This window comes from Glycine soja, chromosome 12 (genome assembly GCF_004193775.1).
Source record: "Glycine soja cultivar W05 chromosome 12, ASM419377v2, whole genome shotgun sequence".
NCBI lineage: Eukaryota > Viridiplantae > Streptophyta > Magnoliopsida > Fabales > Fabaceae > Glycine > Glycine soja.
In genome coordinates, this window is record NC_041013.1 from 8,999,672 (window position 1) to 9,071,760 (window position 72,089).

The following is a 72,089-nucleotide window of genomic DNA, read 5'->3' on the forward strand; positions in this document are numbered from 1 at the left end:
TTTGTCAACATAGAAAGATATTTAAGTCTATTTTTGAAATTAGGCTCACACATCACCAGATGATAACCACACAAAGAGAACTAACCATTTTACCTAAGCATGTTTCACTAGAAATATAGCAGAGTCCTCTGCACATGCTTCTTTCTACTTAAATTAGTTTCCTGACTTACTCATTGAATTAAAATATGAGCGATCCCAAATTTTAAATATTATCACATCTATTTTTTATTTTTTTTTATAGTTTTTCACCATATCTACATATTATTTCCATTCTACAATGAAGCCTCTAAAGCAAGAGAGAAGTTGAACTCTCCTCTTGCCTTTTTTGATAAAAAACGGAGCATCACCCTAGGTCATGCTAGGGTTGGTGTTGCTTCTTATAATGGGTCTTAATCCTATTTAGATTAAGGCCCAATTAGGTTAGGTGTCATAATTGAATCCTTAATCTCCTAATTAAGCTTCATAATACGTAATCCTAGTCTTAACTCACTTTTAACTATTAATTCTAACTCTAACTAAGTCTTTTTATTTAATAAATTCTCTTTTAAATGAGTTTTGGTCATATTTACCAATGTCATTAATGAGTCGACCAAAGTCAATCCCTTTCCATTGACTCTATTGGTCTATAGTTGTCTAGTTGACTTTTTACAATTTTCACTAAAAATGATTTTTTTTCCTTATTTTTCCTCTAATCCTAATCTATTCTATCTGTAATAGTTTAATTACTTGCTTATTAATCTATCACTATTATTATTTCTAAATTCCTATAATTGAATTTTTGAGATGTTGCACATAGTGAAGAATAATGGGTTGTTGGAGGTATAAAATAACTTGCTTGGATATGAACCTAGCGTCCACAACATTCTTTGATCTCACAGGTAAAAGCACACAGAAACCTTGGAAGTATATCACAATCAGGAAGATCAAAACAGTACCAAGTAGGCATGACAATTTTCCCCGCAACTCGGGGATCCCCGTGGGGACTGCCCCATTCGGGGCCTGCGATCGAGGAAAAATTCCCCGTAGGGACGGGGATGGGGATGAAAAACCCCCCACAGCTAATTTGGGGACGGGGACAAGGACGAGGACTATGCTCCCCGCCCCGCAGGGTCCCCGTATCTCCGTGTATATAGAATTTTACTTATATACCCTCATAACTTATAATATGTATAACATAAATATAAAGGTTAATATAATATTTTACTAGTAAAAAAATACAAAATAAAATTATCATATATATAAGTAATATCTCACAAGTCACAAAGACACAAACATTACCCAAACCCTAAAATACCGCATCAAACATTCAGACTTCGTTCTTTGACTTCCTTCTTCACCTTTGTTCCTTCTTCATTGCTTCACCTTTATTCCTTCTTCATTGCTTCACCTTCGTTCCTTCTTCACTTCTTCATCGTTCATTTTACCATTTCACACTGTCTTCACCCTCTTCACTTCTTCACCATTCCTTCTTCATTGTTCGTTTCAGCTGTGAACTCGTGAAAGCCTTCGTTGCACCTTTTTCTTCTTCGAGTCGCACCGTGCATTTTTGGGTTTCGCAACTTCGAATTGTTCTTCCTCTGTTTTATTTATTTATTTATTTCTGTTGTATTTTCAATTCTTTGTTCTGCTGCTAGCTTATTGTGATGTTTTGATTTGGTTGATTCATTGAGTTTAAAATTTGTAATCTAGGAATAAGAGTCAGATTTATGCATTTACAATTTTACATGACTCATATTTGTAAATTTTGGTACTTGTTTGTTGTACAAAAAAGGGTACGTCTATTGATCCATCCATTAATAGTATTGCTCCATTAGAAACACAACAAGTTGCTAATGACGCACAAAGCAATCTGGTGGAAGAAGCAAAAAATTCTCCAAATATAGAAGAAGTTGAAGATGTTGAAAGAAGTCCAAATAAAAGAGGATTAACTTCCGCTGCTTGGACCCACTTCAAAAGAAAGAAAATAAAGGAAAAATGGAAAGCTATATGTAAATATTGTGAAAAGAAACTTGGTGGTGATACAAGATCAGGTACGAAGCATTTGCACGGCCACATTAGAACCTGTAAGCTTCGAACAATGAGGGGTCCAAAGCAATCAATACTTAAAACTCTTCAACAATCATTATCTTCAGAAGGAGATAGAGGCGAATCTATTTTAGTTGGAAACTATACCTTTAATCAAGATGCTGCTAGGATGGAATTGAAAAAGATGATTGCATTGCATGAATACCCTCTTGCTATGGCTGATCACATTGGGTTTCGAAGGTTTTGTAATGTTGTCCAACCTTTGTTCAAAGTAATATCTTGTAATACATTGAAGCTGGATATACTAAAGTTCTATGAGAGTGAAAGGGCCAAAACTATGAGGTTAATTCAAAAAAATTCAAGTCGCATAGCTATAACAACAGACATGTGGACTACATCAAATCAAAACAAAGGCTATATGACTATTACAACCTATTTCATTGATAACAATTAGAATTTGCAAAGTCGGCATATGAGGTAAATAATCATTCACTTGAAAGTTTTATGATTTTAATTTTATATACTTGGTAATATCTGTAGCTATAGTAACATGTATTCATAGAACTTGGTTTTAAGATGAATAATTATTTTATTTTAGGTTTACTGCTGAAGTTCTTGTAGAGATTATAATTGAACATTTTTTTGAATGGAATCTAGATAGAAAGGTATCTATAATAACTGTTGATAATTGTAGTACTAATGATGCAATGATTCCTAAAATTTTTAGCAAGTTTGGACGTAGTTTATTTATTTTGGGAGGGACTTACTTCCATATGCGGTGTTGTGCCCATATTTTAAACTTTATTGTGAAGGATGGAATGTCAATTATCCATGATTCCTTTGAGAAGATTAAGGATAATGTTTCCTTTTGGGTTGGAACACCTAAGAGGGAAGAAGAATTTATTGAGACTTGTGAACAGTTGGAAATTCCTTATTCAAAGAAACTTATGATGGATTGTAGAATTAGAAGGAATTCAACTTATTTAATGCTTGTTTCTGCATTGCCATATCTTGAAGTTTTCAAGCGTTTGACTCAACGAGAGCATGAATATAAGTCATTGCCAAGTGATGATGATTGGAAAATGACAACTGAAATTTATGAGAAGTTGGAAATCTTTTATAAAGTTACTGAGTTATTTTCGAATACACAATATCCAACTTCAAATGTTTATTTTCCAAAAGTGTGTGAAATTTGATTGGCTTTGAATGAATGGATTTTTTCTTCTAATAACACCATTCAAGGTATGACTGACAGTATGATTCCCAAGTTTGAGAAGTATTGGGGCATGATCAATAGGGTGATGGCAATTGGGGTTATTTTGGACCCTAGGTTGAAAATGAAGTTGCTAAAGTACTTTTTCCCTCTCATGTATGGAAGTGAAAGCACAAATCAATTGAATAAGGTGACAAAATTATTAGAAGATTTGGTTTCTGAATATCAATCTAGGAAAAAGATGACTACTTCTATTTCCACTTCATCTTCAATAGTGCCGGGTTTGGATAATAATGGTGGAAAAGTTGAATGGAGTTCTGATTTTTTAAAATATGTTCAAGAAACTTCTTCTGGTGATTGTGTTAAATCTGAATTAGATTTATACTTGGAGGAGCCTGTATTGTTTAATCAATCAAATATTAGTAACTTTGACATTTTGGGATATTGGAAAAACATTGGAGTCAAGTATCCTACTTTGCAAAGGATTGCTAAAGATTTTCTAGTTATTCCTATCTCAACTATTGCTAAAGACTTTCTAGCTATTCCTATCTCAACGGTTGCTTCAGAGTCTGTGCATTTAGCATTGGTGGACAGTTTCTCACTCCATATCGTAGCAAATTAAATGAAGACATTGTTGATGCATTGATGTGCTCTCAAGATTGGTTGCGTAATGAGATTGAAGATAATAAATTTAATTTTATTTGTAAATTTTTCTTCTAAGCAATTAATTTATTTTAATGATTGTATAATTGTGTCATTAGGTTCCTTAAAATCAAAGATAAAATTTTGCTCAATAGTTGATGACGCAGACACAACAGCGCCAATGGTATGAAAATTTTATTATATTAATTCATGACTTTTTTATATTTTATAAACACATATTTACATGTTTCATTGTGTAGGTTTGATGTTGAAGATGTTTCATTGTACTTGGATGGAAGTATGAAGACTTGATTCACTATGATGATGTTAATTTATTGTATGAAGACTTGTAATGTTATGCTAGCTTTATTATTTTTTATTGTGTAATACTGTAACATTAATGTGTACTTAGATATTTCTTGGATGCTTTTATGCTAGTGTGATTTTATTTTTATTTATTTATTTTTGTATTTTTAGTCATGTTTTAAACTTAGAATTAAACCTTAAATTTATTATTGTTGAAAAATTGAGATAAAACAAAAAAAAATATTTTCTTTTATAATTTTTGACATTTTTTAATGTAAAATGGTGTTCCTGTGGGTCCTCGCGGGGAGCCGAGAAACGGAAACAGGACAAAAAATACCCCCACCACGTGAAGCGAGGACGAAACAGGATAAGGTTCAAGGACGGGGAGCGGAGGAGTACTCCCCACCCCCGCTCCGCGCGGATGTCATGCCTAGTACCAAACCAAACATATTTGCCACATTGGGAGGGTTTTGGCGGTAACATACTTCTCCAAGGGCCTGAACCTTGTCAGTTCTTTAGCAACAAATGGAATATAGCAACAATGACAACACCCTCAAAATCAGCTCCCCGTCCTCTATTAATGGTGGTGGAACTAAATGCTTTCCATATGATGTTTTCACCACAACATAATTAATGTGACAATTCATTCAAACAAGTTACACTTTGTTTAATAGTTGCTATTGCTATGAGACACAAAACTCAGTGCTGGAAATAAATAAATTAAGGGTAAAGTATACTTCGGTCCTTCTAAAATATATGAAATTTGGAATAAGTCTCATAAAATTCTTAGTCTCATTTCAATTCCTCTAAATTTTAACATGTCTTCATCCATTATGTTAACTCTATTAGTGAATTATTTAAGTGGCAGACTCTCTTAGACATTTGTACAACAATTTTTTAAAAAAAAATTGGTGGTAATACATGTTAAATTACTGAATGAACATACTGAATTTATTAACAAAAATAATATAAAAAATGAATAATATATTATAATTTTAGAAGGAATGAAATGGGATAAATTTTTTTAGAGGAACCAATTCTAGATTTCACATAGAGAAAAAAAAAATACTTTACTCATTAAATAATAGTAAAAGAAGACTTCCCATATATTAGTGACAATGAATAGAGAAATTCCACATACCAAACCATAAAGAACATACCCAACTGCCTGACCAAAGGCTATCGAGATGCCAAGTAGCTTCTGTGCACCATTTTTGGGAGAGTAAAAGAAATTATATATGTCATTAGGCAACATATATGACAACACAAAACCTCCTTAAAACACGAGAAGAATTTATAGGCATAAGTCATAACCCACGTGTGACAAATTGACAACCACAAAAGCAAGCAGCTAAAATCACATCACATGTATGTATTGTTCAAAGGCAAAATGTAAAAACATGCATGCAAGTCAAGAAAGATATATACTTACAAGAGAGCACGATCCTCCCTAACATTGTTGTTGTCCACTTGAGTTACAAAGAATTTGCATTAGCATCCTAGAAGTGAGACTGGGGGTGATTCCCAGCTCCATGACAGTTCCACAACTAGAAGCACCTGTTGTCGGTTGAGTGTGAGAGTTGACTGCCAACAATTAATAAACAAAATAATCTTATTTTCTAAAAATAAATAATTTTAAATACATTTTTTAATTATTAAAAATGGCATATTGTAGTACTCTAATCATGTTTACAACATACCATAAAAGGGCAATGATGCTTTTACTTCCTGCACCCCCTTTTTGCTTCCTTCACCCCCAAAGGACCTGAACGAACACAAATATCCCTGTCTTACCAAGCAAGATCTGCCTCCACCCAACATCACCGTCGACCCAAACACCACTTCCACAACCACCTTACACCACCGCCGAGCGCCGCAAATGGAGTCGGGAATCAAAGAATTGAGCTATACTGGAAAAGACCTTATTAAGAAAGGACAATTTTGTCAGCATGTCTGAGCAAAGTATGGGCTAAGCCCAACAGGGCCCAATAAAAAGAGAAAGAAAGAGTCCAGGTTGAAACCGCAACTCAATCTCCATTCTCCAACTCCAAGCACCGTGGAGCTCCATTTTTTCTTTCCTGTACAAACAAGAACAAGCACCTGTTGCTTCCGTCACCGGTTTTAAAAGCTAACCTTAACTTGGAGGTTGATTTTGTCCCCTCCGTGAGCCTTTTCTTCTTCTTCCCCACCTTTTTAATTAATAATAATTAAAATAAAAACAAAAAAAGCAAGCAAGGAACAAAGACAACAACAATTATGTTCCAGCGAAGAAAAAAGGAACACGGTCATAGTACCTTGCCACTTTCCACCACCTCAGACTTAGACAACACAGCAACAGCAATGCCTCCTCTTCCCACCATCAGAACCAAAACACCTTCCTTCAAATCCTTCCTCTTAACCCTATCTATCCTCCTCAACCTCTTCCTCCTGTGGGCCCCACCCAACTCCTCATCACCATCACTGCCCTCATCCACGTCCGCCCTCATCTCCCGCCTCTCCCCCACCACGCGCCGCCACCTCCTCTTCTCCGTCGCCTCCTCCTCCACCTCCTGGCCCCGCCGCCTCCCCTACATCAACCTCTGGTACTCCCCCGCCACCACCCGCGCCCTCGCATTCCTCGACAAAACACCACCCAACGCCACCTCAGCCGACGATTCCTCGCCGCCGTTGGTGATCTCCGGCGACACCTCCTCTTTCCCCTACACGTTCCGCGGCGGGCTGCGGTCCGCCATCCGCGTGGCGCGTGCCGTGAAGGAGGCCGTGGATCGCAACGAGACGGACGTGCGGTGGTTCGTGTTCGGCGACGACGACACTGTGTTCTTCGTCGACAACGTGGTGAGGGCGCTCGCGAGGTACGATCATAGCAAGTGGTTCTACGTCGGGAGCAACTCCGAGAGCTACGAGCAGAACGTGAAGTACTCGTTCGAGATGGCGTTTGGAGGTGGTGGCTTCGCGATCAGCTACTCGCTTGCTAGGGTTTTGGCGAGGGTTTTGGACTCGTGTTTGAGGAGGTATGGCCATTTGTATGGAAGCGATTCGAGGATTTATTCTTGCATTGCTGAGCTTGGTGTTGCGTTAACTCACGAACCTGGATTTCATCAGGTACTTTGTGATTATTATTATTATTATTCAAATCTGGTTATTGTTTTTCTGTTACGTTTTTTTTTTTTTTTATGATTTTGATCTAAGTGCATGTGTTAGATTCATTGACTATGCTGTTTTCTCTTTTGTTGGTTGTTTGCATGTTTGTAATGAGGAACAATGAACTCAATGTCTGTGTGGTTTATCTTATAGATTGATCTGATATTGGACTAATTGATAGAATTTAGTTGATATGGCTTGTGTTCCTCTCTGATTGAGTTTGTGGAATAGGGTATTAGGAAATTAGAGTGGGTTGGTTTCCACATGTAGTTCTTCATAATGCACTGAACCAAGGTTCAAATCCTAATTGATAGAGGTCCTCACGTTAGGGCATGTTTGGATTAAAGTTGAGACTTGAGAGAGTTCAAAAGTACTTTTACTCTAGAAGCAACAAAATTTTCCTTTTCCGTTCATGCATTGAAACATGCAATTTTAAATTAAAATTTGCCAAAGTACTTCTATAACTTTAAATCAAACATGCACTTAGTGCTTTGAATAGAATTACTTTCAAAAGTGGATTCGCGTGGGAAGCCAAAAATGGAAAATGGAAAATGGCATAAAATGCAGTTGATGTGGCCACAATTACAATTGCTGTTGTGGTCGTGGACACTTAAAAAACCTTGACATTTTGGCCAAAAGCATGGTTGTGTATTGTTTTTTAAAACCTTGGTTGGATGTTCTATTTTAGGAAATGGGGAGTGAGAACCAACTGGGTTTATTCCCACATTTAGTCCCCCACAACATGCCAAATCAAGGTTTGAATCTCGGATAGGAGACGTATTCACATTTGGTGTCCAACAATGTCTTAAATAAGGTAAGATTACCCCTGAAAGAGGATACTTGTGTAACCAAAAAAAGGAAAATGTTGGAAACATGAATTGTTCCCACTCCCCACATTTAGTCTTCATAATGTATCGAACCAAAGTTCTAATCTTGTCTGGGAGAGTATCCATGTTTAGTGTTCGCCAGTGCTTTTGAAGGAAGATACCTTAGTGGTAAACCAAAAAAAGGGAAATGGCGAGTGGGATGAGTAGTCTTGATCTGTTCTTTAATTATCCATGAGATGTGATTTTTGTTTCTGGTATAGTGTTAAAATGTGCTGAAGAGTTCATAGATGTCCCATTGACTATTTTATTCCTTACTTCTTTTGTGGATATTTGAGACTTGTTTAGAAGGACAAAACTTAGATGTGTAAGCTATAGGTATTGCTTTTGGTGCTGTTTTTTTTTTAAAATTAAAATAGCTTTTTGAACTCGGTGACTAAAATTAGCAATAATTGTTGAGATGAAAAGTTAATGTTGATTGGAGAACATTATCAATGGTATTGTATATAAGTTTTGTCCATAGATAAAAGCAATTATGAAACACGAAAATGTGCATTGTGTTCTATTTTACTGGTTGCATTCAATGTTTGTATGCACAATGTGTAGTTACTTAAATTTTAAAGTGTATTTTGGTCTCATGCACACTTGGGGTATGCATGGAATGATAAATCTAAAAATTTGTTTATATTGTTAAACACTTTAGCATTTCAAAATAAATATCTATCATAGGTGTCAGGTGCTTGAGTGTGTTGTCTTGGTCTTGAGTTTGATACTTTTGCTGGATCTCGTCAAGGCTGCTTGACTTCTATAGTTCAGGGGCACTCTTTTATCTTTATAGTTCAGGTCTAAAACTTGTGCAAGTAAAATGATAGTCTCTATGGAAATAATAATTTGGTCATTTATTTTTCACACCAGTTAGATATGCGGGGGAACTTGTTCGGGATGCTGGCTGCTCATCCATTATCTCCGTTATTGTCACTTCATCACTTGGAATCAGTGGAGCCCCTTTTCCCGGACATGAACAGAGTACAAGCTTTGGAACATCTTATTGCAGCTGCAAATGTAGATCCTGCCAGGATCCTGCAGCAAACTGTCTGCTATGATCGATCAAATTCTTTGACCTTCTCGGTTTCTTGGGGTTTTGCTATCCAGGTTTATCAAGGAAATGAACTTCTACCTGACCTCCTTTCACTGCAGAGAACTTTTGTGCCATGGAAGAGGGGTAGTAAAGTTAATGCCAATTTTATGTTTAACACCAGAGACTATCCTAGAGATCCTTGTAAAAGGCCTTCTATATTTTTCTTTAAAAGTGTTGCATCTGATAAAAGGGGCATTTGGAGCAATTACAGTGGACATGTTGTTGGGAACTGCTTTGAATCTACACTGCTCAAGCAGATCATAGTTTTTTCAAAGAAGCTGGAGCTTAATAATGAACAGGTTTTGTTAAAGCAATCCTAGAAATGGATGATTTGAATTTTTTGATTATTTTTTGTTTGTTTGGTCTTGTCTGCATTCTTATTCTAGTTATTTAACTTTATGTTGCCTTATTGGGTCCTTATGACAGATGATTGCTCCCCGCCGTCAGTGCTGCAATGTATTGCTGACCTCTAATGATACAGTCAGTCTTCATATTAGACAGTGTGAACTTGATGAACTGATCTCCATGCAACCCTAGCATTCATTTAGGGAGTGGCCTCCTTTAAAAGCTTCTTCGAAATTTTCAAGAGCATGAATGTCCGTGTGGTAGCTGATGTGAGGTGGATGCTTCTTCTTTAAGGTTGATCTTATACCTTGTTTTGATAGGAAAATCATGTGAATCTTTAATTATTTTCTTTGTTTGAAAATTGAATAGAAGGTAAATAGTTTTTTTTCCCCAACATTCTTCAGTTCTTAATTAGTTTTACTATATCATTGAACAAGAAATACCCCAACAGGACACAGCAAGCAGTATGTCTCTAAGTTTACATTTGTTGTTGTGTGATCTATGTAGTTGACCTCACTCAGTGGGATAAGCCTTTGTTGTTGTTGTTGTTGTTGTATTTAGGCCCTGCCTTTCCTAATTTCTATTTCCTCATCTTTGCAGTAGAGAAAGATCCTTGTCCTTTTTGTTGAAGAAAAATAATCAGAAGATAACTCTTAAGATCTTGCTGGTAATCAAACCCCTCTCAGGTAGGTTTTTCGTTTGCTGGAAAAGTGCTCCACCCCTCACAATCTGCCCCAGTTGCCTGGCTTGTTTTATTTGCTGCGTAGCTGATTTTTTCAAATGGTTTATTTCCCAGCAGTTGCACCTAACAACATTACATGTTATCCACTTCTGATGCTCAAAATTTCAGGCAATCTCTCGTGGTATTTGGAGTGAGGTAACCTCAGTCAAGGTTTCCAATTATAAATTTGAAATGTGATCCCAACGAGATCATGTCTCAATTCATGTCATTTGCCAACTAGTTCTTTTGTTTGAAAATTCTGTAAATTCTACATAATTGTTTGCTGGCTGCATGTTGGTAATATACTTATAAACATTAAACAGTCCGTTGGAAATATTTTTAGAAATATTTTAACTCGAATGATTAATATTTTTTTATGCATATAAGAGATGAATTTCATTTACATTTGTGCGTGAAGCTGAACATCTCAATCATTAAGTTATATTTTATTTCCGAGTTATGTGGGCTTCCAAAATTCCATGCCGTCCCATACGCGGCTTCTCGCAACAACGTTACGACTCAGCTTCTTTCTGTTTTATATAAGTAGAGATCCTTGATACATGGCGTACTTTTTTCTGTTTTTTTTGTTCATTCCAGGAGACAGTAAACAGAATATAATCAAGCATATAATCTAATATTAATGCTATTTTATGCATTACCTTACTTTAATACTCCAAAACGAAAATAAATGCTTAGTCCACGAGTTAAGCATAATTTGAACCAGTCAATTATCTTGGTAGTAGAGTTAGGGAGATACAGATATAACTTACAAGAGATTTCGTGAGTGATAATATAATATAATAATAACCGAAGGAGCAAAACGGAAAAGTAAAACTGAAAAACGCACAACTCGGTAGAAAGACAATAAATACGCGATAAATCTCAAAACAATGCCGGAATAATCGTGCTTTCAGGCCTAAATTGTAAAACTAGCGTGAACAATATTGTGTTGTTCCACACCAACCTTATTCATTTTTCATGTGATGTGACAGTGTTAAAAGCGTTGGCCATGTAAAAAAAATCTTGACGTGGAAGACTAGAACCTTTTACACGTACGATAGGTGGCCTAATCCGCCACCACTTTTTTTCTTTTTTTCCATTCTCTTCTGTATCATAGTCAATGCATATAAATTCAACCACTCGAATCCATTAACCATCAACACCAGCCAACCGTGCGAATCTAATTGGCAGGGACACTTTGAGTTTTCCTCTAACACACCTACCATAGTTTTTTTTTTTTTTTTTCTGATTCAAAAATCATGGATATTTTTTAACCACTGTATCAGAGATTAATTTGTTCGAAGTATCACTGACCTAAATTTTTTTTATACGTAATAAAAATCGAACAAAATTCTTCCACTACATTAGACCAGTGCATCAATCTTGGGTTTACACACCTACGATAGTTACACATGGAACATTAACTGATCTAAAAAAAAAGCTAAAATAATCAGCTTTCTTACGCCGAGGATTACGGCAGAACTTTGCTGAGTTATACTTATATACATCAAAACACGTCTTAAACCGATCTCACTTCTCACACATAGCACATGAAGTACCATGTTCATGTATTAACCTATTAAACCAAACCAATAGTAATCCTCTCCATCAGTGCAGAAGAGAATACTAGATCCAATTCTTGTTAAAAAATGCAGCTTTTTCACAAACCCACCAAGGGCCAGTCTCTGGTTAATTTGATCTTGGTTTCTTCATCGTTCTGTGCCCTCTACCTCATTGTATCAGTGCTGCTTTTGGGGCCTTCAAAGCTAGTTCATGTGAATAGGTCATCACAAGATGTGTCCACACCAACCACCATTGATCACCTTGTGTTTGGAATTGCTTCAAGCACGAGTTCGTGGGGCAAGAGGAAGGAGTACGTGAAGCTGTGGTGGAACAACACCAATACCAAGAAAGCAATGAAGGGGTGTGTGTTTTTGGATAGTCTCTCGGACGAAGACAATGCTAGGAATGCGAATGATACTTCTCTTCCTCCTCTCTGTGTCTCTCAGGACACTTCACGGTTTCGTTTCACTCACAAGGGTGGTCTGCGCTCAGCAATACGCGTGGCGCGTGTTGTTGCGGAGACCGTGGCGCTGTACAATGATTCGGACGTGAGGTGGTATGTGTTTGGAGACGATGACACGGTTTTCTTCCCGGAGAATGTGCAGAAGACGCTTTCCAAGTATGATCATGAGCTTTGGTACTATATTGGTGCACACTCTGAGGTTTATGAGCAGAACCGGGTGTTTGGTTTTGGAATGGCTTTTGGGGGTGCAGGTTTTGCTATCAGCTCCTCTCTGGCTAAGGTCTTGGCCAAGGTTTTTGATTCGTGTATTGAAAGGTACCCTCATCTCTATGGAAGTGATGGCAGGGTGTACTCTTGCTTGGCAGAACTTGGGGTAGGATTAACACATGAACCCGGTTTTCACCAGGTAAAAAATAGTTTGAACTTTTGAAATGATGAATATTTTGGGAGATTTGATGATTGTCTTCCTTTTGATCTGTCTTATTGGTGCATGTCTGGTAATAATATAAAGTTTTTTTTTACACTACTATCTGATCATGAATTTTTTATCATGAATTTTTTATATATGATAAGTTTATTAATTTTTATAATATTTATTTTTAAAGTCATATCAAAGATGATTTCTGATTAGTTGACATATAAGAATTTTTATAATGACACTGAATCAAAATTGAACTCTTGTTTTTTTTGGGGAAAGAATATTTTACATAAAAAGTTCTTTTATGAATTTAACAAAAAGATTATTTGGTCATGATAAGCTGAATTAATCTTTTACCCTTGTGATTATGAAATTGGATCAGGTAGATTTAAAGGGAAATACCTTTGGCCTATTGGCGTCGCATCCTTTAACTCCTCTGTTGTCGCTGCATCATCCTGATTACACTGATCCAATCTTTCCAAACATGACAACTAAACAAGCTCTGAACCATTTATTAGAAGCTGTAAATGTGGATTCCCAGAGGATGCTGCAACAAGCAATATGCTATGACAAATGGTTTTCATGGACAGTTTCAGTGTCATGGGGATACGCTGTTCAGGTTTTCCCAAACCATATGCTTTTGCCAGATGTTCTGAAGGTGCAAGAGACATTCAAGCAGTGGAGGAAGGGAAACATGCTGGCAAAATCATATACTTTCAACACAAGAGAACTTCACCCTGACCCTTGTAAAAGATCCACTGTTTTCTTTCTAGACAATGTGTCTTCTGGCAAGGATGGCATCATTAGCAGTTACAAGAAATCTTTTCAGAATTGCTCAATCGATGACGTATCACCAAAGAAACTGGAAGTGATCAAAGTGGTCACAAATAGGCTAGACCTTGACATCAAACAGGTAACTATGCCAGATATTAGTATTAGTATTCCTTCAGGGCTATTAGGATAATGACTTGACATTGGTAATGGTAGTACTTATAAACTTTTCTTTTGTATTCAGTTGCATGCTCCAAGAAGGCATTGTTGTGATGTTTTGCACTCTACTGCCCGGGACAAAATGGAAATTGCAATAAGGGAATGCGAAGATGAAGAATTGGTTTACATGCACTGACAGAAGAGCTGCCTGTGACCAAATGTTGGTTCTTTTATTCTTAATATAATGTACCAATGATCATGTAATTGATGCTTGGTGAGAATGCAGATAGGTGAGATTACAAGAGTAGATTAATTAGTAGCTTTTACCCCCGACTTATTGTATCTATTGAGTGTAAAAAGTGCGAAAGTAAATCAATGTAGTTTATGATTAAGTATTTTTCTACATTGTCAGCTAAGTATTTTATTCAACTCAAAACTATGTGCCTCATTAAAACTTAGGAAAATTAAGAAGTTACAACTAACATAGTTAAATAAAGTTCATGCTACAGGATTGATCGGTTGAATTCAATATTATATGTCATAATACCAGGAAGAAGAAGAGAAACTGCTCAAGAAATACGATTGTGTGACCTGAAATGTGCCTCTTATGCCTAAAATTATCCAGCTCACTGTGGCAACAATATATTAGCACCACTTTCTGCAACAGTTACAACTAGCAACCTTCGATTAAAAACCATAAACAGACCGATGGAATTCTTCTTTTCACTCCTTTTTTTAACCTTCAGAGTCTTTCACAAGGCTGTTTTATGACAGAAGCTCATGCATGTTTGTTCAGTCTCTGTAAATTATTCCTGTAGGGCTGCAATGACCCTTATGGAACCATCCTAAGTGATCTTCTGACTTATCTCAAGAATGTAGCTCCATCTGATCGTCTGTGACACTGCTGTGGTGTAACTTAATTATTGAATTATTTAACTATTGAAAGTAGCTTTTCTTTTCACCTTCAAAAATAAAATTTTCAAAATAAAATAGTAAAACAATAGAGATAAAAGTAGTGCATCATAGTGTATAAACATTATCACAATTCCTCGTATTCTTTTATCTAGTCTCTTCAGGGTCAACTACAAACTCAGGTTTTGGAAGAACTCTTGTCGGTGTATGTGCAGATACAATCAATGAGATAGTATTCGCACTAAGAGTATTTACAAAGGTATCAAGGAATGTTTCACAATTATTGAGAATAAATGAACTCAATGAATTCCAAATTGGACATTCTTTGTAACTTGATGAACTCTTAAGAGTTTCCTCAATGGATAAACTCTGATTTTCTCACCTTTTAACACTCAGTGAATGGATATACAATAAAATACAAAGACTGGAACACTTTATAAGATATTATAGAAACTAAGAACAAAGAAAAAAGTGTTTGACTAAGAAAGGTATTTCTCTTCAGAAGCTATGATTTTTCTCTCAAGAAGCATAAGTTCTTCATATTTTGACCATATTAGACATGTTTTGATTTCCGAGGTACTGCTAGGGAGTTAACATGGTACTGTTTGAAAGCACTGACTCTGCACGTTGATGGAATTGCCTCTATACTAGGCAATGATTATTTAAAATATATATGGCAATGGGAAACCAGAAAAGTGTGTCTGAAAGTATGAAATGCCAAAATAACTAACCTTGAATAGAACCTCATTTGGATCTTAAAAAATATGAGAAATAAATCCGTAATTTGACATACTGAACAAAAGGTAAAACAATATGTAAAATTATAATTATAAATATATAAATTTATGATCAAATATATATATATATATATATATATATATATATATAAAAGACAAATATCCCTATTGCCCATTGCTATATTTTAATAGCTTTACATAATAAATTTATAGTTATAAATATATAAAGTTATGATAAAAGCATATTATAATTCTGAAAATATAAATTTCTGATTTTTTTTGTTTTTCAGAATACAATCCCATTAATTTGCAGAATTGAAAATCAATATTTATAGATTTACATAATAGCTTTCATATGGTGTGCCCAAATATATTAGAATATTCTTTAAATTATTTAGTATATTATAATTTTACTCACTTATATAAATTATTGAAGATTGAAGATTTTATTTTACTCACTTAGTCAATTTAAATGTTCATTTTTACATTGATATCTAAATGTAAACATAATAATATAGAAATAGAAATTATAAACAAATTATGCGCATTTTTATTTCTGAAATCAAATAGGAAATTTTATATTTAACTACCAGAAATGAATAATTTACCTAAAATTACATTAGCATCTAAAATATTAGAGTAAATTATATTATATATTTAAGAACAATTTCATATTAATTAATCAATTAATCAATTAATTTAACATTAATATGTGTATCATACGGGTCATCCAACTAGTTTAAATAAATATAATATATGAGTCCAAGCAGTTGGAAGATATTTGAGATTATTGGATTATGATTTTAAAAGATTATTTTAATATAAAAAAATCCCATAAATTTTAAAAGATTTTATAGGAATGTAATGATTTTTAATATTTTGTAAAAGACTTTTATGATTAAAATTTTGTATTTTGAATTTTAGTGGATTTATAACATATAGATTTATAAGATTTGAAAATTTTATAGATTTGTAGGACATAAATTTTTAGAAAATCATTCAAAATTACAAAGAGTCAATGAAAAAGATAAAGAAAAGTAAAATTAATATAAAAATTAATTTTTTAATAGCTAAGTATAACTTCATGTCTTCTTATATATAACGTTTTCTTTATAAGCAACATATTTCATTGATGCAAAAACTCAAACACAAGGAGTGTAAGTGTTGGATTTACAAATTTTATCCAAAAGGCTACTAAAAAGTAACGGAGAAACTCGTTTCAAGCAAGGTAAGTGTCTATCTTATTCAATATTCTTATTAAATTCAGAAAGAAGACTTGCAAACTCAAAATCACTTTCAGCAACTATGTCCCTGATTGATCTCAGTGATGCACATGCATGTGATTCAACTTTTATTACTTACAGTTCAAAAAGTTCTCAAGACTGTTTAGGGATTTGGATTCTTCATGTTAACGCTAATTGATCTCTCTTTTATTATGGTCAAACAATATGAAATTTTCAAAGTTCAATAAGTAGTCAGTTAAAGTGACGAGATAAAGGAAAACTTAGGCAATCGGGGAAAAGAAAGAAAGAATTTGGGTGAGATTGTTTGATAATATGATATTTATATTTTCTATTAAAAAGTTTCATAAAATTTATTGAAATTTATACTTAAAAATAATTTATTAAAATTTGTATATTTTTAAATTCCTTATTTAAGTTCTAAAAAATCTTAATTAGATTATTGAACGCCTTAAAAAAAATTAATTACTTTGATTAAATATCATAAGACTTATTTTATTATTTAAAAATCTTAATTAAATACTACAAAACTTTTTTTATTAAAATAAATCTTTTAAAATCTTAAGTGAATACGCTCCCTAAACTAATAAAATGATATGCATGATAGGAAGAGACATGCACATATTTTTGGGAGCGTTTGTGGTTTGCGGGACAGTTCATGTTGATTTTGACTAAATTTAAGGCTCAATTCAATCAAATTTGATCGGTTTGGTTCAGTTCAATTTTCACAATTTTTTTTTAAACTCAATTCAACTCAACTCATTCATGAACGATTTGGTTTAGTTCGAGTCAACGGGTTATCATTTAAATTTGATTTTCTTTTCTTAGAACTACTATTTTATGTTATGATTCATCTAAATATCTAATACAATTAGTACAATATTATCAAATATCTGAAAGTAGTAAAATTGATTAATTTAATACCACCAACATAATATTCTAAAATAAACTAATACAATTTAAAATAAAATATTCTTCAACGAGATTTATTATAATAGTTTGAATCATAATTATTTCTTACAAATTAATTTCTTGCAACAAGCTTTACTGCCATCAAATTCACTACAACCTGATTTATTGTAACTAGGTTTCCTGAAACACATGAACAAAACATGATTAATTAATATTATAAATATGGTGAAAAAAATAAATATGAAAAAAGGTGAAATAAATACTTGAAAGTAATACCTTAAAAGGTTCCAACACTAGTTCTAACACTTACAGTTTAGTTGGAGTCCCAATATTAATAATGTTTAAAATCAAATCAAGCAACTTTAAAATTTTTGATCGGTTAGATTTTGATTGGATCTATAAATCTAAACTCATGACTCAATTTATATATGAATGATTTTGATCAGTTCAATTCAATTTTAATTCAAATACATAAATAACGTAATTCAAATTGTTCGAATCAATTTACATCAATTCCGGTTTCCAAAAAGACCCATATATGTGAACACCTCTATACATTTCTAAGCATCACATATGACATATATAGTGTAGTTTGAAGAGTACACCATGGCTAGTGATCTATATTGAGCGTTCCTACCACACAAGTCATTTGTGACGCTAGCAAGCACGATACCCAACTTACACAAATTGAAAGACGTCCAGCGAATTACCAGATCAATCATTGGACTCATGAATTTGTCCCTGGGAAATAACCTTGCGGTAACTTTCTATTTAACCTCAATTTTCTTTCTCCCCACCCCTCTTATCTTTTGTTTTCCTTCAATTTCTTTGGTGTGGAATTTATATGCAAGGCCACCTACGCTGGTATATGGCGTGAAGAATAGTGTGATAGAATTAGTTAATTGTTTTCGTTAGGACTGAAAATGAGTCATTTGAACTCAAGTACTCAACTTGACTTAACTGAAGTTAAATATAAGATTTAATTCAATTTTTTACCTCTAACTTTTCAGTTTTTTTATTGAATTTTACTCCAAAAATTAATTTTGCCGTATTTTATCTTTACTTTTTTAAAAATTTGTAAATTTTATCCTTCATCTATTTGTTCCGAACATAATTTTACTTTTTACCCTAATTTTTTTTTATTTTTTTGGCAAAATTTGCACCAAATTATTTTATTTTTTTATTGAATTTTATTCCTAATTTTTTATTTTTTTGATAAATTTTATTCCCAACTTTTATACTTAATTAATGAACAGATGACAGAGGAAAAAATTAATAAATTTCTTAAAAATTAAAGGCAAAATGCATCAAATTAATTTGTTGGGAATAAAATTTGCCAAAACATAAAAAATTGAAGATAAAAAATACAATTAAGACTTAATATAAGCCTTTTTTTCCTACTCGAACTTGACTTGATTCAAATTGCAAATGATTTGGTTTAACTCATTAGCTCCATTTGATTTAAAATTATAATTATTTTACATGTTTTTATTTATTTATTTCACACAACAAAATAAAAATAATATAGATTAATAAAAAAAGTCAAGTATAAATATAGGTTAAAATATGTTTATTTTCTTTATAAAATTGAAAAAGTTTGATTTTGATCTCAATTTTTTTATTCGTTTTTCATCATCCTAAAATTAAAATATAGTACTATTCGATCTAGAGTTGTTCGAATGATTCTCATACTTATATGTCACTGTCCTTTCTTATGTATCATTCCCCATTGGCTACTCCCTTTGCTACATCTTCTTGCCCACACGAAGAAGCCGCAATGTTCCTTTGACCACGCCCTCTTCTTCCTCATTGGGTTCTTTGCAACACCCATGTTCCCTACCCAGAACCCATTCACCGAATTTCAATTGCGATAGAAGGTAAGGAGTAGGTCTCGATCGATATGTACCCATCATGAGGGAATAGACGAGGAGGTATTTGTTCTTGAAGGAGTGGTTGTCGATTGCGGCGGATCTACATGGGTTTAGGTGGGTGGCAACTCTGCATGCGAATAGGGGTGGTGGATGGTTGGTGCGCTAATGCGTTTTAGTGAGGGCATGGTTGGTGTTAGTGATGATGGCAAGTTAAGTTATTCCAAGAGTTATTCTTCATTCACACTATTAGGATCTGTTCATTTAAAATGATGTGAGATTCACATTTTTATAATGTAATTGAAAACTTTCATTTTAATTCACTTTCATTTTAATTTTTTTAAAATCCAATGATTCTAATGATAAATTAATCTTAACCATTGAGTTCATCTTGTTTATTTAACTATTTGAGTTTTTAACTCAACATTAGATTTAACTTATTTGGTTCATAAATTATATTCAAGGAATTAATTATTGAATCAAGTTTTAAAGTATGTTTAGTTTATTGTAAGACCTAGTTTTCACAATGAATATATTAATTAATGTGATTCTAATGATGTGTCATGCACGCTCACTAAGCGCAGGTTGAAAGACTAGAAAAAACAGCAGCAAAGCTAGAAGAGAATGTACGACTAATGATTAATGGAATGAACATGGAGACACTAAGCTTACTTGAATTGATTGATGACAAAAACAAAATTGTTTGGGGGCTTATCTACATGGGTTTGGGGCTGTCCTACAGGTTCGAAGAGGACATAAACAAAGCCCTTGACAAAATTGTTTCAATTGAAATCATCAAAGACCAAAACAAAAAAAGTATGTATCAAACCGCTCTGCTCTTCGGAATTCTCGGACAACATGGTTTTGACGTCTCCCAAGTTATAATTTCAACCTGTAATTGATGAATATGAATCCTTTTCACGTCTACTACACATAAAATTAGCAATTCGTACGTGTATATGATAAAATATAAGCTAGTTGAAACCGATGAATTAGCTTATTGAATAATTTGATCAAATTAACTTATAAATTACTCAAATGAGTTTATAAACTCCTTGAATGTCATACCAAACATGTATTAAATATATATTTTTAAGGTTGGAAAATTTTTTTCTCGATGGTTTTGAAAATGTGATGTCCCATCCAAGGTATTGACTTTTTCTTGGAGGCTGATCCGGTACAGGCTGCCTAATCGTGTGGCTCTAGTGAGGAGAGGAATATGGTGAAGGATGATGTGTGAGTTTTTTGCGGGACTAACAGGTAGGATTTGCGGTACCTATTCTTGGGGTGTAACTAGTTTTGAATTTGGTGTGATGTCTAACATTGGTGTGGGGTATTTCTTTAATGCAACATTATCTTTCCGAGGGGTAACAGGATACTAAGAGTTCGTTATCTCATCAGATATGCGATTTGCTGAAATCTTTGATTTCATATGAATCATATTATTTTTCATGGAGAGGTGACAGATACACAGGTGGTTATGTGATAGATTGAGATCTTATTTTGATCGTGACTTTTATAAATAGGTTATGGGACGTTAGTTTCTTCCTTTGTCAAATGATGTTTGCAATCATTTATTGGTTTAGACTAATTGTGTTTATGCTTTTCTTTTCCGTCTGATTTTTATGTTTTTATATTGATATATTCCTTTTTAGGGTCACACTACTTGACACCTTTTATTTATATACCAATCTCATTTTGTCTTTCAAATATATATATATATATAAAGTTTTAAATTATTTTAAAAATAAGAAAATGTTAACAATAGTTATTAAAATTGATTTTAAGCAATTAAGTGATAATATTTTCTTGAAGAAGTACGTAAAATACTTTCTATTATTGAAAATCATACTATTTTTGAATGATTAGAATAAAATATAATTAAGAATAAACTGTCCACAGAATCAAGAAAAATAAACATCGAGGAATTTTCATATTATAAATATTTTTAAAGTAATTTATTTTTCCTTCTTATTATGTATTGAAGTTCCCATAGTAGGAAATCTCTTTTATTATTACTCATTTTATGAATTTTCATTTACGTTAAGATGATTGTGTGAGGTGGAGACGTTTTTAAGAGTTTCAAAAAAATTCAAGGCTGAAATTAACAAATATCTACAAGGAATGTTGAGCCTCTACGAAGCATCATACTTGAACTTTGAAGGAGAAAGTCTTTGGGAGGCAAATGCATTTTCAAGAACACATCTCATGAATTCATTAATGAAAGAAGGAGTAGATGCGAAAATGGCAGAACAAGTTAGGCATGTGTTGGAGGGGCTTCCATATCATCAAAGCTTTCACATATTAGAGGCACGATGGTACATTAACACATATGATAAAATAGAACCGCATAATCTCTTACGCAAAGCTGGATTTCAACGTGGTTCAGTAAACACGTCAAAAAGAACTAAAAGAAGTATCAAGGTGAGAGGAAATAGACAAGGGAAATAAAAGAATAATTATACATTATTGTTACAAGAAATTATGTGTACAAAATCACCACCTAAAAAAGGTTATTTTTAAAGTCATTCCTTAAGGTCTCCTTCAGGGTGATTTTGAGTTTTTATTTTTTTGGTTTCAAATGTAATTTTTAAAATAAAATGTATTCGACAAAAATGAAGTTAAATTGATTTTAACTCAATTTTAAAACACTTTTACATTCATTATTAAAATCAAGAAAAAAGTTTTATGAATTTGTTTTTTTGGTTTAAAAAAACGCACTTTCACCACCATCATCATACCACCATTGTCGCCGCCACCACTACAATGCCATTGTCACCACCGTCATCATCGCCATTGTTACCACCATTGTCATCACTATCACAATTTTTTGTTGTCCGTCTTCACCACCACCATTCTACCACCGTCACCACTATTATCACTGTTACTATCACCATTTTGTTGCTTCCATTGTTATATTTACCATTGTTACCACTATTTCACCCCACCACCGTTCTATCACTATTATTGTCATCATTGTCGTCGATACCATTCTGTTATCTTTATTGTCGTTGTTGTCGTTGTCACTATTCTATCCTACCACCGTCATTGCCGCTACCACCATCATTTCATTGCTACTATCGTCATCATCTTCATTCCATCATCACTATAATCATTATTGTTGTTATTCCACTCACACCATCATCGTCATTGCCACCACCACCAATCCACCAACACAAATACTATTGTCACTATTGTTTCATAATAAAGCCAGATATGATAAAACAGCCTACTCATTCAATTTGTAACATCTTTTAAAAAATAAAAATAAAAAATAGACCAAAACTAGTTTTGATTTTTAAAACTTTCAAAACTACAAATAAGAAATCACCTCGAGGCCTAAGTTAACATTAATGTAATGCTCTTAAAAAAATTAAAATAATCTTTTTAATAAGTGAAGCAGAGTTTTTATATATAACAAAATGTAGTTCTTTAGGTATTTTTAATATTATTCTTCAATTAGTATTAAACTTTAATGTAACCTTTTATTACGTAGATTACTGAAGTAAAATTTTAATTCTTATTAAAGAATAACATCAAAAGACATAAAAATTGCATCTAAGTTAATCCTTTTATTTACCAATTAAAGCTAAATACTAAAAGAGATTTTATTTTAGAAAAAAAAACTAAAAATTACCATATATTTGAGGAGGAATTCAAAAAATGATGGCAGGTAGAGTGTGCATTATTTTTCTATGAATCGTCTTACATTGTATTAATTAATTTAAGAGTTTAATGTTTATTTGCTAAAAGTGTAAAATAGTTTTATATTATCATTCAATCATAAATTATCATTTAAATTATTTTAAGATATTTTAAAAATCAATAAACTTATCTTATATAAAATGTTTGTTATTAAATGACTGTACATAATCATTTTTCTCTTAATTTAATGTGTTGTTATTTAGGTGGTGGAGGGACATTGGCCTCGCAAGCAAACTGAGTTTTGCTCGAGACAGATTAGTGGAAGCCTTCTGTTGGTCGCTAGCAATGTTCCCTCAACCTCAATTCAATAACTGCCACAATCAAATCACCAAAGTGGGGATACTACTCGTAATCCTAGATGATGTATATGACATCTATGGTACTTTGGATGAATTGGAGCTCTTCAAAAATGCTGTTGAAAGGTTTGTTCAACTAATATGAACAGAGGAAAGTTCATTTTAGTTAACTTTTTCTTTAAATTTTTAATGTGTCTATTTTCTTAGTCTGAGTTAATATAAACACTCTTCCAGACCGCTTGGTATTGTGCTTAATGGCCGTCTATAACACTGTTAATGTCATGGTTTATGAAATTTTAAGTGCGTTTGGATAGAGAATTTTAACTCAGGAAAGTAATTTATTAGAGAATTTGAATCTCTGTAATTTAGAATTCATTGTTTGGATGTTTTTTATGAAGAATTTAAAATTTTGAAATTTTAAAACAGAATTTTAAACAACTAAAAATCTGGAATTTCAATTTCCTTCTAAAAGGTGAGAAATTGAAATTCTTTTCTTACCGTCTTTTCCGAGCTTCTAAAATATCGAGTGTGAGCATAGAGAAACACGTATAACTAGCACATCAACCATATTTTTTTTTTATTCATTTTTTTCATTCTCATAATTTTAATATTTTTATCCAAACACAAAATTTTGAAAATAAAAAAATTTCAATTAAAGTATTTGAAATTCTTAGAATTTAAAATTTAACAGAATTTTAAATTTCTCCATCCAAACACATTCTAAAGGACGGGACATAAAAATCCTTCCTTACCTCACAAAAGTTGTATATAATGCAACACAATAGATTATGAGTTTTATTAATGATCATGTGCTAACAATATAAAATAATCCTTTAATCATAAATCTATGTTGGTATGAATTTTAATGTAATCAATATACATAACCTATTTTCTCATTAACTATTTTAGCACTACTAAAACTAAAATGTTTACTTGATTACTTTACAGTGGTCAAATGTGTGCAAGGCATTCCTCCAAGAAGCAAAATGGTTTTACAACAAAGTCATTCCACCATTCAACGAGTTCTTAGAAAATGCAAGGATCTCCAGCACAGCTGGGGTTATTCTTACTCCTTCCTACTTCCTCGTCTGCCAAGACCAAGACATCACCGAGCAAGCACTTCATTCTTTAATAAATTACCATGACCGTTCTCTTCACTCACCCTTTTAAGGCTCAACGATGATTTGGGGGACAGTCCAAAAAAATATTGAGTCCTGCTAAAATGTGCCTTGAAGATCTCTTCACTCACTTCATTCTTTAATAACATACTGAAATGTGCCTCTTGTGGACCTCACTATTAAATATTTTATTTATTTATTAAATTAAATATAATTAAGTAATGAGGATGACAATTGGATGTACAGCTTGAACCAATTTATATTGTACAAATTTTTTTCGACTATTATTGTTCATTTTTTTTTTACCGTTCGTGCTTTTGTCATCTAATTTTTGGATTGTGTTACTAGTGCTTCCTTTGAGGATGTCTTTCTCCCTCACCCACCTTTTCCTTCCTTCTTTTTCTTTTTCTTCTCCTCCCTTTCTTCTTCCTTCTTCTTTTTTTCTATTTCTTCTCTGTCACTCCCCCTCCCCTCCACCTTCTTCTTCCTTCTCGATCCTCCCTCCCCCTCCCCTCTGTGTGGTGACGGCCTCCCTCTCCCCCTTCCTTCTCCCCGAGGCGCCGCGGTCACCTCTAAATAAGTTCATTTTTTGTTCTTTCTCCTCTCTTGTTTTTTCTTCAACGACCTTCTTTTCTTTCCGTTAATTTCTGGTTTTTTTTTATTTTTAATATTTTTTTGGTTTTTTTTTCATGTATATTAAAGATCTTCAAGGTTCTGGTAAAAGAATTCATTCTTCATCCCGGAGATCTCTAGACTTCCTTTATTGGAAGATCTACACAAAATTAGATCTCGAGCTTAAGATCTTTACTCAAAGACATTAAAATTGCTCTTAAGACCCTTTATGTGTATATATAAAAAAAGAAAAAATTAAATTAAAAATATTAATGAAAAAATATAAGAAACACATATTTTAAAGTTAATATCAACTAGTAATAGATTATATCGATCTTTAATTTTATCTATAAAATTAATAATAAATCTTTTTTAAAATTAATTATTTATTAAATAGTTATTTATTAGAACTTATATATTAAATAATTATGTAACAAAAAAATCCGACCCCTCCTTTGATACATTCCTGAATCCATATCAAACTTCACGGCTAACATTGTGCTGGTTGTTCTCTACAGGAAAAGATAGAGAGGGGTGAAACCTCAAATTCCATTGTAAGCTACATATATGCACGAAACCGGTCTTTCGGAAGAAAATGACCGTCAGTACTACAAAAAACTTTGATTGACAAAGAATGGCAATACTTGAATAAATACCTGTTTGTGGACTCTATATATTCCCCAAATCTTTCATACAAGTTGCCTTTAACCTTGCCCGGATCGCTCAGTACACATACAATACGGAGATGGATTTGGACGACAAGACAATTTATCAAAGAGCAGAATTGAGTCATTGCTATTTGCTAGTATACCCGTTCCAATTGATATGGCATGACGATTATGTTAAGAAAGTGGAGTTCTGAGTTTGAGTTGATTTATTTACTCTTATATTTAAGTCTATTTGTTTCGAGCTATTATTTGCATTTCTAAGGTTATCTCCATGCATGTCATTATTAGCAAGGATTGGTAAAATGTCGGTTGCACTTAATCAAACTACTCATAGAATTTAATATTAGATTTAGAAATTAAGCTTCTCAAACATCATAGGATTTGTTAGGATTTAATTAGGCATTAAACAAATAAATATCATATTTGTTAACTCTATTTATTTGGGTCATCATGTAATTTTCTGAAATATTTATTAATTTTATCGGTAACTAAACTTTTTTGAAAATACAATAAATTATTTTTAATGAGATTTCTCTGTAGATCAACTATATTTTTTTATGTCCGAGACTTAAATATGTTATTTTGCTTAAGTAGTTTGAGCCTAATTCTACAGTGAGGCCCACAACATGTTAATTTATCAACTCAGTCTTTTACATTAGGCATAGAATAATATAAAAAAATAGATCCAAGAATTAAATATATTTTTCAATTATATTGCTAGTGGATCCAATTATATTTTTTAATAAGTTTCAAACTTAAAATTAATTTTTCAAATCAATTCCACTTCAATTTTTATGATGAAAAAATTAAGCGTACATAGCTTACTCTAAATCATTGGTTAAAAAAAAAAAAAAAAACTTACCTCTAATCAAATAAAATCATTTCCAATTATGTTTTGTATTTATGGTTGAAAATCATTTATAATTTTCAGTGATTATATTAAAATCACAGCTAAATGAAATACAAATATATAGGAAACTTAATAACTACAACTCGTTCAAGACAATAATGTGCAAGGGCAATGGATGTCAAATACAAATATGATTTCTGATATATATCAGCAAGGTCTAACATAGATTGTAAATGATTGGATTACTTAAATATACTAATAGGAGTTTAATTCCTTGGTTGTATAAAACCACCTTATTAAGAGAAGTAAAATTTACTTTAGTAATTTCTAGTTCGCTGAGGTTGCTTCTTGAGTTTGATTTTTCTTTTTTTTTTTTCTTCTCGAAAATTCAACTTGCATATTCCAACTTAGGTCGTGATTTTAACTGCACAAATGATACCCCTTATTATGTTAGTAATTCTTACGTTAAAATAACTAGTGAAAAAATGTTTAAAAATTTAAAACCGTTAGATGCAGAACTGCACCTCATATGCATTTCAGGGGCTAATCTTCATCAACTTATTACCCTATGTAAACACCAAAACCCATAATAATTATAAGATAATTAATTAATTAAATACATTTTTAAGTAATTAAAAATGGTTTCCTATCAAAGGAGGTTAGATATAAGGGACGTTTGTTTCATGGAATCTTGATAGATTTTTAAAAATATATATTTTTATGTTTGTTATAAGTTTTTTAAAAAAATTCTTAGGTATTATTGATCCTTGCATGTTATAATATTTTTTATCATGTTTTATTGCATCTATATTTTCATGAAGAGGGAGTGGAAAAGTACTATTTTTTATCATGTTTTATTGCACCTAAAGGGTTTCTTTTCCGGATAGATATATTTATAATGTTATTCTTTACAATGTTTTATATTATTGATATGCTACAAACCTATAATTTGTAATATATTAAGAAATAATTTTTTTATCAACTATAATTTATTATAAACAATACATTATAAATAGTGTTTTTAAGATATTATGTGTACCTTTATTTTTATCAAAATTAATCAAATTAATTATTAATTTCATGAGGTTATGATTAAAAAAATAATATATGAAATATTATAATTCATTGAAGTAATATATCATATATTTCCAAATAGACTATATAAGTCATATTTATTCATATTTAAGAAAGGGAAAATAAAAACTTTGGCCTAATTCTATAATCATTGAGGATGTGAGTCTTGTTTTATAGAATTTAATTATGATAATGTTGTGAATGATTTCAAATTATTAATATGAAGTGAAAAAATAGAAGATCCGACTTTCAGTCATTTATTTTTCATTTTTTGTCCATCAGTGTTTTAATATAAAAATAGTAAATTAAAATATATATTCAATAAATGAATACTAATTTATCTTTTATAATTAAAAATATTGGTCTAGTGTAAAATTGAAGTTATGCAACTTTGACTATATATAATTTTTTATAAAATTAAAAAGAAATGGTATTTATTAAGATATAATTTTGTATAATTACAATAATAATGATAACATTTTAAAATCTCTAAAATCTAGATTCATAATTTAGTTAAAATTATCATTTATTAGTGATTTTTTATCCCCACAATTTAAAATGTTGCTTCAAATATTTGATAACCAGTGAACACCAAAAACTGATCTTAATTTTCCAAGCAAAGTATTCAAAGACAAGATATCTCCAAGCAAAATAAAAATTGGATATGATATTTTGATAAAGTAATCAATTTTACTTATAACTATTTTTTATTTTTTTTGCTAAAAGGTCCTACTAATTCCAACTGCGTTTTTTAAATCCAAGCCTAGTTCTAGTTAGACCAATGACATATTGATAAAAATATGTTTATCTTTAATTTAATTGATTTTAAGTTAATAATAAATACATTCTTATATTTTTTTTAACCTTACACTTATCAAACCCAACTTTACCTTAGCCATTTTATCGTTACGTCAAATTTAAACATCACTTTAAGTGCTAACACTCAATACACTAAAAGATGATGTAATTTAGTTTCATCATTTATGATTTTTTTTATAAAAAAAATAGATGAGTTAGATCTGGATAATTCACGAGGATTAGACCAAATTTCAAGACTCAAAGAGCGTTTATAAAAATATTTATAGATTATCTATTAATAAAATTCTCACATTCATAATAGAATCAGATTCATGTCCTTATTCTTGTGAGATATAAATCTATTCTTTGTCAATTAAATTAACCTTTATTGGTTTGATGTTTTATTGTTCATGATACGCATTTGCTCTCCTAAACAGAATCTAACGAGAGGATTGGTACACTTAGGCCACACTAAAAAAAAGTGTATTATCAACATATAACTAATTATTAATTACATAGTTAAAAGTTAACCCCCAATAAAACTTGTTGGTGATGGCCTCATCCGAAATTAATTATTGATTGTGTTGGGGTCCAACGTCCATTTCAATTGATGGCTCTCTCCATTGGCCCTCTTCACACCATCCTTTGAAATTGATACTCTTGTTTTTTATTTTAACCCCAACAAACATTAAGCCAACCTTATCCATGCCAATGGTCATTTCGGACATCGATGCATGCTTCAATTGCTTTTGGACTTAATTTCCCAAAGTCGAGACATCGAATATGTCGGTTGTCGGCGTGTATCACGAGGTCTCCAAATCAAATTCACGATTTGTTTCCTCTTCAGTTTTCTCACATTTTGTTCTCTCTCAAATCTATGGTCCGTGGCTTCGGAAAAGAGCCTTTTTTCCTAGGCAAGACAGATAAGTTGATAAGGGCATGAGGGACATTACTGGCAACACACGACAAGTTATGGATGGAATCGCGAACACCAACGGAATAAAAGGGATGTTGTTTCATTTACCAGGGATATTACTGCTCGTGAATCATCTCATAGGTGCAAATACTAACATTTCCGAAGTCATGTGAGTAGGGTTCATTCTTGGAAAGAGGGAGGGTTCTCTTCGTGCCAAAATCCATTGCAACTCCACTGTGCTAAGGATTCCCACGCCAACATATCTTTGTGTTACTTTTCTAAAAGCAATTTTCTATTTTTATAAGGAAAAACATTGGTGGATACTAATCTCTTAGTGGTATCTAGAGAGGAAAAGAAAAAAAAATGGATGTTAAAATTAATATAATATGATAAGAAAAAAAAACAATAGAAATTGATAAAGCATGTGATATATAAAAATATCAATAAATTATCGCTTTTTTTTAATAAATTATGATCAACTTTATACAAATCTAGGTCAACTCAAAGTGATAGATATAATATATATTTGATCTGACAAAAGAAACTGATAAGAAAATATAAAATGTGATAATAAGATGTTTAAAATATTGAAATGTTCAAATATCACTATTTTATTGATAATTTAAAAAACAACTAAATGGTGCATATAATATATATATATATATATATATATATATATATATATATTAATAATAATAATATATATTACATTAATTTCAATGTACATGAATGAGTTATCTCAAATAATTTTGAGTTAATATATAAATAAAACGTGTTTTGTATAAAAGGAACTTTTTAATCCAACATAAATTTATATCTCTTTTTGAATTCTCTTTTGTCTCGCTTTCTCTATATATAACTCTTTCTTAAATCTCCACTTGAGTGACATCCTAATCATATGTTTTAATAACCCATTAGTCTGCAAATGAAAATTAAGTAATTTTTTTATTATCATAATAATATTAGTGTAGAGTATTTATAGACTTTGATATTGATTAATTTCTATCAAGTAACCTAAGTAACCCTCACACAAACTAGTCTCCCGTTGCAGTGAAATACATGCACTTCTATAGTTTTACTCTGTCTTGTTGAATTCCTTCTGTCTTGAATTACCAATTTTCCACATTTATAACAAACATAATTTAACAATAAACAATATTAATATTGTTGTAAAAAAACAATATTATCTTTTACCAGTTATACGTAAAAAACAATAGTTATACGTAAATAACTTTATTCTTATAATGAGGGTTAGTTAAATTTGAACCAACTAGCTACTGTCAAAGCTTCTGACGACTGATCCTTTACCAGTTAATTAAATCAAATTACATATCTTGCATTTTCATTATTCCCTATATACAACACCTCATACTGGGCTACATTTACTTTATTATTTGGTCTCCTTCAACTTAAGTTTGTCTCAATAAATTCAGTTTGGTAATATATTTGATTTCTTTTATAGTATGTTAATTTTCACAACTATACTTAGAACGAAGTTTCAACTCAAAGCAATATTGAGATTGTTTTTAAAAAATCAGTTCTCAGTTGGAGAATTTAATGGAGAATATTAAATGCCAACAATCACGTGTGCCCGATTCTACCCACTTTACTACGTTATAAACTTTATATTTCATAGTAATTACATATTTAAAAATACTTTTGATTAATATTATTATTCTTAAAAAAAATGAAAAAAATAACTATCTAAACATCAATCACTACAATAAACTTATATTTTGTTAAACTTAAGTTTATAACATAGGTTGATTGATTCAATCTTATTTTTCAAACTTTAATCCACTAAAACTACCCTTTCCTATTCCTAAAAAATTCAACTGTAACATGTGCCAAACTAATAAATTGTTACTTTGCCATGCTGAAGTTCATTTCATTTAAAATAAAAATGGCCCAATTTATAATGTTTTCGCCGTGCGGTTAAATATAATGTATCAACCTATATTCTTCAGCTGTAATAATACAATTGCAGCGGTGAGTAAAAATAGTAAGTAGTCTGTATATTGATACAATTGAATATGCTCTTTGAATACTCTTTCATCATAACTAGAAATTACTTTTTTTCAGGTGTTCATTGTGCAAAACCAATGAGTGCCAATGAAAAACAGCCTCGAATTTTTACCCCAAAACTTGTCATATTATTTAACTAAATAGGATCCTCAATTAAATAATTTGAGTTGAAAAAAATGACCCGTTAACTTTTCTGTCATACTTCATTGAAGATGGCCCATAAGTATCCCTTTCAAACGGAGGAACCCATCATCACCTTTGGAGCCTCTATCCTCTTAAAGACAAACTTTAATTGTCCACGCAAGCCAAGGACCCAACCTTATTAACAAGGCGTTAATCGAATTAATTGTTATAATTGTTGGGTCAACCACCCTAATTACAACATAGGTTTCACATGTTTGTTGTCAAGTTTCCCTACGCTATATAGGTCATTTTGAAGGCACCTACCAACTAAAGACTCATATTTGTCTTTATTTCTATCAATGAAAAGAAAGGGTTGATCATTACAATTATAATATTGCGTTTAGTAAAAAATATAATAAATCATGACCTTTTGTGCCAAATTTATAAAGTTCAACAACAGAAATTGCCATGCACATAATTATTGTGTCTTTTTTTTTTCTCCAAAACCAATGCAATCAATCATACCATATCAGTATCATAACATATTCCTCAAAAAAGATGGTGTTAAAAATGATTGCCATATTTGCAAATCCCTTTTCTAAATTGCACTGTTTAAATATTCCAATCCGCTTGCTTTTCAATTTGTTTATACATCTAATCTTTCCACTCTTTGGTTGATCATTGAATCTGATTCTTTCAAGCATTGTCTATCCATAGAAACGATTAAGCAACCAATTTAGGAATTACTCCTTGCTTTGGAGTCATATATAAACACACACATGACACACTCGTTTCTTTGTACCTCATCTCTTATTTATGAAAAATGGTGGCACAAAATTGAGAACTTTCTCAAAGAGAAACGGTTGCAAAATACGGGCATTACCCCACAAAGAAAAGTCCTCAAACCTTAAATTTTTTTGGCCCACAATGTATCAAATTATTTGTTTGCCTCTATGTCTCCATTCCCTACTTCCCCATTATCAAACGCTATTTTTTCCCCTCTTGGTCCCCCCTAACCCTAAGGCAATCAACCCGTGAAGCTTGTGGTCCCATTGCCAAGTCGATGCCAATGTGGATTCATTGAAGTAAGCAAGCCACTCCAACCATCAATAAATCTAATGTAGTAGGAATTGCAGAAAATACATGCAATCAATATTCCCTGTCTCACCGCACAAGTAAAATTAAATTTAAATTCACATCACATATTCTAGGGACTACCCTGGAGATTAAATTTATACATATTAGACTTGTCCCCCACTCTTATTATTCTACTCCATCAAGGAATTCTCTTGACAGAACTTATATAAATTAAGATAAATTAAAAACTATTAATTCACGTTATGCTTTGCCAATATATTTCAGGGACTATCTAAAGATTTATCCATTAGACTTGTAACCCCACTTAATATTCAATTGTGTCCAGGATTTCATCCGTCATTACTTACGATAAATTATCCAGTACGCTGTGGCAATATATTTTAGGTACCTATCTAAAGATTTATCCATTAGACTTGTCACCCTACTACATATTCTATTCCATCTGAGAATTCATAACTTAAAATAAGATAATTCGAATGTACAAGAAGAAAAACCAACAATTCACATTAATGTTGTGGCAATATATATTACAATCAGAAACATGAAGGACATGTTCCACAACTTTGTTCACCACCCACCATTTTTTTCTTATGCCCCAATCCTATTTTCATAACTTCCCATAAGTTATAACAAAATAAAGTTTAGACTAATCACTAAGTCTGCTCAGGTGTGACGGTGATGGACACACTCAGCAGGCGTGACTGGGAACCTAGCAGTGTCAGTGCAATAGTCATAGAAAATGTGCCTTGCCCTAACCCACATAAGCTGGTGGCTCTGGTGCAAGTTGAGTTCAGCCAAATTAGGCTCATCCCACCAATACTTATTCCCCTCACTGCTGGTGCACTTCTTAGCATTATCCATTGCAGCCACTGACACGGGACACTCACACGCATTTATCTCGAAGTTCTTGTATGTGGCAATGAAGGGTGCGTGGCTCCAATCTGTTTTCACACGACCACCCTGCGTGGCCCAATCATCAGCATTCCATAATGAACTGTACACACCCATGGGTTGGTCCTTAGGAAATGGAATTCCCTTGTGCTCCATGTTCGTGTGCACCCTTATTGGCGTTTCATCCACCAAAAATCTGATCACATAAAAAAAAACATATACAACATTATAATCAAATCAATTGTGTTGAATTTGATTTAAATAAGGTTTTAAAAAAACAGTTTGCATCTTAACGTGGACCGTGACATCAAGGTTTTCTAACGCAAATTGGGACAGTGTTTGCCACGGCAGTCCAATATTTAAAACCTTGGATTCAAGTTTTATTTTATAGTACAATTAAAAAGTCTTGCAACTTGTGATGTGTACTGCATGCAAAATTTAAATGATCGGCATGGTAACACAAACAAATGTACCTACATATTATGCTGAAGACCCATGAATTGTCCAAGATTCCATTTCCTTTTCCATGGGTTTTGATTTTGTGAAACCCAAGTCTATGATAGCTCAACCACCATAGGGAAAAAAGCAGGCAATTTTACAGCTTTATTCAGACCCATTGTGCAGCACTATTCCCTCTCTAGTCAATTTATTGTAATTGAACTTCATCGCTTTTTAATTTTAAAATAACACTATAAAAGTTACATAATTACATTAAATACTTTAACTTTAATGCATCAATTAAGAAGGGGAATGGGTGCTTACACAACTTGACGTTGATTCCAGAAGATAGAGTATGAGTGAAAATCCTTGGTGGGGTCGAACCAAAGGTTGAGCCTTTGCTCCCTGTTGCCCACTCCGTTTACATACACATTGGTTTGGACAGAGTATGGTTCCCCCGTGGTGTTGCCTAGAAACTCAAAATCAAACTCGTTGTGGTTTGGACCGTCCGATGACATCTACGTCACATCAATTAATCACCGTGTCAAACTCATTTAGATTCCGCAATAATTGAATCACAAAAAACAAAAAAAAATTCAATTCAACCACAGAATAACAGGATGATCATGGTGAAAATAAATTTCCAACAACGGAATTTAACCAGGCATTGGTTCGTAGATTGGAAAGTTGGGGACAAAAATTAATAAATGCGAATATTAGTTGGATCTAAAGTAAATCACGAGGGTAATAGCTGTGTTAATAATCTTCACATGGATTCCAAAACATAAAAGAGGAAAAAACGTTTTGCACTTAGGGAAATGTAGTTATACATCGATTTAAATTGTATGCATTCAATGGGGTCCCAAAGGTAGAGCATCTCCATAGATGAGTAATGAATGAACGGTTAACGCCACATACACATGCCAAAGTTAGTATCTATATTTAATTGATTATTGTTATAATGACAAGCATTTAATTAAAGATTAAGAGAATGAATAAACTAAAAAATTGAATTAAGAATGAAATTTGTTGACTTACATAGAAAGCAGTGACTGTTCCAGCAGAGTCACCTTCCACAAGCTTAAGCTGGATGGTGACTTTCCCAAACATATACTTGCTCTTGGAAGTAAAACCAGCGCCTGAAAATGTCCAAGTTAATATTAATATCGGTTACCAACACAAAATAAGCAATATCACAATAAGAGAAAACATCATAATGTCATTAATAGATTTCTCATTGGAGGGGGTCAAAGATCATGACTAAAAAAGTCTGGTGATAAGATTTGAGGGTGGAAAAAAGACAACAAAAAATGGTGGTTTACCGGAAAAATTGTCTAGTTTGAGTTTGAGGAGATCCCCTTCATGAATGAAGTGGTCAAAAGCCCAGCTTGGTTGGAAGAGTTGATCAAATTTGTTGGAAGTGTTGGCCACAGCATTAGCCACCCCGACCAACAACAACAACGTAAGACCCCCAAAGAAGAATCCCAAGGACCCAGACATGATTTTTGTAGCAGAAGAAAGAAAGGAAAGAGAGGAATAAGGGTGAGAGCAGAGTGAAGGTTCTACTCTGAAAACGCCGAGTAGTGGAGAAGAGAGTGGTGTCCTAAGGAGCTTTTATAGCGAAAAATGTGTTTGAAAGTGGCTTGTGATATTCCCATCCATCACAAGGTACACATCAGCTGCCAGGAAGGATTTCAAATACCAAAAAAAAGGACATTGAAAGATGATGTGGTGCTTGACAAATGGTGCCGTTACTGTGCCCAGTAACAGCTGGCCAAAGCTGTTCACTCGAGAGCTCCACTGGGCACCCACTATAGTGTCAGAACAACTCTACGATTAGGAGAAGGGACCGCTATGTCAGATATTTTCTTAATCAAATTCAAAACTTTGTTTATTCTTACTACTTTTTAACATATTTTACTTAATAATTTACCTAAACATTACACATATTTTAACAACTAATCAATTTGAATTTAATTATTAGTCTCCAATTCCTTTTTTTATTATTTTGAGAACATCTGTATCTTTGGTTGGTCGGAGACAATTATACTTGGGTTTATAAGATGCTATCTTGATCACCATGAAAAAGTTTTCATTTCAAGCATTATAGTCTATAAAGTTTTTTTTATGTATTTAATACAATTCACCTAAGATTTAAATTTAAAATCCTGTTGAAATAACTCATGAGCTTATTTAAAAATCAAATAAAAAAATAACTTTTTGAGACAAAAGTATTTTTACTTTTATAAAAGAATCAAAATTTTATTTTTGTTTTTATTTTTTTCATCGGTTAAATCTACATTAAAATATGCGTCAAAGTAATTTTAACTACAAATCAAACACGTCTTGTATAAGTTGATTTATGAGTTTAATAATATTAATATGGAATTTAAGTTTTAGGTGAAATAGTCAATTTTACTAGAATCAAATAAAATTATCTTTCATAAAAAGAAATACTAACTTATATAGTCTATAACAAAAACATTACTTTAATTAACACAAATTTTTAGGATGGTATTATTGCTAACAAATGAGACTAATGTGAAAGTTTTTAATTAACAGAAGGACAGGAGAAGTGAAGATCTGAAATGGAAATGGAAATGTATTTAATTATCATAAATGTGCTAGAGAGTAGAGGCAATCGTACACAATGTATGGTTATGGCAAACATGGTGCAATAAAAATGATGTGGTGCTGGTGTTGGATGGATAAAGAAGGTGAGCGTGGCAATCCAGCTGTCATTGCTAGTACAAGTTTGAAAAGCTCTGCCATGCATCGCAAGCTTCTCCTTCAATTCTAACTATTCATGCCATCGTCGCATGCATAGGTAGTAGACAACACTCGCCTCCAAAAATAAAGCAATTAGATAACTCACGTTTTGGATCTATTAAAAAATAATTAATTACTATTTGTAAGATAAAAAAAGACTTAATATGTTAAAAAATAATCACACATTAATAAAAAAAAACTTAGCATGTTTAAAGTAAAAAAAAAAATAATAATTAAAATTTACATCAGAACTCACTTATGGTCAACGGCGGTTTTAAGGCCCGGCTACCCTGGGCAATTGCCCAGGCTCCGGGGCCACCGAGCCATATCCTCGTTAGATATTTTTTAAGCGAATTGGGCAAAAAGGAAATGATTTTGAAAACAAGATATCAACTTTTGAAACTTCATCCTTTGGAGTTGACAAGCCCGTACCTTCCCTGGTTATTTTGTAATATGATGCTTGTTCTAGATTCCTTGCACTTTGCCACATCCAGTTCCTTTTTCATTCTTGTATTTTTTGTGGTTTTTTCTTTTCTTTTTGGAAATCAGTGGTGTTTGTTTTCAGATTCCGCGCGTGCCTCCATTGTTGATCAACTATAAACATATAAGAGACATGATATGTTTGGCAATTAATAAATTTGAGTAATTAATTATTTTCCCTAAACTTTCTTAAAATTGATAACAAATTGATTATTTTTGTAAAACATATTAAAGCGAACATACAAAATTTAGTCATTTTAGGGCTAATTTAATTATTTAAAATGATATTCCCTAATTTAATCACGTGTTTCAAAATAGATAAAGTAAATGATATTATCTCGAGAAATACCAGTTTGGGGTCGTTCAAGAGCAGAAGGGAGGACTATCACTAATCTTCATCATTACCGTGCAGAGATTTTTTATGTTGCTATTGATAAAATATGTGTGGAGATGGATCACCGCTTTAGTGAAGGAAGTAACATTATACTTGATTGCTTCTCATGTCTTGACCCCAAGAACTCTTTCTCCAAGTTTGATGTTGATAAGCTTGCTCGTCTTGCTGATATTTATCATGCAGACTTTTCTGATGATGACCGAGGAACAATTAGGGATCAACTTGAAACTTATGTGCTTCAAGTGAGAAGAAATGCTTCTTTTTCCACTTGTGAAGATGTTCAAAGTTTGGCTATGAAGATGGTTCAAACTGAGAAACATTTGGTATTTCCATTGGTTTATAAACTTATTGAGCTAGCTTTGATATTCCCGGTGTCGACAGCATCCGTTGAAAGAGCTTTTTCAGCAATGAAGATTATCAAGTCTAAATTGCGCAATAAGATCAACGATGTGTGGTTCAATGACTTGATGGTATGTTACACCGAGCGGGAGATATTCAAGTCACTTGATGATATTGATATTATTCGAACATTACCGCAAAGAAGTCTCGGAAAGGACACTTGCCTCGTAATTTTATTTAACCCGCTATTGTAAAATTATGTTTATCTCTTTTATTTTAAACTATATTTTTGTTGACAAAATGACGAGTTTCTTTTATTTTGATTGATTACTATTTACATATTATATACAATGTGAATTTGCTATCTTTAAATTTTTGCCCAGGCTTTATAATTTTTCTGGCTCCGCCACTGCTTATGGTTGGATCCTTCCTGCCTAGTTAGAAGCACATATGCGTGCGTGTCTTACAATCTTGGGGCATATTCCTTGTTCCAGCTAGTATAACTTTTTTAAGATATAAAAATGTTGATAATTGTCATGTACGGTATTGGAATGCATTTCTACAGATGTAAATTGTATAAATGCTTTCTACTGGACTCTATCTTTATTGGCATAAATTAGGTATCATCACTTATGACTCACGTTAATGATCTGTGTCATATGAGGAACGAAATAAAAAGGGAAAATATGAATAAATAATTTAGAAAAATAAAATAATGAAAAAATATGAAAAAAGTGAAGAAAAAGAAAACAAATTTCTTTTTATACCTAATTGCATACTTATTAAAAATAATAGAATAAGAAGTGATACTTCCTCACATATTTCTCTCATATTAAATAAAGAAACATTTTCACTTTACTAATTTCTCTTCCTCTTATTTCGTTTATTCTTTGAACATTTACTAGACAAATTATAAAATTAGTTTATTCAGAAAATATAATTTGTAATAGAGTTTTATTGTATATTTTATCATATTATATAACTTTATTTACAAGTTAAACAAGAATTTTTTTGCGAAGATTTTAATAAATTAATTAATTAGAATAATTGGTTATATAAATTTTAAATAATCATCATAAAAATTAATAAAATTATTGTAATTGAATAATATAAAGAAAATAATAATAGAGTAGTAGTACTAGTATAAAATACTATGAACAACGTAGTGGTTAAAAAGCACTAGTAGTAGCATATCAGTATATGGCTAGCGGTTCTGCTCACTATCAGCTTTTGTTTGTGTCTCGATCTTGCTATTGCGGACGGCGTTTCCAGCTGGAGTGTCCGAACGCACTTACTCAACGGATCCCTTATTTTAAATATATACGTTGTAGTTAAATTAGTTTTTGGTTATTAATTTATTTTCATCTTCTAAATTTTTAAATTGATTTAATTCGATTCTTTTTTGTTTTCAAATTGGATTTAACTATGTCAAAAAATAACCTTTTGTGATTATTTATATTTAATGATTTTAAATTGTTATAAGATGAATATTATCTAACCTCATCAATTTAATTTAGACAATAAAATTAAATTGAATTATTTTTAAAATTTAAATCATCAAATTAAATTCAAAAATAAAAATTAAAAAAAAAACTATTTTAACCTTAAAATATTCATCCTATATGATATGATGATAATGTCATAAACTCGTATAACGATAATAATATTCGTACATCAATTCTCTCCCAATTGCACGTGCAAGAGGATTACCTATGCACTTCAAAAGTACTGTAGTAAATAAATTATTCGTGCGCATTAGATTCAGATTATTTTTTAAAAAGTAATTAATTATTAAATATTCACTTAATCATTTTTCTTTATTTACGCTTTTTTTCTTTTATAAAAACAAGTCTTGATATTGTCTAGGATGAGTTGCAATTCACTCATTCTCTCTCATTTACCACATTTTTAAATTTTGCATTGAGATATGTGTCCCCTAAGCACGTGACAAGAGTGAGACGAAACAGATAGAGGTTTTAAAATGGTTAAAAAGGAAAAATAAATAAATAAAATTAAAAATAATTTTTAAAATTTAAGACTTTAGTATATTTATTTTTTTATTCTTTTTACTTTTTATGTTGTTTCTCTTTATATATATTTTAAATCATATAAATAACAAGAAAACAGATAACTGCAAATTAATTATAATCTGTTTAGAAAAACAATCAATATAAAATAACGTGTATAAATTTTTATAAATACATATTATCATTAAAATTTGTGTTAAAAAATTAAAGTCAATAAATACTTCCAATATTGACAAATTAATTGCTGTGTTTGATTAAATAATCATTTTATTTTATCAATAATTTCTCTCATTATACTTTAAAAACATTTACAAAAGTATAAATTTAAAAAAAATAATAATTAAAATTTTAATTTAATTAAGATAATAAGTATAAATTAATTAAAAATAATTAGAAGTTCAAAATGTAACAGAAAAAATACAGAAGTATAGATGAATAAGAATCTTTAAAAAAGGTGACCTATCGGGGATGGGTAAGTGCGATTGGCAGACTGAAGATTTCAGAAAAACCATATTTTGCCTCAATTTTTTAATCCAAAAATACTGTCCCCCCTGTTTTTTTTTATTATTATTTAATTTAATACTGTCCCCCAAACTCCAACCCATCTTCATTATTCAACAGTTCCTCCCCTTTACCAATATAAAAATGCAACTTCACATTTTTTGTTTTGTTAATTCTGATTTTATTTTTTTGTTCCACTATGGTATTGGCAGATATGGTTCCACGCGAATTCTATATTCAAATTGAACCAAATTCTTTTTTTAAAAAAGAAAACATATTACATAAGATCATGTTTGAGAAAGTTATTTTTAAAAAAAAAAATTGTTAAAAAATACCTAAGTCTCACATTAGTTGTCTCATTTCTTGGAGTACAACTCATACGTGTTAGACAACTTCACTTAATGTTAATTAGTCTTAAGATTAAGATGAAGATTAAAATGAATTCTAAGATGATATGAGAGCTGGTTCTAATCTTGGGATCACGCTTTCACTAATCCTTTCTTGTTTTGTGGTAATAAACATCTACCATTTGTTGTTCACATTACGAGACCACGATTTCTTTATTTTTAAAATGTTTTTAAACAATATACTATTGGACCAACTAGGTATTGATATTTTTGATAGATTAGAAACAAACATTGTTTTATTTGGAGAAATTAAAAATATGTTTAATTCTAAAAATATGTTATAAAAAGCATTTATAAGATATTACTATATTACTATACACCACATTAGATACGTAAGTGAGCATGTGCTTCTGCTATGGCCGTATTGTACCATAATTGTACGGAGCGTAGTTGAGGCCATTTTCATGATGAGACAGAGAAAGCCGGGAGTTGCGCAAATCCAGAAAGTATAACGTTCACTTTATTAATGTAAAAAACTTGCAAGAGTTTCAGTCCAGCTGTAAAACTCTGCAAACTGCTCCAAGCTTGATATTTATGCATTCAGCGTTCCGCAATTCCGTTTCCAGTGCAAATTACTTCCATCTCCGTTAGTTTTTTTTTTTTTTATTTGATTTTTGGAGAATTTTTATTTTTATTTATTTATTATTTGAAAAAAATTCAAAATCACATTTATTACTCTTTCATCAATTACTACTGTACTTTTATTTGTTTCCCTATCTTAATAATTTACCTTGTATTTATTGTGAAGTTAAACAAATTATTTTTATCAGAATAAAAAAAATTATTTTTTTTAATTTCTATAAAATAAACTTAACCAACAGATAAAAAGAAATAAACATAACACTTTTTACCTGATTTCAAGTGGCTCTGTCAAAATTCATAAGGATTCATTGTCTTGAAAACAATGCAAATGCAAATTATCTATCTTCTCATACAACGCAATTAGTGCCAAATAATGACAGATATTTACAGATTACAAATGAATAAACAATCGTTTTAATCCATAAACGTGAAAGATGCAGTAAACATTAGTTATTGAAGTGAAGTTAAAAGAAAAAATAAAATTCTTGAATGAGTTAATCAACAATCACATTAATTTAAAATTAAAAAAAAGCATAAATGATAATATTAAGGTATATTTAGAAACTAAAATGATAGCAATAAGTAATATTTTTTAATTTTAACTAATAATGTAATGACACCTTCTAATTTCAATTTCCGAGAGAGAAAAACTGTGTACTTAATATCTTTTTTATTTGCAGTTGAAATTTGAAATTATTGAAACACATATTTTAAAACAGATAAAAATAAAACTAAAACAAGAGTCTTAATGTTTTGTAAAAGTAATTTTTTATCTAATTTTCAAATATGCACTCATTTACAAAAATTTTAGCTCAGTTTTTTATTTAAAGAGGAAAAGAAAAGAAAGAATTGAGAATAGTGATTAGTCAAGTACCAGGTGATTTCACCATCAATCCAATCTGGCATTGATGATTTTTCTTGTAGCATATGAGTGTTAGCTAGTTTGTGAAAGTGTGGGGAGGTGAGAACTGAGAAGAACAGGGGTGAAATTATTACTGTGATGTAATGATACGAAACAAGTACGCAATGAATCCCACATTTTTTGCAATCTTACGTGACATGAGCGTGAGAGACTCAGTTTTTTACTTGTGGGAATAGGCTACCCTTTTTTCAGCATTCACTGCTGTATTGTGTACGGCCTTATCTCTCTCAACCACGCCAGCTTTGCATAATTTCATTTGGTTTCTTCTGCAGAAGATTATCAGGCCTTGAAGTGAATGCCATCACTTTTGTATTTTTAGCCTTATTCCTATGGACGTGTAAAATATGTATAAATTTAGTTCTTTTATTTTTCTTAATTTCAAATTTGATTTTCTTATAATTTAATTTACCATTTAAGTTTTTTATTTTATTGTAATCCTGTAGTTTTAATCTCTAAGTTTGAAATTGAACATTAACGATTACTTATAAATGTTAATCGTGATTTAAGTAGACGATATTTTAGTACATACTTTTAATCATTTGTATGGTAATTTTTATTTTACATGAATCCCAAAACCTTCTTCCGGGTAAAACATTCTCACAAAATCCCTAATCCTTTTGGTAAAAGTATAGAGAATTCCCTGGCCTTCACACGGCAACAACCCCTGCCCTTGCACAACCCTTTTTTTTTTCCAACGCTCAACCTTCACAACCTCCAAATATCGGATTTATTACCTTTACATAAAATATAACTTAATATTAGTAAAAAAAATAATTTAATATTTGGTTTCAAATTTTAGTTTTTAAAATTTAAGTATTTAAAATAAAACAAATATTCAAAAAAATATATATTACATGCCATTAAGTTACTTTTTTATTTCATTTTAAAAAATAAAATTCAATAACATTATTAAAAGATTATCTAAATTTTAAATATAAAAAATATATTAAATAAAACAATATTAAATAAATATAATATATTTTAAATAAAAAACATTATAAAATATATAAAATATTAAATAAAATCATAAAATATACAGCATATTAACTAAAAATAATAACAACTAAAATTAAAAATATTTATTTAATAATTAAATAAATAAAATTATTAACAATTTTAATAAAATTGAAAATAAAAGAAAATAAAATAGGGTAAAGAAAAAGCATTAGAACTTTAGAGTCGTAATGCATTAAAAAAATAAAAAATAAAAAAATATTACAATTTTAAAGTTGTAAAATAAAATAAAAATAACTTACGACTTTGAAGTTGCAAATAAAAAAATTAAATTGAAATTATAAAATTATTCACGATTTCAATTAAAAAAATTATAAATCATAATAGATATTACAATTTTTCACTTGTAACACCAGATTATCGCTTTCAGAAATAATTTGAAAATGAATCATACGAAAAAAAACAGGAAAAAAATTACCCTCTAATGGCAATAAACCCCCAAATACCCAACATCTCTTAGGCATCATTTGATCATCCAAAAACACACTTCCTTCATGCAATCTCTTCCATTCTGCCCGTCAAGCTGGAGGGATTTCTGGCATACCTAAAATGGAAGAAGGTGAGACTAGGACAAAGAAATAGAGCACAAAAATGGAAAACTGAAAGACTTAGAGAGATGAATGGAAGCTGCAACATGCCAAGATTCTTGAGTAAAATAAAAATTACCACATATGGTTAAAAGCATTCACCAAAATATCGTTCCCTCAAAACGCAACACATCCTGGCCAATGTTATTAACGTCCAATTTTGGGTTTAGAGATTAAAATTACAAAATTTGCAAAAAAATAAAAAATAAGAGACTCAAATTAAATTATAGAGGGGTCAAATTTAAAATTTGAGATAAACTGGGAGATTAAATTTACAATCAAGCCTTTTTTTTAGTTGTTCACATAAAAGAATATTATATAAATTATAAAATATATTAAATATAACCAATTTTGTTAAAATTAATTTGATTTCATTATATGACTTTTTTTATTATTTTTCTCTTATTTATAATAAATATATTACATATTTAAGGATTACGTAAAAATACATATATAATTAAAAAATAATTAATGTTATATTACACTTTTGAATAAGAAAATAAAACAAAATAAAAATATTTTCCAAATGTAAACGGATTTTTAAAAAGGAAAAAAATCTAATGGAGTAGTTTCTAAATAATTTAGAAAATAAGGGAGGGGACTAATAGAGAAATGATAATCCTTATGAGGCTATTAAAAAGGTGATAGAGAAATGATAATTCATTACGAGGCTATAAAAAAAAGGTGCAGTTGCCGCATGACAGAATTAATACAACAATTTTTTTTAGTAATCATCAATATTTATTATAAAGTTTGATGTTTTGAGTCGATTATGAATTATTTCTCGATCAAGGACTAAAGGCCTAGTCACATTATGATGTGTTCGGTTAAAATGATGAAAATAGAAAAAATAGAATTAGAAGATAAATTTTTAAATTAAAATATAGGGTAATAAGTTTAGGATTACATGAAATCTACACAATTTTTATTTATTTATCTCATTTTCCCCTCAATCAAACACATCCTTAAAATGTTTTACCCATCTCCAAAAATATATTATGCGAAAACCCAAGTCCTTCCTTACAAATCCAAAGAGACACGACAAACAAGCCTGCAATAAAAGCTATGCCCCAACTTTTTTACCCAACAACCAACAATGTGTGTCAAGGAAAGAATTTGTTGTCAATTAAACTACATCTATTAGATAATAAAATAATTTATCAAACAATTATCTAAAGTTGTGCACATATGTCTCATGATACATTTTGAGATGAACTCCCATAGAGGTAACTTTTAAATTCTCTAAACTACAAGATGATTGTGAATTTCTTGAGTTTTATTTTGTCATCATGGTATTTATACAAAATATCTATCCTTTTCAAATTTCTAGTTTTTTTTGAAAAATTTGATAAGCTTTTTTTAGTACGATTTTTTTAATCACATTTTCTCCATTCACAAGTTTCTTTTAAGTGACTATAATATTCTTTTTAATGAGGTCTCATAATTGAAAAAGAAAGTGAACATATTTCCAAAGATGTGGAGTTAAAATATGAGAATATCGTCAACTAAAAGGAAAACAATATTCTAATGAAAGCTAAAAATGACATTTTTTAAACCTAAAGTTTAGTAAAGTTGAAGTCTTAGCTGATGTTAAATGTCACACTCTTGAATCTCAACCACTCACTCTAGAACACTTTACTCGACTTTCTCATTAGTCAAACCCTCTATAGGTGTTCTTTTTGAGATGTCGATGACCAACTCTAATACCACTTATAATGTCCCTAAAAGCCAATGTCTCAACCGCTCACACTCTATGACACTTCTCTCAAATTCCTCATTGATCATAATTCTTCGTAGGTAGTTCTTTTCGAGACATCGACAACTAATTTTGATATCACTTGTAATGTCCAACTACTTTTAGAATCAATGAGTGTCCTCGTAAACCAACATATAAGTTCTCAGGGTTGTTACAATTTACAAATGGTATCAGAAGATACATTTTCCCTAGTATAATGTGGTTTAGAGACAAACTAAATGAAAGCTAATGAGCATGTAACATCTTGGGCGATTGCACACCGAAATGAGAGAAATTAAAAAGATGTGTTGGTATGAGATTATATAGTTGAAAATGACTATAGAACCAATTCATTTGTTCAATCATAAAACTACTCATGTCAAACTGGGTCGATTCGAGTTAAAGACATGACTAATCCAATATAAGACTCAAATCGACCAGACCATTAATTCCTGGTTCGACTTGTTGGATTGCCCGATTCAATCTAACTTTTAAAATTATGGTCACAAATCACACATTTTTTTAGTGATTCCACTGTAAAAGAAGTTTGTAATAGTAAACATAAGGTTTCATTTTGACTAACAATTGAGATAATATGATGACATAAAGCTTTTTTCACTACTAAAACATGTTACCATCTTTACAATATTGACTCAATGAACTAAATAATCAATTTAGAGCATGCTTGTTTTCAAAAGACAATGAAAATATACTTGACATGAAAAACTTTTCAAACACGATCTTGCATAGAACTGGTCAAGATCTTTCACAAAATGGATATTATTTGTGTGGTTTGTTAAAATATGGAACAAATTAAAAATTCTTTTCATTCCAAAAATAGTGTTATTTTTTAAATGAATGTTTCTTCTTCTAAACCACTTAAGTTGTTGCGCATAGATTTATTTTGTTTTACAAGTACTTAAAATCTTGGCATGGTATAATCATCATAGAAGACTATAGAAGATTAGCACGAGTATACTTCCTTATTGTAACATATTGTGATGTTACATTAATTAAACTAACTTGAAACTTGTGCTAATACAATAATCTGTGAAAATCCTTAAGTTTATCACTAATAAAATAGTTTGCAAATTTTTCTTTTCCTCAAACGGAAAACATTACAAACAACTAGATATATTAAAAAATAATAATTCGACGCAAGTGAATAAACCATGAAATATAAAATGATATAACATTAAAAGGGATATAATCAATTGTCCAAAGGCATTACATTAGTTGACAGATATAAAAAAATACAAACATACACTAAGTCTTGAAATATGAAGGCTGAATCCCAAAGTAGAAGTCATATATAAATATTTTAAAAGAGATCACCACACTATCATGAACATTATACACCTCATGACATATATATAAATACTAGAGTCGAAGCAAACTCTATCATTAGTCACGGACACAAATGAATGGCGATTGAGAAGCAAATGGTCAATTAAGATTTTTGGTTGTAGCTACTTGCTCCCTTGCCTTTTTCTTTCTTTCTTTCTTGAATCCTCGACCTCAAAGAAATTTTATGAGTACTCTCTACGTACTAAAAATGCAGGGATCACATTGGGTAGGGTTCTATAATATATGATCTCATACCTGTATTTAAAAATAATATTCGTATTTAATTTTTTACTTGTGTGAATAATAATTTTAGTCCTCATTCTCATACCCATTGGGTATCTATATATTCATTATGGCACCCACGATCCACATTTTACTTATGTATAAGATTAATAATAATAAATCAATCAAAAATTAATTAAAGCAATTACTGCAATTATAGTACAAATTCATCCTTAAATAACCAAAACATAACATTAAAAAGCATATGCACATAATATTAAAAATAAGCAAATATAAACTCAAGTTGTTAACAAATAAAATTGTGTGTGTGTGTGTTATTATTATTTGTACACTATTGCTTTTGCCTAAACACATACTTGTGTTGTGAGTGTGTGTTCTTATACATATGTGTATTTTTTGTATATTATTATTGTTATTTTTGTTGTCGTCATCTTTATTATATTATATTTAGTGTTAGAAGAGTATTAGATTAACTTTTTATAGTTGAAATGCTTGAAAAGTTGTCAAAGTTTAATGTTAGTTTTATGATGACAACTCTAGATAGATCACTTCATATCTTGAGTTATAGTTATCCATTTGAGGTGTTTTTTGCGTCGTTGGACACTTGCTGAAAAAGCTACATTTCATTCATACACCTTAGAAATCAAAATCAACTTCTATCTTAGAGAAAATTAGGCCCAAAGTAGGTCACTTAATTATGAAAAACACTCTAAGTCCCACATTAGACAAAATAACATCATGAACAATTTTCTTCCCTTATATAGAGGAGACCAACAAGCCTTATAAGCACCAAAGAATCAAGTTGGCTTAGCACTAGGCGTGGAGCCCCTCATTTAATATTTTTATATTCCCCTTTGATTTTTCAAACTTTAGGAATTTAGATAGCTTGAGATTGTGTGTTAAAACACAACCAAGTTTTTGCCATAGTAAGAGTTACTGTAGAGATCATGGTGGACGAAGTCATTGAGTCAGTGCATTCTTAGGAGTGATCACAATATTGTCTTCCTTTTACTTGTTGATGAATTGCTTCATTTAAGGTTAGGGGGAGTTGTCTCTTTTTCTTTTGTTGTATGAATGGTAATGAGTCACAGATAGATTGTATGATCTTAAGTTTATGATTATAGCAAACTTATTTTCTTGGACGGGTTATGAATACCCTTAAGCACTTTGTTTTGTTATGATTTGGGTGAATTCGATTTTTGTATGTTTTGATGTTTTATCATTTTGATGTTCTTGAAATTCAAATTGATAATTGATGTTGGATGCACGTGTTGATTTTTGAATGGAAAATGATAAATTAAAACACCAAAAAATGTACTTAAATGATCGAATTAGACCTTGTGTACTTCATAAGAGTTGTAGCCCTGGATGTTATTTAGTTAAGGGATTTGATTTCAGTCAAAAAGGATTTATATAACTCCAGATATTGCAATTTTAGTGAGTAAAGGTTAAGTTGCCAGAATTATGCGATCAATTTGTCTACTTCGTAATTTTAGGTTTCTAAATTATTGAAAGGGATTTCGAGGTTAACATAGAAGTTGTAGATAATTGTCTTATCTTTCTAATGAGATAAGAACCAACTTAATAGAATTAGTACAACTCTAGACATGATTATTATACTCTATGAAAGTCATAGTAACATAAGAGAAAAAATGAGTGTGTAATATTGATATCATAATGAGTATAGTACGATGGATGATATTTATATTTACGATTCGATGAATAAAGTGATGTGAGATATTATTGTGTAAATGAGTGAATGTGTCCATGATTGATATTGTGACCAAATGCATGATGTCCACGAGTATATGTGAAAGTAATATACCATGACATGCGTATGTGTTGCAAAAAATGTTAGGATAACCTATCCCTGCAGGATAGGAATCTCCAAGGGAATTCAAAAATAAACCACATGCATATTGTCTTTGAACCATGCATCATGTTATGCATATATATTTTGAAGTGAAGGACGTTAATGAACCTAACCGGGGAAGTCATGAATGAGTTGGCATATGACTATGACCTTGGGGGTGCACCGATTTGGAATCTCATTTAAGCTCATGTTTATCACGTGTTGCAGTATCCTTGCAAGGTTAGAACACCCTAACGCGTCACCAGGAGTGCCATCTCAGTGAGAGTGATAATGTCAGTTTGCCCATTGTGTGGCAATTCGTCAATTACATAGACTCTTAGGCTACATTCATAGTGTTTTCCAAAATGGTACCACATGTATACAAGTCCATGGGTCTAATTTGTATCGCATTTCGTGTGTGAATTTGTGTATGGAATGTTTGATTTGGATGAGGCATGCTTGTGTTGTGAAATGCAATTGTTTATAAATGTATCTTATATCTTTATGACTTCCTTATTGTTTTAAATTTATTGTGAGATGTATCTTACTCCACGTCTATTTGTCTTGTTTGTGTTTCAACTAAATGTCACCCTTGCATGTGAGTCTCTGTAAGGTTATGATGATGATTCTACATGAGAGGTTTAACTCTCCACTTTATATTGCTATTAATTTTAGGGTTAAAGATGCTCTAAAATAATCTAACATTGAGACACAAGTTTTATTCATTTATCTAAGAATTAAATTAATAAGTAGTTTTTCACCATATTTTATTTAATATGATTTGTATGAACTTTGGAACATCAAAATTTGTTTAACATGGTGTTATGTTATTCATTAATTTGTTTTCTTTAAGTTTACAAACATTTGACATGTAATACTCTTATCGCGAAATAAGTGTATTTTTTTAAAAAGTCAATACATCCATTTAATTAAATTTTGTTACGAGCGTATTTAAAAATATTACAAGTGTATGCATCTTGGGTAGAAGGGTGTCATATTTATTGGTATTTAGAGGTTGTACAGGTATGAAACTGTACAACTGACGATGACTTAAAGGAATTAATTGATATTACCTATATCAATAAGATGCATCTAATTTTTGGTAACTCATCACTTAAGAACTCCATAGTTAAGTGTGTTTGGCTTGGAGTAGTTATGAGATGGGTGACCTTCTGGGAAGTTTCCTAGAAAACCTCTGAGTGATAACCTAACACGCTGAAAAGTCTTGTGTTGGTTTGTAGGGTCATTCATTGATCCTAAAAGCAGGCATAATTGATTTTCAAGGTCTCGAAAAGGGCTACCTACAGAGAGTTCTGACCAGTGGAGAGTTTTGACTAACAATGTTGAGTGAAGTTTCATTGCGTGAAGTGTCGTAGTGTGAGTGTTGTCGAAAAGTCAAAAATTAGGAATGTTACAAATAGTATCAGAACAGACCTCTCTCCCAGTACGGTGGGATTTAAGAAGCAATGTGCCTCCAATTTATGATTCTTTTGTATATTTTCTTTATTATGTGATTTTATAGAGTAGAAACTCCATTTTTTGTGACCTAATGTTGAATCCAACTCAGTTGCAAGCCAAAGAAGAGAAGGTAAAGTTGTTGAAAACTTGCTTAGCGAGGTAGATTCACTCAGTGAGACTCATCCGCTTAGCGAGGCATCCAACTCGCTTAGCGGATGGGAAACCCTAGAAGAGGATAAGTCAGAGATTTGCACGCCCAGTGCACAGCCAGCCCGTCCAACGAGGACGTTGTCTTTTCTCGCGCTTAGCGTGCCCAAGCTCGCTTAGCGGATTTTCACTTACTCTCGCTCAACGATACATGCTTGCTGAGAGAGCCTTTGTGTGCTGAGAAGTCCAAGAGCCTTTAAAACATTAAAGTTGGGGGAACTCAAAAGGGGACAACCGGTCAAGAGCAACAAGGAGAGCCTAGCTTCGTGAAAAACAGAGAGATTTAGGGTTGAGAGACTGGAAAAGACATTATCCATCATCTTCTTCCATTTTCTTTCACCAAAAATAGTTTCTTTCTTGTATTTTGAAGCTTTGCTTGTAATAGAAGGCTAGAGTCTCTTTGTTGGGTAGTAACTATTGAAACTCTTGATGTAATACTCTTACTATCTATTTAATGTTATTTTCTAGTGTTCTTTGCTTCTATCTATGCTTATTTTACATGCTTGTGGCTTATCACCTATTTGTATGTGTAGTTAGACTTTTTAGTATTGGAAAATGCTTTAAAACCTTAGAACTTGATAGAGCAAGCTAAAAATCTGTATGTCTAGGAATTGAGTGCAATGATCTAGTATATTTTACATTGTATGCTTAGTGTAACTCTATTAGAGCGAGTTTGTTGAGGAATCAAGGACAAAAGCTAAGAGAGTTAGGCTCATTCATGTGAGACATCATGGTCTGAATATTTTATCGGTGTAAGAACACTAGGATAACGTTAAATAGAGAAAAACCATTTTATACGGCAAGAGAAATTTTAGTAGGAAACTCCCCAACGCTTTTCTCTTGATAGTTGTCACATTTTATAGCTTTAAGTATTTTAATATTGTTTGAGTAGTTCAATAGTGCAAAACTTAATCCACCACCCAATATTTATTTTATTTCAACCTTTAAAAGTGTTTACATACTGAATATACATAGTCTTGGTGAAACAAATTTCCTGTGGATACGATACTCGGTCTTATCGTTTATTACTACTTGTGCGAATCGGTACACTTGCCGATCGTCCCTAACACATATCAAAAGGCCATGGGCCTCCCTTTTAGATGCGTTGCAAGTCTATCATGTGGAAGAACTAGAAAAGGAAAACTCCATCGCAACTTCTTTGATAGAAACACCTTCTCCTTGTTGTGATATGTCAACCATACAGTATTTCATAATCTGAGTGCGAATAGATTGATTTGTGAGAAAACGACCCACAAGGCAGAGGAGAAATTAAGGATATACTCTTCAACAACATCTTTAGGAAATACTATGTCATCACCCTCGTCCTCCAACAAAAGATCCTCTAGGTTTGGTGATGCCATAGGAAGCAGAAACACATAAAAAACGATAAAAAATGAAAGTTGGACACTAACTCAGAAACCCTAGTTAGGAGAGAAAGCTTCTCACGAGGAAAGTTATATGTTACTTAACAATACTATTTTATGAGAAATTAGCACATATGTTTGCTCTATCACATAAGATTAGTGTATTTTATTGATTGACATTTTTGGTTTTAATAATTGAGTTTATAGTATTTTTTTAGAAGTTTATAGTAGTTCTTATAAAATAAAATAAAACATATATATTAACAAAAGAGTTTAACATATCTTTCATTTAAAATAATTAAAGAAGATACTCAAAATTTGTTTTATGTCTAACTTTTTATTGAGTTGGCCTTGCATAAGTAAATACATAATTTTTTAATTACACAAATATTTGTTCTTACCAAAATTCAGAACCGTGACATGTCAGGATGGACATGGTTGAGTGGGGTCTTGAACTTCACACATAAGCTAGGAGAGGTGTCTTTGACGGGAGGGGAGACCTGTAAAATAAAAGACTCCGACAGTCAAGTAAGAATATGAGTTAGGAAAATAAAATAAGTATACACATAAGCAAAGCTCGTACGAGCGAGAGAGAAGGACACAGGCTTGTTGTCGTGTGCTGAGTATGTGTTCTGATTATTGTGTAGAGGGGTTCGATCGATGGAACTTGTATTTATGTTAGGTAAGTGTGGTTGTTGGTCCTTGTTTGTACGGACTGTTGTAGCATTTGCAAATAATTTTCGATTTGTAGATAATAGCCGAAAGCTTATAGAAAATGTTAGAGATAAACATTTGCTTATATATAAAATGTATAAGATAATTGTACCTTATAGATAATGTGACATTATAGATAATTAAATATTTGTCAATAGATAAGATATTTAAATATATTTGAATATTAGTTAAGTTAGAAACAACCTATTTGTTGCAAAGTTCGGCTGCTAAGGGTTATGCATCCGCACTCATGTAACAGAACTAACGTGAAGGGTTATTATATGTCTCTAAGTATCAAGTAAGATGCCACATAGATTTTATGAGTCCTGCAGTATAATGTTTATTATAGAAATTACAGAAAAACCTTAAAAAATCGTAAAGAACATTTTTTTAATTAATTACACGCCAATGAAGATGTGTAACAGGATGGAACTAGCTCCAAAGTTAAGGTTTATCGACATGATAATTGAGTGTTTCTTTTGGAGGAGATGGGAATGACCAAAGTGACTTCTCTAATCTCTAATAATTACAGTATATTGGTGACGTCTATGATGTTTGTGGCGCCTTCGATGAGAACTATTAATAAAAGACTATAGAAAGGTAATTACTTTTTCTCTGTAATTATTGGTTGAGACTCCATACTACTATGTAGTAGTACTACAGTGTTAATTGGTGAATTAACTCTATAGTTAGTGCACTAATTAAATACAGGTGTCCTTCATCAAGTTTGGATATTGAAGCTGTTCAAGTTCTGCTATATAGGAAGATGTTTCCTACCTCTCCGCAGCACTGTCAACGGGCAAACAATCGTTTAGGCGTATTTTTTTTTCCAAATTACTAAAATGAGAGTAAATTTTAAATAAATATTTAGAAAAGAATAAGTTTTAGGGTATTTTACTATTTCTGAGTTTGAATTCGTAAATCATTTAATGATTTTTGTTTTTTTATGAAATCATAAAAAAATTTATGACTTAACTTTTTTTTAAATATGACTTTAAAATCATAAATAATTTAATTTAAATTAATATTTTTATTTTTATTTAATATTTTTGTATATTATTTTTATTTAATATTTCTATATATTTTTTTTAATGTTAAGAATTTTTTTCTCACTATACTACTCTCCAACAAGTTCGATTTTAAAGTCGTTCATATAATCACAAATTCATTTTATTAGTGATTGGTTTATATAAAATATATTAAATAAAAAATATAAAAATATAGAAAGTATTAAATAAAATATTAAATAGAAAAATATAGAAAACATTAAATGAAACTAAAACTAAAAATATGAATTTAAATAAAAAAATATACCACTTTGTATATTGTTTTTAATTTTATTTAATATATTTTTTATAAATGAAGCATTAATAAAATGAAAATATGACTATATGTACGACTTTAAAGTCGAACTCCTTAAAATATACTACAATTAAGAAAAAAAAATCCTTAACATTAGAAAAAAAATTGAAAATATTAAATAAAATATAAAAAAGAAAAGGTTATATAAATAAAATAATATAAAAAAATTAAATAAAACAATATATAAAAATATTACTTTAAATAAAATTATTTAAAACTTTAAAGTGATGAATAAATTATGACTTTAAAGTCGTATTTAAAAAAAATTATGTAATCATAAATTTTTTATAATTTTAGTAGAAAAAAATAATAACAAAAGTGGTACAATGAATTAGAATTCTAAATTCATAAATCATGTCATAATCTATGACTTTCTCCTTTTGGAGTATTTATTTAAAATTTACTCTCACCTTTAATAATTTTTTTTAAAAAATACCCCTCATATATATATTGTTTCGCCCACTGTCAACGAATTCGCTTTTTGACCCAATTAAAAACCAAGGACAAAATATTCTTTCCCATCTCTCTAGTTCAATTAGAACCTACACAACGTTAATATTTGTAGACTTAGTTTGAATATTTTTTTAAACGGTTTATATAAAAATAAAATAAATTAATTAATGAGGTTAAATAAATTAATTCTTTTTATATATGTTAAAATTAATTGATGTATACGATTTTTTTTAAAAGTTTTTCTGTTTATTTTTTATTTTTTTGACTGCCTCTTTAATTTTTTTATTAGAACCTATAAAATTAATTATAAAGTGTTTTGGCAAGTCCAAAATACAATTAAAGACTTATATCCCAGCAATTCACCAATGTATGTGTCCAAGATATAAAGTGCAACAATGTCAACGCATTCACTTATATAATGCAATTAAGGTCCTAAAACAAAATGTCCTTCCCTATCTCACATGTGTAAATAATCTACTTTAGTTAGAACCTACAAAAAGTTAATATTTATAGAGTTAGTTTGAATTTTTTTTAACAATCATAAATATAAAAATAAAATAAAATTACACAAACACAATGTTAATATTTATAGACTTAGTTTGAATATTTTTTTTAACAATCATTTATATTGAAAGAAAATAAAATTAATTAATAGGGTTAAATAAACTAATTTTTTATGTTAAAATTAATATATGTATATGATTTTTTTTAAATTCTGTTTAATTTTTTCATAAGTCCCTATAAAATTAATTATAAAGATCTTTCGGTAATTTCAAAATTAAATTAAAGACTTATTATCCCTGTTTAAAAGCTTAGTTAAGTTAAAAGTTAATCTAAAGATTCCAAGCTTTGCTATTGTTAGTGATTACTCTGTGTTTGGTAATTTCTTATGTGTTTAATCAGCGTGCATTATTTCATTGGTAAGAAATTAAAAGAGAAAAAAGAATCATAAAAGACTAAAAAATCATAAAAATAAAAATAAAAAACATTTTCATTTTAGTTTTAGTATAAATGATTATATATTTTTTGAATTTTCATTTATTTTATAAGAAAAAAAAAAACAAAACGCATCTACTGACAGTATTGTGGAGATCAGAACAAATTTGGCGGGGAGGAGGAAGGGGGAGGGATAAGGGTGAAAATAGATTAAATTAACTTTTGTTAAGACTAAGGTTGGCATTGATTAAAAATACATGCTTCAAACTTGGCCTGTTAATTTGTGACCTTTTTTAAGGGTCTAACTTAGTCTACATAGGGATCAATGACGGAATTATACATTTGCTTAGGATATGCATCTGCATCCCCTTACTTTGTGGAAAACATAAAATATATATATATATATATATATATATATATATATATATATATATATATATATATATATATATATTATTTTTTTTCATCTCTTAATTTTATAATTTGACTCTACTGTTTTTAATTTTTTTAGTTGTCATCAATTTTTTTTAATCATTTATTGACTTTACGTTTTGTTCCTTTTATATTTATTCAGCTAGACATTTTCAAAACTAAAATGTTTTTGGTTCTTCTAAATATTTTGAAGTTCAGTTTTAATCCCTTTAATTTTTTTTGTCTGTTTTTATCTCTTAATTTTAAAATACATCACTTTTATCCCTTAGATAATATTTTATAGAGGGATAGAAAAATATTTAGATAACACTTTGAGGATAAAAAATGACACATTTCAAAATTGAGGACAAACAAATAATTTTATAGAACTTAAATCAAACTTTGAAAATTTTAAAACAACAAAACTTATTTCATGTTATTTTATATTTTATTTTCAAATGTATGATAATAAATATTATTATTATCTTTAAATATAATTTGTATCCACTTACCTTGCATCCTGTATCCGCCACTAATATAATAAAGACCTTGACATTTCATATTGAAACTTAAAAGCATGTTAACTTTTCAAGAAAATATATATCGTATATGAATAACACAGTAACGAAACCATGGTTTCACACTTTCCACTATTCAATTTTTTTCTCAACAAACTATGATTTTCGCACTTTTCTGTCCAAAACAAAAAGGTATTTTCTCTCAAAAAAAAAATGCAAACTATACAAAGAAACAACATATATAGGCTTCGCCTTTTGTAGTCATATCGTATTTTTGTACAAGAATCCATACATATGCAAAAAATAGTTCATTCTTATTATCTATTCTATTAAGGTTTAATTATGTTTCTAAATATGTAATATACTGTTTTATGCTTTTAGTCCCCATTAATTTTTTTGGCTAATTTCTCTAATTTATTTTTAAAGTTAAATTTAGTCCTCTTATTATTAAAATGTTCAATTAGGTCTTTTAATTTTTAAAAGTATTTCAATTAAATCCTTTTAATTGTTTCTATTAGGTCCCTTATTTTTAAAAAAATGAATTTAATTTGATATCATTTAAAACTAAATTTGATATTATTTTTTAAAATTTTTGGAGCATATGAAAGAAAAATGGGACATATTGAACCTATTTTTTAAAAAATAAAGGGTTTAATTAAAACTTCTAAAAATAAAAGAACTTAATTGAAATATTCTTAAAAATTACAGGATTTAATTAAACTTTTTAATAATAAGAGGATCAAATTAAACAAAAAATAAATTATGGGATCAAAATAGTAATTAAGCCTAATTTTTTTTATAATTTGTTTCCTATAAATTTTGTTTTACAGTATCCCTATCGCTGTTCACTGATGACGTTACAGCAATTTATTGGAAAATAGACTTGATATTTCTTAAATAATAGAGACTATAATAAATATATTCTAATATATATATATATATATATATATATATATATATATATATATATATATATATATATATATATATATATATATATATATATATATATATATATATATATAAAGAGATCAATATCAAACGGTTCAAATTTTATAGGGACCAGCCAATATAAAAAAATTACAATTTCATAAGGACTAAATTTGTTTATAGAACTAAAAACATAAAAGGAGTATGTTATAGAGACCAAAATCATAAAATAATTTTATAGAAACTAAAAGCATAAAACAAGTATATTACATGGACTAAAAATTGTATAAGCTAGCTTTAATTTCTCTTAATAATAAATATATCTGTATAATATAAACAAGAAAAATGGACTATCATCTATTAAAAAATGGAGGGCGACAATTGCATTTGATGTTGTATATTACTCTGATATATGTATTTGTGTGCATCACCAAACCATGGATGTTGTGTACAGTTGATATTATACATATGCATCAACAAATTGTGTGTATAATTGATATTACATGTATATGCATCAACAAATCTTGTGTACGTGGTGCAAGTCTGTACGTATGTGGGGTGTGTGAACTTAGGTGGAATATTTAATAATAAATTCATACAAATAAGAAAAAGAGAGTTAAAATACTTTTGTAAAATTGATCCTTAATAAATATAATTAACTATTGTCGTACAGTAATGAATAAAACTTAGGTAAAATACGTACCATATTTATTGTTTTTGCTGTACATGTTCTCCGATAAGAATAGGAGATTCATCTTTATAATTTGCAAATTCTTTTAATGAAGACTTTTACTATAAAAGTTACCGATGAAAATTTTATTCTAATCGAAGAATAATACCTAAAGTACTGCATTTAAACTTTACTTTTAATTGGACATGTAATAGAGAATTATTTTTTTTCAGATCTAATTTGTTTGGTTGATCTATCAGAAATATTTATATAAGTTTCTTAAAAATAAAAAAATTACGCATATTTCTACTGTTTTAATTATATATTATTGCATTATATAATTTAATAAAAAATAATATAATATTTTTCTTGTAATAAAAAAAAATTAAATTCAAGACAATAAAATTCTCATTTGTCTCATGAAAATTTTTTCAAGAAATCTCCTTCGGGTAGTGTTGTTTTTTAAACCAAAAACTTCTCTTTTATCTCCAACCAAACGTAGCATTAGAGTTTGTGCTGTACAGCTGTCAAATATAAAATATAACAATAAGAACTAATTGGCATCTATAAATAACTGTGATCACCACACCATTACAAGCATATAGTTCAGGATTACTGGAGATATATATACAATGGCCCTAGACAGCAGTTCCATGTTGCTAAATTTTTCCTTCACCCCACCACTTGTTAGTTTCAGCAAACATCAAAAACAACGAGGGATTAATCTTCTAGTGCGTAGAATTGGTTCCACCAGCCAGTATTACTGCTTGGCAACAAGCACAAACGTTCGTGAAAGAAAATCAGCCAATTACCAGCCTAACCTCTGGAATTATGATTTTTTGCAGTCATTGAAGAATGACTATGCGGTGAATAATTGATTAATAGAATGTCTTCTTGCAATCACTTCCCAATATTTTTATATATTTTTTTATAAACTAATATTAATTATTAGTATTATTAGTTTTTTATTGATAAAAGAATTTAAACCCGTAACTTGTTCCTCATCATCCCTTTTACCTTCACCACTAGACTTCCTCCAATATTGTATATATGTGTGTGTGCTACTACATATTTTACTCATACGTGATTATTAATTTTCTCTTTGTGCATATGTGAATAGGATGTAAAATATGAGATAATGGCCAGGAAGCTGGAGGAAGTGAGGAGAATGATAAAGGATGAAAATTCAGAAATATGGGTCACACTAGATCTGATTGACAATGTGAAACGCCTGGGCCTCAGCTATCACTTTGACAAGGAGATAAGAGAAGCCCTTCATAGGTTTCTCTCTTTAGAAAGATGTAATGCCACAAATATTCACACAAGCCTGCATGAGACTGCTTTAAGCTTCAGGCTCCTTAGAGAATATGGTGATGATGTTTCAGCAGGTATACATGTTCAAGCTATAGACATTATACACATTGAATATATGTTGTTGTTGTTTTTTTCATCGTCACATTAGTCAAAAATAATTTATCAACTTTACTTATAACTAATTTTTATTAAAAAATTTAATCACTTTTAATTAATACGTCTCTCTTCCTGAGTACTTCTAGAATATATTAAATTAAGTATCTAGGAATTATTTTAGAAAATTATTGATTAAAAATTATAAAATCAGAAAAGACAATTATTAAATAAGACATGTCTTATAAGTGTTTGTGATTTTCAATAAAATTTAGGTATTCTTAACATCTTTCATTATCATCATAAGATCTGGGTTCACCGTGAGACCATGATCATGACACATAACAAATCAAGCTGTTTAGTTTTCAAGAAATAATTAATAGATTCAATTATATGTCACATAAATTAAAGAAAGAACAAAATTACACGGTTTAGGGTTCACATGAGACTATCTAATTAGCCTTTATGTCGTCACTGTCAGCAGAATGCAAAATAGATTTATGAATAATATTAATTCATGTGTATCATGCAGATGTATTTGAGAGGTTTGAGGACAACAACGGTAATTTCAAGGCAAGCCTTAGCAGAGATATGAAGGGAATGTTGAGTCTGTACGAGGCATCGTTTCTCAGTTATGAAGAAGAACTGATTCTGGATAAGACCAAGGCCTTCAGTAGCTTCCATCTAAGGGGTGCCCTCAAAGAAGGTAGAAGCAATAGTATGCTCTTAGAACAAGTGAATCATGCATTGGAGCTTCCACTGCATCACAGAATCCAAAGGCTTGAAGCCAGGTGGTATATTGAATCTTATGCTAAAAGAAAGGATGCAAATTGGGTGCTGCTTGAAGCAGCAAAACTAGATTTCAACATTGTGCAGTCAACACTGCAAAAGGACCTCCAAGAAATGTCAAGGTAACTGCAAAAGGACCTCTGAGAAATCATTTATTATTTTTTTCTAAAAAAAATTATAATTATTTTTTTAAATTTTTAAGCAGTACCTAATATGCTCCACTTTTCATTTCTATCCAAAATCTTGCATTGCTAATTTGCTATATTGTTGTAGGACTAATAGATTTTTACAACTTTTTAATTTCCCTCTAAACAGATGAAATTAAGGAGGGTTTAATTTCTATACATTACCAATATCAACCACTTAATGTTAAAAGTAACTTTTTTGAGGTAATTTTATATAAAAATAATAAATTTATCATGAAAAATTAAATAGATAGAGATATAAATGTAAATAGATAGGTATTTGTTAATAAAATGAAAAATAAAATACGGGTTAAAAGAATAAATTATATGACATTATTGAACACATCAGATAAAAAAAAATCTAATGATGACAATTGCATGTGTAATTTGAGTCTTGGAATCAAATTTGACAGAACAGCAAATTAATAAAAGAAATTTTACTCAAAACAAAAATAAAAGAAACGTAACTGACAAATAATATTCTCATTAGTCTTCGTGCTCTAAAATTCTCGTCATGATGATAACCTACCAACTCATGATACGCACATTTTTATTTTGAATTTAAGCACATATCATTCTCAACCTAATACATTATTTTGAATTTTATTTATTATTTATTTTAAGGTAGTAATTTTTTAATGAATGTTAATGTCGGCATATATCTATCTTTTTTTATCATATGAATAATGTAATGTTTTATGAATATTCTTACATGTAAAAAAATATCTTTATTATATTTTAATTTTTGAATTTGAATTTTTTTCTTACCATCATATGATGTGATTGAACCTGAAAACCAACTCAATCCAATATAAATAAAATTGGATGAAATTAACAAAATAAAAAAGATAAATTCAATCTAATCTAACCTAATTAAGAAAAAAATAACGATGTACTATGTTTTTGGTTTAATTAATTAATCACGAATAACGAAGGTGGTGGAAACGGATGGGACTAGCTCCAAAGTTAAGCTTTAGCCGGGACAGGCTAATGGAGTGTTTCTTTTGGAGCATGGGAATGGCATTCGAGCCTCAGTTCAGTGATCTTCGCAAAGGTTTAACCAAAGTCACTTCTCTAATAACTACAATTGACGACGTTTATGATGTTTATGGCTCCTTGGATGAGCTAGAACTTTTCACAAAAGCCGTTGAAAGGTAATTAATGAATTGGTTAATGTGCTTTTAAGCTGTAGTGTTGTTGAATTAATTATTCGTTAGTGCTTTAAATAAATAGAGGTGTCCTTCTCTTAATTTTCAGTTGGGATATTAAAGCTGTTCAAGTTATGCCGGAGTATATGAAGATATGTTTCCTTGCTCTCTACAACACTGTCAACGAATTCGCTTATGATGCCCTTAAAATCAAAGGACAAAATATCCTTCCCCATCTTACCAAGGCGGTATGTGTACCTCTTTTACTTTAATCAGCCTATAGTCTTCTCTTTCAATACTATTTAAATAGAAGACTTTTTTCTGTTTTATGATCTTTAAATTTCATATTTTGGACAATAATTATTTATGAATTCATAAGTTTGATAATGTATATACTATATATAACAATTTTATAAATAGAGTTGGTTAAGAAAAAATAAATTAAACTTCAAAATTATATAAATGTCTAAGCACAATAGTTTTTCATACTGGAGTAGGTAATGTAAAAGATTAATTTTGGTCGGACTGAAATCAACACAACTAAAAAATGTCTACAAATTACACTTCAATGTAAAATTATTATTTTGTAAATTTTTGTCTAAAAATAACATGTATATAATGGGATATTTATTAAATACGATTGTAAAACTGAGCCAAATTTTTAAAGAATTTCATCTTCACATAAAATTTGATAACAGTTTTATGTTTTTTTTATATATATGAAGTACTTACATATAAAATAATAAAATTTAAAAAAAAAAAACTGGGGACCATGGCCTCCCTTATCCATAAGGTAGTTTCGCCCCTGTATATATACAACATAATATTTATAGAGGTATTTTGAATAACTAATATTAAGAACTTAAACTTTATTTGTATTTTTATACTTTCACTAAATAGAAATGATCTTCAATGTGATTTAAGTAGTTAGTAGTTACCATACAAAAAAAAAGTCAAGAAACTTATAAACACAACATTATGCAATTGAATAGCATTATAAAAAAAAACTCTTTACCCTAAAAATAATTATTGTAAAAGAAAAAGAATAAAAACAATTAATGAGGTTAAGTGTAAATTGATTTTTTCATGTAATTAATTTATAAATTTCAAATTTTTAAAAATATTTTCTTTCTAAATTTTTCATAAGTACTTATAATTTTAATTGGTCTTTTTTTAAGTTAAAAATAAGAAACTTATCTCGATTAAAAAATTCACATAAGTTGAAAGTGAATCTAAATTTTGCCACAATATAAAAAAAACATATATTAAAAGAGATTAACCCTTAAATGAATCTGAATACTTTAAAAGATTAATTATTGATTTTCCAGCGAGAGGTATGTTGATTCACCCAAAAACTTTTCCACAATAATTCATTACTCCCTCTACTTTTTCATGCACGACCCTTTTTACTACTTTATAATAATTAAGAAATTTAATTGGTAGTATTAAAATTTTCAATATTCTCTTCAGTAATCTTTTCCTATCTTCGTGAGATAGAGACTCCAAAAACTTAATTTATTGCATTTATTATTTATTATCTAAAACGAATTGTTTAATAGTTAAGACTATTTTTATAAAAAATAATAATGTGGTAGACAATTTAAATGGGTCTTATAAAAAGGTTTATGACAAACGGGAGAAACTCCTCTCCAGTAAATGGGGTCTTATAAAAATAACGTGGTAAACAATTTAAATGGGGTATAAAAGGATTATAGGAAAGATCGGAAGGTGCATTTGAACAGGGTAATTCTTTTTTCTTTTGATGTTTTCTAATTCAACTGCAGTGGTCGGTTATGTTGAAAGCATTCTTGCAAGAAGCCAAGTGGTGCCGGGATAAATATTTGCCACCATTTGAAGACTATCTCAACAATGCATGGGTGTCTGTGTCTGGAGTAGTGATACTGACCCATGCCTATTTCTTGTTGAATGATAACATCACTAAGGATGCACTTGATTCCTTGGACAATTATCATGATCTTTTGCGTAGGCCATCCATTATTTTTCGACTTTGCAATGATTTGGGTACTTCAAGGGTAATTTGTCTTATTTACTATAGTAGTAGAGAGCTAGACCTTTGCCATTATAATGACATGCTACTAATTAATTAATTAGAAGTTAAAAATATACTAACAAATCTAATTCAGTTGGTTCAGCAATGTGCATGAGTTGTTGTAAATTTCTAATAGAGTTCAATTTTTACGGTTAGAAAAATTTATAAAGAGAATCATCAGTAATTACTTGATGTTAATTTTGCAGGCTGAGTTACAAAGAGGTGAAGCAGCAAGCTCGATCGTGTGTAACATGCGTGAAAGTTGTGTAACTGAGGAGGGTGCTTACAAAAACATACACAGTTTGCTTGATGAAACTTGGAAGAAGATGAACAAAGATCGAGCCATGCATTCTCCTTTTTCAAAACCATTTGTGGAAGCAGCAATCAACCTTGCTAGAATCTCTCACTGCACATACCTTAATGGAGATGGCCATGGTGCCCCAGATATTGCAGCCAAGAATCGGATTCGGTCCTTGATAATTGAACCCATCCCACTTAGGGAGATAAATGCGGATATTGTTCAGTGACTTGTGGACTTTCTATATGTATTTTGATCTAAGTTTCTGTATGTTAAATCATTATAGCTTGCACTATTACAATAATTAATTATCACCAACATCTACATTCCACCGGGTAATGAACAGACAAATTCTTATAACTAAATTCAAACCATATGTATCAGTATCGTGTACTAAAAAGTAAAACCTCCACCCCCCAACGTGCACAAAATCTTGTTTCATTTTTATCACCTAAAAGTACGTTCTAGCTTAAAGTAATATCAAATTCGAGATGAATAAGATGCCTTTCTGTGGATCAGAAAGCGAGAGATTGATGCAATAGCACTACTAGAAAAATGACTTTTAAAGACACGTGATTTACGACGGTTACTTGAGGAACCGCTTTAAAAAGTGGTGCGATGACATTTTTGTAATTATTGTGTAACAAATTTCATTTTACGACGCACTTTCTAAAGCGGTTATTGAAAACCGCCTTAGAATGTTATGTTTTATAAAATTTATGCCGATTTAAAAAAAAAAACCGTCGTAATTGTAAAAACAAAAAAGGGAAATTGCTCCTAGACCTCACGGGTGTGTACCTTTCTGCTAGCTTTTGAGATTGCGCTGCTTTGAACCCTAGACCTTTGTGCTTGCTCCTTCGTTTTCTGCTTTGAACCCTAGACCTTTGTGCTTGCTCCTTCATTTTCTGCTTTGAACCCTAGACCTTTGTGTTTGAACCCTACTGATTTTTGCTTTCTGCTTGCATGAACCCTACTGATTTTCGCTTTCTGCTTGCTCCTTCGTTTGAACCCTCACTTTCTTTGACATTGAAGCCCTACCCCTTCTTCCATTGAAGCTCCTTCACCTCTTCGACTTCATCGCTTCAACTTCTCCGCTCGAAGTTTCGTGAAGACAGAGATTGGTTAGTCAGTTACTAACTTTGTTAGGTTAAGCTTATTTTAACCTTGTTTTAGGTTAACTGGTTCGTGTACTGTTGAAGAAAGGTCGCGGATTCCATGTAATTTCTTTTAATGGTGATGTTTGGTAATTGTCGTTGTAGGGAAGACACGCGCATGTCATCGATGACTTGTCGTTGAGGAACTATTTTAAAGAATTTTTCAATACTGGGGTTATTTCGTATATTTTTAATGCTTGAAGGATTACCTGTAGGTTAAGCATATAAGTTAACTTGAATTTGAATAAGGTGGAAAAAATAGCAGAGATAAAATTTGAACAATGATGCATTTTCTATTGTTCAACCCATTTTTTTTTCATTTTTTTAATGTAAATTTCAAAATTTTCTCTTTTATTTCGTTTTTTCCCCCTCAATCAAACAAAGGTTTAAGATAGAGACATTAATTTAGAGATATAAAATCCTATCATTTAATTATAATGGTGTTGTAAAGATAGTTTTTTGGCTGAAATTTAGTTTGCTTTCATCTGAAAGCTGAAAAATAGGGTAATTCGGAAAGGACATAAGAAGTGTTATAAATTATTGTTTAACAATCAAGAGAGATTGAAGATACTGTAATCCTATTTGGAGTTGGGAATTTTATGCTTTTGTGGGATTTAAGAACTCTGTTTTGTACTCTTTGGTTAAAAAAAAAAAAAAGAGTTAAAAATAACCCCAAATTCATGCTTAATTGCCCCTAGTTTTGTTTGGATAATGTTGGAGCTTGAATTGGAGTTTACTTTTACACCGAAATAGCTTTTAGGCCAAAAGTTCTGTAGTGTGACCATTTGGAGGGGTTAATCAGGTTTTGATGCTTTCTTATTCCTTCCTGTGAATATTCCTCTAGGAATGAATGACTCTAGACAGTATTCTTCTGTATCTATCATGCTAACTTGACTTATTTTTCTTTCTTCCTAACATGAACCTTTGTTTGCATTTGCTTGTAGGCTTGAGGTCTTTGACCACGAGCAGTTTAACAATTGGGTGGAGAAGGGTGTAGCTCCAGCCATTGAACCCTGTTTAAAGCTCTATGAAGATGTTTTGAATCTGGGATTCAAGGTTATTCTACTGACAGGACGGAGTGAAAGGCACAGGAGTGTCACTGTTGATAATTTGATCAATGCTGGGTTTAAGGAATGGGACCAGCTCATACTAAGGTAATTCCCAAAACATATTTGCTAATTTTAGCAGAGCAAATGAAGTTTGTATATTAAATAAATGTTGTAAGATTGGAATATATGTGTATGTTCTGCAACCAGTTCTGTTTTACATGAACAATTTAATGCTTTTGTAATCTGGATAAATTTTGTTTTGTGTTTAAACCACCATATCATTCATATGCATTGTGCATTGTACCAGTCACTCGAAGATTTGGCATGTTTTCATTAAGAATAACCTGAAATGATAACATTATTGTACCATTTCCTTTATGGTTCAACTGTTTTGTCTCCTAGCATGCTTAATGCTATCATAAAAAATTAATATACCATGGATAAATTAAAGACAATGTTTCATGACCCAGAACAGAACATTGAAGAAGGATAAACTTTGCCTTGGTTTATTTTAGGAGGAATCTTGCAAACAACCCATTGATTCCAGCCTCCTTTTTTCGATGGACAGCAGAATCTGCTTACCTGAAATCATCTTGGCGCTAATGTTTCAGAACATTAGAAAAGTTACACTAAGAGTTGATATTTTCTTTTTGTAGGGATAGCTTACCTTTAGTTCAAGTTAAGTTAGTTTAGTTGTTTGCAAGTGAGAAGATCAAGTATAGGAAAAATAAAGCAGGATGGTACAATTAATAGAACTAAAAACAAATAAATAGCAAATATGAGAATAAAGGCATGGATTTCAGATATTTTAATGCATTGCATGGCTCTAGACAAGGTCAGATGGAGCATTTCATATAGATTTCAAGCAGCCTAGTTAATGGTGATTAGTGTAGAGAATATAGTTTTACAAAATGATTTTTGCTCATTAGCAACCTCAGCTAATGTACAACTTCTACCATAGAGGAATTTAATGAATCCTGATTGCACATGCTAAGGTCACAAAGGATTTCCTTATATCCATAGGAGTATACCAACACCAAGGGTTAATTTTAAGCCCTTATCTTTCTACCTAGATTTGTGAGCTATATCTAGGAGCTATTACCTCACTGCACACTTATTTTCAAATCATATATAGTCCCTTGTTAGAGATGCGTTTGACAAATCTCAATAACGTTGTCTAGTCCATGAAGCTAATCCAAACACCTATGCCACTGGGAAAAGGCTTTTTGTAGTTGTTATTTTGTATGCTACAGTAATTGGAAAGATTTCATGCTCCTTCCTTGTTATGGCTCTCCCTAGTTTCAATCACTTAGTGTTTCTACAGAGTTAACAGTAGGCATTGTTTTTAGTTTCTTTAGTTCATATGTGTACTCCATATAAAATCCAAGTGAATACCATGTCAGCATCAAAACTAATAACTAGATTGATCTTTCCTTAGATATTGGCATGCTTCCTATCTGAATAGTGATTACCTCAGTCCTCATTTTGTTTCTTTCTTCCCCAATAAATTAATCATACAAATAGAAAAAAAAATAATCTTAATCTCAACCAGTGATTTTTAACAAAACATAATAATAATTGTTCACTATTGATCAATATTTGTGCCTCTTTCGTTAATCATCAAATCAAAGATGAAAAAAATTAACAAGTTTCAAGATCTTTTTTTTTTGTGATAATTTTTATTTTCTCAATTGATTTGATTTTGTCTTTGATCATTGTATTGAGTTGTTGTATACGATTCTCCAATCGCTTATTTGCTTTTCCGATTTTATTTTTTCTGTGATTAATTTTGATTTATTTGTCTCAATTTTTATTGTTCATTTCTGGATTTCGATACTGTGATCCTTCGGTTATTTGAGCTTTAGGTTCATGTCTTCGATTTCTTCTGATTACATCTAATTATTATTCTTTGTCTTTGTATGAAATGTTTACTTCTGTGCCTTTTTGGTTCGATCCTCAAATGTTATGTGAAAGACTAGAATAGTCTTAGGATGTTGTTGCTCTTTACCATGTTTTTTTGGTGAATAATTCGTTTAGATGTATTAGTTCATGCTTTAGTCTTGCCTTAAATTGGGTGTGTTAATCGAAGTCAGTTTAACTGTGAGATTTTTCCCATTTTTGAATCACCGTGTGCTTTGGGTGATTGTTGCTATTTTTGTGTTTGTTCTCTTTTCTAGTAGCTTCTGAATCGTGTAGGCTGTTATCAATTATGAATATCATAGGTACTTGTATATCAGATTTCTAGTTGATTTCCTTTTCCTCTTTTCTTGTCCGGGGTGAAATTACTGAATTATTTGTTGTTTTGTTCTGTTACGACCTACCCTTTTCGGAATTACTACCTCGTGATTTGTTGTCTTTTTTTCTCTTCTGTTTTATGTATGGATTATGATATGTGAACCTCAGTTCTTGTTGCTTAAATAATTTGGCCAGAGATTTTTTTTCTTTTAAAGAGAATAACAGGATTTTATTAGAAAGGGCTAGTAGGGAAGTTGATCTTAAGCCGTGTAAAGGAAACAATAATGCTAAAAAACCAAACCATAAAAGGTCAAATTGTACAATGTCATAGACCTTTATCCTGTTTCATCTTCCCATAATATTTGGAATGGTATAGAATATAAAAGTTTTTCTAACTAGCGGGACAAATCCAACTTTCTCAGAAGATGGACAGAGTCTATACCATGGATATTAAACCATTGAACAGTGTAGGAATGAATGACTGCTAGTCTCTGAGTAGGGAAAAGAAAAAACAAGAAAGTAGAGAGAACCTTTGTGTGAGTGATGACTTGGTTTGTACATGTGCTGCAAATCATATGGATTAGTTATGTCAAGTGTTGTCCAAACTCTAAATGATGACTTGACCTTTGTGTGAGTGATGTATAATGGATAAGCAAAGGTGTCTGGCAATTAGAAACATGCCTCTTTCTAGAGATTCAATAAGAATTTGGAAGAACAATTTACGTGAATTGACACTAGAATAATACAAATAGTAGCATGTCTATGATCTTAAGGTATGGGTTCTTTACCAACAACAGCTATTCCTTTTAATCAAACTTGTCTGCTTTTATGTGTGATGTTTGGTCTTCATTCTTTTATGCTTAATAGGAACCAACTTTATTATTTGAGACATGCATTTATCAAACTTTTGTAGTATATAGAAAATCTATTATGTTATCAGCTTTACACACTTTCTTTCAGTTATATAATTATCAAGTTGATAAAAATGTTAAGGAATTATTTTAAAAATATTATGAGTCTTTATTTTGCATTGGCTAATGTAATTATCCCACAGGAAAAGGGCCGGCCACTTCCAAAATTTGGTGAATAGGATGTCAATCATCCAACCTCAGCTGAGGGTTTCATAGTGATTTTTAATAAGGCCAGGGATGAGAAAAAGACAGGTGGCAACCCAGATTCACCAGGAAAGACTGCCACTGATCCTCATAGCAAACCTGCAGTAGAGCCTGGCAAAACTCAAACTGTAAGATGTTCTTGATGAATTCTCTCTCTACTTACCTGACAAACACACCACTGTTTTTATTTTTAATTTGAATACAACATATTTTGGTCCATCTGAACAGGAATTTTAACCATGCAAAAATGCTGATTATGTTGTGACATGTGTGTCACGTCATGTATGCCTGTGTTCTTTGCATGAGTTGAGAAACTATTGGATGTGACATTTTCAGTAACTTGAGAAAATATGGTAGAACAAGAATACTAGCTTTGGCCTACTAAATTCAAGATGTATTAAAACTCTGATTTATAGTTTGTAAATTATAACCTTTGCTGAGTTTTCTTCCCCCTCTTTGTTAAGAATACAAAGCCTTGGCATACTAAATCCATGATGTATTGAAACCATCATTTATAGTTTGTAAATTATAAACTCTTCTGGGTTTTCTTTCCCGTCCTCATTTTGGTATCAATCTCTGTCGGCCTACTAAATTCATTCACAGTATTCACTCTTGGTTGAAATATATTTTTTCCTTATGTAATAACCGTCTTTGAAGTTCGAATCAGACACTGTATTCAAAGACGGTTATTATCAAATAACTGTCTTTGAATGTTGATCCAGATGTAACAATCAAAGACGGTTATTCTGTAATAACTGTCTTTGAAGTTCGAATCAGACACTGCATTCAAAGACGGTTATTACGTAATAACCATCTTTGAATGGGGAATCTGACACTGCATTCAAAGACGGTTATTTGAATTATTCTAACTTTTAAAGACGGTTATTATAATAACCGACATAAAAAGCAATTAAGTTTCAACGATGTTATATGCAACGACGGTTTACAACCGTCGTTAAAAGCACTTCATAACCGTCGTAAAAAGCCATTTTTCTAGTAGTGTAGCCCCCCGGTTCAAAATGTGATTTAAAAGTTGCTTGCCATTTCAAATTTTGATGGTGAGGTGCAACAAAAATCATGAACTAAGGAGAAAAGATAATTTACCAAGAAAGTAACAGAAAATGGTGAAAAATGTTGAAGGATTCTCATTGATTCATTTCAAAGCTAGAGGCACAAGTTTATATAGTAATACAACACCAAGTAAATAACTAATTGTACCAACTAATCATAAGAAATTCAGTTAAACTTAACTAACTAAACCCAACTAATATCAACTAATACTAATATGAGCTAAGATCCCCCCTCAAGTTGAGGAATGAATATTGGACATTCCCAACTTGCACTATAGAAAGTGAAATGCACTAGGTGGGAGAGCCTTCATATAGATGTCAACAAGTTGATTAGTTGAGGAGATGGGAAGAAATTTGATGAGACCAGATAACAAACGCTCAGACACAATGTGACAGTTAATTTCAATGTTTTGTGTGTTCATGAAACACAGATTGGCTGCAATGTGGAGAGCAAACCAATTATCACAAAACAATAAAGCAAGACTAGTGAATGGAATGCATAAATCCTTGAGTAAGTAGGTTAGCCACTGCAATTCACATGTGGCACTAGCAAGAGCCCGATATTTAGCTTTGGAAGAGGTTCTTGATATAATTGTTTGCCTCTTAGGTTTCCATGAAATGAGTAAGGATCCAAGATATACTGAGAAACCAGTGATGGATCGACATGTATCAATACAACCAGCCCAATCTGCATCACTAAAAGCTTTCAATTGAAGTACACTATTTGAGGAAAAAAATTCCTAAGATAGGTGCTCCTTTAATATATCTCAAAATATGAAATGTTGCTTGTTGGTGAGTAGATGTAGGCTGAGACACAAATTAACTTAGATACTAAACAACAAAGGTGATATCAGGACGAGTGTTGGTAAGATAGATGAGTCTACCAATGAGCCTATGAAATGAAGAAGCATCTGACTTAGATAAGGGCATACTTGCGTTGACAAATATTAATACAAGATGTACTTCGGGCAAATTCAAAGCCAAGAAAGAATTTCAAGTCTCCAAGATCTTTAATTTTGAACATATCATCTAATAACTTGGTGATACGAGTAATCTTTGGCATGTTATTTCCAAAAAAAACTATGTTGTCAACACACACAAGTAAAGTAGTGAAAGATGCTCCTTGATGTTTGGTAAACTAAGAATAATCAGAAATGGATTTGATGATACCCATGTGAAGTCAGAAATGAGGATAATCTAGCATACCATTTCCTATTAGCTTGCTTGAGACAATACAATGATTTTTAAAGTTTACAGACTTAGCCTGGCTTGGAAGCATGCAATCATGGAGGAAGCACCATATACACTTCCTCATTTAAATCACCATGCAAGAAAGCATTGTTCACATTGAGTTGC

At 30.8% G+C, this 72,089-nt stretch overlaps 4 protein-coding genes and 2 pseudogenes across 11 annotated transcripts; 4 read left to right on the plus strand and 2 right to left on the minus strand.

Moving 5' to 3' along the window:
* Positions 1–764: 764 nt before the first annotated feature.
* LOC114378662 lies at positions 765–6,254 on the minus strand (annotated as a pseudogene).
* Positions 6,203–10,758, plus strand: LOC114378340. 8 transcript variants are annotated; one of them, XM_028336916.1, is made up of 5 exons: positions 6,203–7,288; positions 9,067–9,588; positions 9,716–9,928; positions 10,238–10,320; positions 10,431–10,758. In XM_028336916.1, exons 1-3 carry the CDS (start codon positions 6,443–6,445, stop codon positions 9,824–9,826), a joined length of 1,479 nt encoding a protein of 492 aa, XP_028192717.1. In that variant the 5' UTR covers positions 6,203–6,442; the 3' UTR covers positions 9,827–9,928; positions 10,238–10,320; positions 10,431–10,758. The 8 variants fall into 8 exon arrangements, with proteins under 8 accessions (XP_028192717.1, XP_028192718.1, XP_028192712.1 ...); XM_028336917.1 differs by having other exon boundaries at positions 9,716–9,908; positions 10,235–10,320; positions 10,485–10,758; XM_028336913.1 differs by having other exon boundaries at positions 6,204–7,288; positions 10,235–10,320.
* Positions 10,759–11,780: 1,022 nt separating this feature from the next.
* On the plus strand, positions 11,781–14,127 carry LOC114379477. The gene is made up of 3 exons (XM_028338148.1): positions 11,781–12,787; positions 13,182–13,712; positions 13,815–14,127. The coding sequence occupies exons 1-3, from the start codon at positions 12,005–12,007 to the stop codon at positions 13,923–13,925; spliced, it is 1,425 nt and encodes a 474-aa protein (XP_028193949.1). The 5' UTR covers positions 11,781–12,004; the 3' UTR covers positions 13,926–14,127.
* A 4,010-nt stretch (positions 14,128–18,137) lies between these two features.
* Positions 18,138–25,964, plus strand: LOC114378663 (annotated as a pseudogene).
* A 7,195-nt stretch (positions 25,965–33,159) lies between these two features.
* Positions 33,160–35,610, minus strand: LOC114377911 (xyloglucan endotransglucosylase/hydrolase protein 9-like). The gene is made up of 4 exons (XM_028336387.1): positions 35,334–35,610; positions 35,050–35,150; positions 34,336–34,529; positions 33,160–33,769 (listed from the first exon to the last, which is right to left on the minus strand). Exons 1-4 carry the CDS (start codon positions 35,509–35,511, stop codon positions 33,346–33,348), a joined length of 897 nt encoding a protein of 298 aa, XP_028192188.1. The 5' UTR covers positions 35,512–35,610; the 3' UTR covers positions 33,160–33,345.
* A 23,255-nt stretch (positions 35,611–58,865) lies between these two features.
* LOC114378664 (tricyclene synthase EBOS, chloroplastic-like) lies at positions 58,866–66,422 on the plus strand. Its single transcript, XM_028337312.1, has 8 exons — positions 58,866–59,099; positions 59,354–59,621; positions 60,173–60,551; positions 61,550–61,768; positions 61,872–62,010; positions 63,547–63,795; positions 64,019–64,335; positions 66,209–66,422. The coding sequence occupies exons 1-8, from the start codon at positions 58,866–58,868 to the stop codon at positions 66,420–66,422; spliced, it is 2,019 nt and encodes a 672-aa protein (XP_028193113.1).
* Positions 66,423–72,089: the final 5,667 nt, after the last annotated feature.

Coding starts and splice junctions, on each gene's coding strand:
- LOC114378340 (XM_028336911.1), top strand. CDS start 6,443: ATGTTCCAGCGAAGAAAAAAGGAACACGGTCATAGTACCTTGCCACTT. Junction 7,289..9,066: donor ACGAACCTGGATTTCATCAG/GTACTTTGTGAT, acceptor TTTTCACACCAG/TTAGATATGCGGGGGAACTT. Junction 9,589..9,715: donor TGGAGCTTAATAATGAACAG/GTTTTGTTAAAG, acceptor TCCTTATGACAG/ATGATTGCTCCCCGCCGTCA.
- LOC114379477 (XM_028338148.1), top strand. CDS start 12,005: ATGCAGCTTTTTCACAAACCCACCAAGGGCCAGTCTCTGGTTAATTTG. Junction 12,788..13,181: donor ATGAACCCGGTTTTCACCAG/GTAAAAAATAGT, acceptor AAATTGGATCAG/GTAGATTTAAAGGGAAATAC. Junction 13,713..13,814: donor TAGACCTTGACATCAAACAG/GTAACTATGCCA, acceptor TTTTGTATTCAG/TTGCATGCTCCAAGAAGGCA.
- LOC114377911 (XM_028336387.1), bottom strand. CDS start 35,511: ATGTCTGGGTCCTTGGGATTCTTCTTTGGGGGTCTTACGTTGTTGTTG. Junction 35,151..35,333: donor CAAACTAGACAATTTTTCCG/GTAAACCACCAT, acceptor GGACATTTTCAG/GCGCTGGTTTTACTTCCAAG. Junction 34,530..35,049: donor GAACAGTCACTGCTTTCTAT/GTAAGTCAACAA, acceptor GATGTGACGTAG/ATGTCATCGGACGGTCCAAA.
- LOC114378664 (XM_028337312.1), top strand. CDS start 58,866: ATGGCCCTAGACAGCAGTTCCATGTTGCTAAATTTTTCCTTCACCCCA. Junction 62,011..63,546: donor TTCCCCATCTTACCAAGGCG/GTATGTGTACCT, acceptor ATTCAACTGCAG/TGGTCGGTTATGTTGAAAGC. Junction 63,796..64,018: donor ATGATTTGGGTACTTCAAGG/GTAATTTGTCTT, acceptor TTAATTTTGCAG/GCTGAGTTACAAAGAGGTGA.